The 72089-nt window shown below is 36.3% G+C and overlaps 5 protein-coding genes and 1 long non-coding RNA gene across 7 annotated transcripts; 3 read left to right on the top strand and 3 right to left on the bottom strand.

Annotated features, from left to right (window-relative positions):
- The first annotated feature begins 22877 nt into the window (after nucleotides 1-22877).
- On the top strand, nucleotides 22878-24647 carry LOC131605439 (cytochrome P450 736A117-like). The gene is made up of 2 exons (XM_058877792.1): nucleotides 22878-23795; nucleotides 23919-24647. Exons 1-2 carry the CDS (start codon nucleotides 22932-22934, stop codon nucleotides 24528-24530), a joined length of 1476 nt encoding a protein of 491 aa, XP_058733775.1. The 5' UTR covers nucleotides 22878-22931; the 3' UTR covers nucleotides 24531-24647.
- A 21169-nt stretch (nucleotides 24648-45816) lies between these two features.
- Nucleotides 45817-46626, bottom strand: LOC131627320 (uncharacterized). Its single transcript, XM_058898192.1, has one exon. The coding sequence runs from the start codon at nucleotides 46624-46626 to the stop codon at nucleotides 45817-45819; it is 810 nt and encodes a 269-aa protein (XP_058754175.1).
- A 5033-nt stretch (nucleotides 46627-51659) lies between these two features.
- On the bottom strand, nucleotides 51660-53834 carry LOC131636626 (cytochrome P450 736A117-like). The gene is made up of 2 exons (XM_058907240.1): nucleotides 52855-53834; nucleotides 51660-52618 (listed from the first exon to the last, which is right to left on the bottom strand). The coding sequence occupies exons 1-2, from the start codon at nucleotides 53743-53745 to the stop codon at nucleotides 52004-52006; spliced, it is 1506 nt and encodes a 501-aa protein (XP_058763223.1). The 5' UTR covers nucleotides 53746-53834; the 3' UTR covers nucleotides 51660-52003.
- A 739-nt stretch (nucleotides 53835-54573) lies between these two features.
- On the top strand, nucleotides 54574-56497 carry LOC131627237 (protein MAIN-LIKE 1-like). The gene is made up of 6 exons (XM_058898106.1): nucleotides 54574-54688; nucleotides 54798-54985; nucleotides 55067-55331; nucleotides 55500-55729; nucleotides 55806-56091; nucleotides 56160-56497. Exons 1-6 carry the CDS (start codon nucleotides 54574-54576, stop codon nucleotides 56495-56497), a joined length of 1422 nt encoding a protein of 473 aa, XP_058754089.1.
- Nucleotides 56498-66041: 9544 nt separating this feature from the next.
- LOC131605434 (uncharacterized) lies at nucleotides 66042-67176 on the bottom strand. The gene is made up of 4 exons (XR_009284678.1): nucleotides 66834-67176; nucleotides 66529-66622; nucleotides 66282-66341; nucleotides 66042-66202 (listed from the first exon to the last, which is right to left on the bottom strand). It is a non-coding gene; the product is annotated as an uncharacterized LOC131605434 (long non-coding RNA).
- Nucleotides 67177-67592: 416 nt separating this feature from the next.
- On the top strand, nucleotides 67593-71139 carry LOC131636611 (serine/threonine-protein kinase AFC2-like). 2 transcript variants are annotated; one of them, XM_058907223.1, is made up of 11 exons: nucleotides 67593-67802; nucleotides 68477-68669; nucleotides 68879-69059; nucleotides 69138-69186; nucleotides 69276-69390; nucleotides 69597-69688; nucleotides 69896-70046; nucleotides 70169-70233; nucleotides 70314-70411; nucleotides 70497-70599; nucleotides 70691-71139. In XM_058907223.1, the coding sequence occupies exons 1-11, from the start codon at nucleotides 67704-67706 to the stop codon at nucleotides 70829-70831; spliced, it is 1287 nt and encodes a 428-aa protein (XP_058763206.1). In that variant the 5' UTR covers nucleotides 67593-67703; the 3' UTR covers nucleotides 70832-71139. The 2 variants fall into 2 exon arrangements, with proteins under 2 accessions (XP_058763206.1, XP_058763212.1); XM_058907229.1 differs by lacking the exon at nucleotides 68477-68669 and having other exon boundaries at nucleotides 67645-67802.
- The last annotated feature ends 950 nt before the right edge of the window (nucleotides 71140-72089 follow it).

Here is a 72089-nt window from a genome sequence, read left to right as displayed (position 1 = left end):
TGGCCTTAGTACTGGACTTAGACGTCCAAATTATACATCTCCTATATCAGATTATATCATGCAGACAGAATTGCCTAGGGGCACTAAGGTACCCAAATTTACAAAATTTTCAGGCGAAACTAATGAGTCAACGGTGGAACATATTGCTAGATATTTGACAGAAGCAGGAGACTTAGCGGGAAACGAGGATTTAAGGATCAAATATTTCCCTAGTTCGCTGACAAAGAATGCCTTCATTTGGTTTACTACTTTGCCACCAAATTCGATAGATGCGTGGTCATACTTAGAAAGGCTGTTCCATGAGCAATTCTATATGGGCCAAACTAAGATAAGTTTGAAAGAATTGGCCAGTATTAAGAGAAAATTCACATAAACAATTGATGACTACTTGAATAGGTTCCGTCTGTTGAAATCAAGGTGTTTTACAATAGTCCCAGAGCATGAACTTGTCGAGATGGCTGCGGGTGGTCTAGATTATTCAATAAGAAAGAAACTAGATACCCAATACCTTAGGGACATGGCCCAATTAGCAGACAGGGTTCGACAGGTCGAACGTCTGAAGACAGAAAAAGTTAGGGCAAATAAAAGTTATAAGAAGGAAAGGGTAGCGTACGTCGAAGCCGAGGACGCTGATGATGAGTCTTTCAATGACTCATATAGCCCTGAAGAAGTCGAAATAGACTTGGCTGAGTTGAAAGAGGCGCCACCTTATGCCTGCAAATTGCTAAATCCTGCAAATGGAAAAAACCCAGTAGAAAACGATAAGAATGATAGGTTCCCTAAGAAAACATATACATTCGACGTTACCAAGTGTGATGAAATATTTGATTTACTGGTAAAAGATGGCCAAATGATACTACCTCCAAATTCCAAAATTCCTCCGTTGGAACAACGGAAGAAAAGAGGTTTTTGTAAATATCATGGTTTTTTAGGCCATAAAACTTCTCAATGTTTTCTTTTCAGGGATCTAATTCAAAATGCTATCAATGATGGAAGGTTGAAGTTTGCTGACAAGACCAAGAGTCACATGAGGGTCGATACCAATCCCCTGAACATTGCTGACGCTAGCCTCTGTGAGGTAGAAGATATCAACATGGTGGAGGCATCTGAAGTCGAAGTTGTGAAAACTAAAACAATGTTCAATGGAAAGCAGGCTACTGAAAGCCTAAATGGTGACATAGTCTTCAATACTGATGTTGAAGAATCTTCCAAGACAGAGATAACTGAAGCATCGAAGGAAGAAAACAGTGAGGCCACTGAAGACCTCAGGATGAAACTCCAGAAAATCCAAATCTCTGAAGTTCCTCCAGCAGTGGTTAACATGGTCAGCGTCAGACGCCCAGTGTCTGAGTTTGGCGAACTAGAGACATGGCTGACGAGGCAAAATGGGGGCATCGAAGTTCCTCCAAAAATTGAGAGCCTCAAAGACTACCTCTGGAATTGCCATGAGAGAAATGGTGGTAAACAATGGATGTGTCCAAGGTGTTCGATCATGCTGAATCGAAGGGTCGAAGCCAACTTCGAAAGGGCTCGACGTGAAAGATGGGAACACCCAGGAAGAGAGCCGAATCCCCTACTACAACTGTACCCAAGGATGGAGGAAAGCTTAGTAGGATTTTTGGTCAGATGCCACAAAGGAAACACTGAAGTTGCTCTGTGCCCCAGATGTGGGGCAGTCTATGATGAAATGCTAGCACGATCATTCGAACGTGTGTACTGCTACATGAGTCGAGAAACTCAGGGGTTGCGTCCTAACCTGTACAGTTTCGACATTTGGACTCCAACAAAGAGGCCTGATAGCCCACACCCCAGAGCTCGAAGGGTAACATTCAAAATCCCCGCAGATGCACCCAGGGATAGGTGGGTGCAAGCTGATGCAAGAACCAACAAATGGCGAAGTTGGGACCAAGGAGGGAGAACTGCAATGGCATATAGGAAACAATTTCAAAGACCAAATCGAGAGGCGTATCGATTGGAGAATTATAAAGGAAAAAATCCTATGTCTCGGTCCTAGTGGAGAAGGCATCAGAGAATAAAAAAGGCTCAGAAGGAATACAGGCCAAGAGAAACTGGAGAATCTAGTAGCAACCAAGTCCCACACCAGGGGGCAAAGTCAAACAAACCTCCGGTGGAACGCAGATTATTCGAAGCTGAAAAACTCTTGGATGAAGAAGAAAAGATGCGTTCAAATTCCTGGAAAGAAGAGGATAGAATGACAAATGATTTTGATTCTGATGGAGTGTCATCTATAAACTTGAATTGCAATGTTGTATCCATACTCCCTCACGAGTTTAATCAGGAAACTGAAGTGGAAGACTGTGAAGAGGCTGATATCGAAGAAATGGCAAAACACAGACCTGTGTGTTACTATGTGCTGAATAATGGTGCAGTTGAAGAACAGAATGCTTTCTTCGAAAGGCCTGATGAGGGTATGCGAAATCATTTTAAGCCACTCTATATCAGGGCTAAGATTGAGAATGTTGGCATTAATAAAGTCCTAGTTGATGGGGGAGCAGCAGTGAACCTAATGCCTCAATACATGCTAAAGAGAATTGGTATGTTCGATACGGATATAAGGCCACATAACATGGTTTTATCTAACTACGAAGGCAAAATAGGACAAACACTGGGAGTCGTTCAGGTCAATTTGACAGTAGGCTCAGTTACCAGGCCAACTATGTTCATGGTTATACCAGCAAAAGCAAACTACAACCTTTTGCTTGGTAGGGAATGAATTCATGGGGTAGCAGCTGTGCCCTCAACAATGCATCAGAGGGTGACAATTTGGAGGGAAGATGGTATAGTGGAGAATATCGAAGGTGATCAGAGTTACTATATGGCTGAAGTCAACCAGGTGAATAAAACCAAATTCGATAGGAACCTGGCAAACATAGGCCCTTGTCATGCTGCAGAAGAGATGTATACCCCAAATAAAAATGCATTGTACTATTTAACTTTACACCCAAATGGATTCCAATGGGATAGAGAGATCATGGATGGTCCAGCAGATACAGCACCATTGGAGAATTATCCAACAGTACGGCCAACAGGCTGGGACGATGACATTAATCATGTCTGAGTCTTCGTTCTTCGAAAAGATTTCGGCCTATGTGGCCGAGAACAAAAGGAAGGCGGCTCTCGAAGCCTAACTATCAAATACAAAGATAGATGCAGTTCTAACCAAAGAAGGAATAACAGAATTGGAGATACGTACGAGTTTCTAACTCTCTGAAGACACGGCTCCAGACGAAGAGATCATAAGAGAAGAACCAAATCAAAGGTTAGATGCAATATACGACGAGGAACCTTTGGGATTCGAAAAAGACCCAATGGCGTCGAACATAAAGATGTTGGCCCAAGATCCACTTGAAGAAGTAAATCTTGGAGACAATGATCAAAAAAGGATAACATATATCAGCGCGAAACTAGAACCAGAATTAAAAGCAACGGTCATCAAAATGCTGAAAGAAAACAGAGATTGTTTTGCTTGGGATTATGATGAGATGCCTGGTCTAGGAAGAGACTTAGTCGAATTAAAATTACCAATAAAAGAAGGGAAGAAGCCTATAAAGCAAACTCCCAGAAGATTCGCGCCAGAGATTCACTCGAAGATTAAAGGAGAGGTCGAAAGGCTCTTGCGTTGCAAATTTATCCAAACTACAAGGTATGTTGAATGGATTGCTAATATAGTACCTGTAATTAAAAAGAATGGCTCATTAAGAGTATGCATAGACTTTCGTGACCTTAATGCAGCTACTCCTAAAGACGAGTATCCCATGCCTGTAGCAGAAATGCTAGTGGACTCAGCCGCAGGTTTTGAGTATTTGAGCATGTTGGATGGATATTCGGGATACAATCAAATCTTTATAGCAGAAGATGATGTATCCAAAACAGCATTTCGTTGCCCAGGGGCAATAGGAACTTACGAATGGGTTGTGATGCCTTTTGGTTTGAAAAACGCTGGGGCAACTTATCAAAGAGCAATGAATTCTATATTTCATGACTTTATAGAAACATTCATGCAAGTATATATAGATGACATTGTGGTAAAATCTACCTCGGGTATGAGTCATCTCGATCATCTGAGCCAATCATTCGAAAGAATGAGGAAATATGGCTTGAAGATGAACCCCCTCAAATGTGCTTTCTTTGTGCAGGCAGGTGATTTCTTGGGTTTCGTAGTCCACAAAAAAGGGATAGAAATTAACCAGAACAAGACAAAAGCCATTATGGAAACCAAGTCTCCATCCACGAAGAAAGAACTACAATCATTATTGGGTAAGATAAATTTCTTAAGGAGATTCATCTCTAACTTGAGTGGACGCACGCAAGCTTTCTCACCTCTACTACGGCTTAAGCAAGGAAAATTTGAATGGCGTGCTGAACATCAAGAAGCTTTCGGTCAGATAAAGCAATACTTGACTTGTCCACCAATTCTGTCTCCCCCAAATGGGAAGAAGCACATGCGCCTATACATTTCAGCGTCAGATAAAACAATAGGCAGCATGCTGGCACAAGAAGATGAGAATGGCATCGAAAGAGCCATTTATTACTTAAGTAGAGTACTCAATGATGCAGAGACTAGATATACTGATATAGAAAAGCTCTGCCTTTGCTTGTATTTCTCCTGTATCAAACTTAAGTATTATATAAAGCCAGTTGATGTTTACGTTTCATCTCATTGTGATGTTATTAAACATATGTTATCTAAGCCAATACTACATAGTCGAATTGGCAAGTGGGCTTTGGCCCTTACTGAATATTCATTAATATTTCAGCCTCTCAAGGCAATGAAAGGTCAAATTGTGTCAGACTTCATTGTCGACCATGCGGTGGTTGAGAATCATCAGCATTATGTGGACTTAAAACCTTGGAAGTTATACTTCGATGGTTCAACACATAGAGAGGGTACTGGAGTTGGAATGTTGATAATTTCTTCTGATGGAATTCCAACAAAGCTCAAGTATAAAATCGAAGGTCCATTATGCTCCAACAATGAAGCTGAATACGAAGCATTAATTGCTAGACTTGAGGCTTTGTTAGAATTGGGGGCAACCAGAGTCGAAATTAAAGGAGACTCCGAATTGGTCATCAAACAATTGACAAAGGAGTACAAGTGTATCAAAGAGAATTTGATCATGTATTTTGTTATTGCAAATAGGCTACTCAAGAGATTCGAATATGTGGAATTAAAACACGTATCAAGGGTGAATAACCAGGAAGCAAACGACTTGGCACAATTAGCTTCAGGATATAAAGTATCAAAAGAAAAGTTGGAGGAATTGATTGAAGTAAGAGGAAGAGCAATGTCTACTAAACTTTCTCCAAGTGATCTAGAGAACTCACAATTGGGTTATGCCAACAAAGAAGAATTCGAAGTACTAAATATAGACTCGTTGGCAGACACAGATTGGAGGAGTCCAATTATTAACTATCTGAAAAATCCTTCGACGGATACAGACAGGAAAATCAAGTATAGAGCCTTATCATATTTCCTGATGGGAAATGAATTGTTCAAGAAAACTCCTGAAGGGGTATTGTTGAAATGCTTGGGTGAAGCAGAAGCATACTTGGCTCTGTCGAACGTACATAGTGGGGCATGTGGTGCACATCAAGCAGGGCACAAAATGAAATGGCTCTTGTTTCGTTATGGGATGTATTGGCCTTCGATGTTAAAAGATTGCATAGAGTTTGCGAAAGGGTGCCAAGAGGGCCAAGAACATGCAGGTATCCAACACGCTCCAGCAAACGAATTAAGTACGATAGTAAAACCATGGCCTTTTAGGGGATGGGCATTAGATTTGATTGGAGAAATTCACCCCAAGTCATCTAAAGGTCAAAGGTACATTTTGGTAGGAATAAACTATTTCACAAAATGGGTCGAAGCAATACCACTGGCAAATGTGGATCAAGAGGCTTTGATTGAGTTTATTCAGAAACATATTATATATAGGTTTGGAATCCCAGAAAGTATAACAACCGATCAGGGATCAGTCTTTACTGGACGAAAAATGCAAGACTTTGCCAGAGAAATAGGTTTCAAGTTATTTACTTCTACACCTTACTACGCTCAAGCAAATGGACAGGTTGAAGCAGCAAACAAAATAATAATTGGCCTTATTAAGAAACATGTGGGAAAGAAACCCAAGAACTGGCATAAGACTTTAGATCAAGCACTCTGGGCTTGTCGAACATCTCCAAAAGAAGCTACAAATACAACTCCTTTCCAGTTGACGTTTGGACATGATGCAGTACTCCCAATTGAGATATATTTGCAATCGGTAAGAATACAAAGACAAGCAGACATTCCTCCCAACGTGTACTGGGAGTTAATGATGAATGAGTTAGTAGATTTGGACGAAGACAGGCTTCGAGCACTGGAAATGATAAAAAGGCAAAAGGAAAGAGTGTCCAGAGCATACAACAAAAAGGTGAAAGGTAAAACTTTTGTTAATAATGACTTAGTTTGGAAATTTATTTTACCTATAGATCGAAAGAATCAGGCACTTGGTAAATGGTCCCCACATTGGGAAGGACCCTTTCGAATCTTAAAAGTATTTTCGAACAATGCTTACGAAATTGAAGAGTTAGCAGAAGATCGTAGGATCTTAAGAGTAAACGGGAAATATTTGAAGAGATATAAACCAAGTAGGTACGAAGTAAAGATTGCAAAAACGTAGATACTCAGGGTACTACGAAAGCCAAAATGGTCAGGCATGTGTCAAAACATATATGTCACATTGATCAAAATGGCTTTACAATCAGAATAGATTGTTAAATGGAAGGAAAAGAGTCTAAAGAGACACCAAAATATTTTTCATTCAAAACATAGGAGTACGTGCATTACAAAAGGATCCAAAGAACAGGATCTGAGATTACAAAAGAAAAAGAAAGCATAAAAAACCTAAGGTAAATACTTGCTAGTTAATCCTTTGGTCTAAACCTTCCAAGGACAGCACAGGCGAGGGTTCAGCTTCGAACATATCCATGGCTCCAGAATTGCGCATCCTCTTCACTACACCTTTCCTAAGGAAAATGTAACTGAGGAGTCTCCCGTATGGAAGACAGGTCACACTCCCTTGACGGTTGACACCAATAGAGACAGCCTTAACAAGTCCTTTAAAGATCATCAAAGGAACGTTAATTTTCTTCCCTCGAAGACCACGGAGGATAAACTCCAAGTCTTCAACCATGATGTTGTTTTCATCAATCCTCCGAGGTTGAAAGTTTCCCACGAGCATCTGGTGCCAGATCCTGATAACTTTGGCACTAAAGCGGTCGCTGTCCATAAGAGTTCTCAACATGAGATGAGTAGTCATGTTGAAACTGTTGTCATCAAAAGTTTCCCTAGAGTTTTTGCATCTCATTAGGTTGGCAATGGTGGTGGGAGTGATGCTAAGACGAGCATGTCGAATATCAGAATCAATGGTGGTCCTACCTTCAGGATCTATGCGTAAAGACGCATTCATCCAGAATTCTGCCACCATGTTGGGGTAGATAGCACCCTCCAGGACTTCTTCAAAATAGAAGTCCAGTTCTTGATTGACAAAGAGGGTTTCGATGTTGATGAAGTTACGAACAAGTTCATCCTCAGAGAGTCTGAACTCGTTCTTGATGAGGGCTTTGATGTTATTAAAGGAAAGAGGTTCAGCCATTGCAAGGAAAAGAAAGGTTTTTGAGAAAGAAGTTGTGTGTTTTCTTTTTCTGTGTTTGGTTTGGAGAAAAAGCGCATGAATGAAGAAATGAAGGCAATATTAGACCCTTTATATAGACTGGGCATACTGAAGGGTGGTTTTAAATTGTTAATGATTGATTGGACTGCGTTTGGTTTTCCAAAGAGAGAAGTTATGGCTTCCGCCGTTTCCCGCCCTTGGAAGTTGAGAAGTAATCATGAAACTGATGCACGCACGTCTTAAATTGACGTTTTGAAGAAAGTGACGTCACTGTTCAATAATGATTATGGATAGAGAAGTGGAAACGTCAAGTCTAGAGGCAAGGATGCTGCGAAGGATGTTCAGGGTCTATACGTTGCATTAAATAAAAGCACTGTAGAAAATCTAAAGATATATTTTGGCAGAAATTGAAAGATTCGCTAAAATAGTGCTGGCGAACATTGTAGATATGAACGAAGAAAATAGAAGTCAAGCATACAAATAGATGTTTCTACAAAAGCTTCGATTACAAAACGAAAATGCAACAAGTTACAGGATTAGAAACAGCTAGTTAAAATCCTCAGGGAGATTGTTTTTGATCTTCAAGTATTGAGTTTCCCACGAAGACATACGAAGCTCAATTAGTGCCCGTTGTTTCTTCAATCTTTCGATCTTTGGCACTAATTTCTGTGCAGTCTCGAAATGTTTAATCCCCGACTGCACCACTTCGAGCAAATCCTGTTGGTTGGATTTTTGTATGGCTGCCTGACAACGTTCAGCTTCCTTTATCTTGTCCTCGAGTACCTTTATCTCTTGTTTCCAGGAGTTGATGTTCTTCTCATAATCATCAAAAGCCTTCTGATTTTCTGAATGCTTAAGCTTGAGGGTCTCACCTTGTTTCGTTGCATCCACAGCAGAATTCCATGAAGAGTCATGAGAGGCCATTGTCTCAGATAGCTCTTTTTCGACATTTTGCTTTCGAAGAACGTTGGCCTGGAGTTGATCAATTAGAGAACCTAGCAGAACAATTACCTCTGAAACTTCTGTGGAGACTTGAAGCAAATCTACTTTCTTTAAAAATTGATTTAAGTTGTGACTCTTAATAGGTTCCCGGCTGAGAACATCCACAAGATTGACCCCAAAGAATCTCTCTTTTATTTGTCGAAGGAGGCTAGGAATATCTTCCTTGTCACTAGATTCTACAGTCACAGCTGGAGAGACATCAAGTTCCGAAGGCGAAGAAGTATTCACATTCATAATAGCCTTTAGGAAACTAAGAGGATCAGTTTGCTTAAGTTGTTCCAGCTCCGAAGGAGTAGGCTTCGCAGGGGCAAGCGTCGAAGTTGTCCCAGGAATGGCTTCTGTATCAAGAGTCGAAGTTCCTTGAGGATCTTGTTTTTCTGGTTTAGAAGTCTCCTCCATAGCATCTTGCTCCGATGCAGTATCTTCGCTGTCATGTGGTTGTAGGTTCACATTGTCGCTGCCTGAGAATGGGTGATCTTCTTCCAAATTTTTGTCTTGGTAAGTAGGTGGGGATTCGTCAGTGGATTGGCTTTCTTCGACTGGTTCATTAGGCAATATGGTGGCGATTGGCCTAGCATCTTCTAAGACTGGCGAGAGAACATGAGTTTTGTTTTGAGAGGTATCTGTATTAAACGAAGCAGAGTTAGTCATAAAGATAAGCCTTTGAGGGGTTTATTGACGAAAGTTAAAGTTTGGCGATTACCGTAAAGTTTGTCAACATTAATGGTAAGGCCATGATCCTTAAAACCTGAAGTGGCAGTGCCAGCATCATCCTGCAATAACAAGGTAAAATGTCAGTTCAATTATTTAGTTAAAATCACAAGATAATATGTGGGGTGAAACCCAAATACCTTGGTTGGGATATTGTCTGGACTTGAATTATGACTTTCTACAACGAAAGCATTACTAGCAGCTTTCAAAGGAGACTCTTCAGAGGATGCCTTATCGCCAGGAGAAGCAGCTTTAGAGGGACTTATCCCTTTCCCTTTTCTTGAAGGGGTAACAGCTTTTTGTTTCTTCCTGTGTCCTTGTCTAGTACGAGGAGGGGATTTATCTTCGTCATCTGAGGCAACTGTCGAAGAAACTTTCCGCTTCGAACCTGTTGGGGATTTCGAGCTCTGGAAAATAGATGATAAGTAAGATGAGTACTACTCACAGATTGTACAAGATTAAGAATATGAGATGGGTATGTACCGTGGGCTTTTTGTCAGTGACGATGGAGTCACTCTCACTTGGTTTGTTGCTTTTAGATGTCCCAGAATCCTTTTGGGCAGGAGCTTCCTTAATCTTCCTCCTTCGAGCAACAGCTGTAGTTGAAACTGAAATCAGTATATCAGCAAAGAAAAGAAAAGTCAGTCGAAAAGATTGTCTGAATCCAAACCTTCAGGTATTGGAGTCAAGACACGAACATGTTCAAGATCTATATGAAGATGTCCTTTGAAAGTATCCAAGGTATGCTTAGTCGGAACCACTCGTTCGTCGCGTTTTTTAGTACTGTTTTGAAGGTCTTTTAGAACGTTGCCACACACAAACCAATTTGGAAAAGGAGGGCTCAAAGCCACACCAAAATCCGCACTTGGCAGTGGAGGGAATTTTGGAGGATTAAGTTTGAAAGCCGCTTCATAACGTAGTTCTGGTCGAACATACGAGGGCAATTTCAACTTATCCAGTTTGGCGGAAAACTTTTCGCGCAAAATGACTGCAGCCTCACGAACGGTCCGACTAAGATTATCAGGCCTGTAGATAGTTTCAAAGAATTTTTGAAAAGCTTGGATTTCTTTAATATGAGTTGAAGTACCTTTGTGAAAATTCTCCTGCACATCAGCAAAAGCTGCAGTTAGTTCTTGAGCAAGACTATCGGCATCAAAGATTTGGGAGCTATAATAATCCGTCCACCATTGGTGAAAATCTGGTGTAGAGTAAAAAGCAGGTTCAAAAGGAACAGGAGAAAAATTGGTGGTGCCAACGTATTTGTTGATTTTTGTTTCACATTCTCCTTCAGTCAAGTACAAGGTATGGAAACACATATGGCTCCTTTTCTCATATAAGCACTTGGGTTTTATTTGAACCAACCCAAACTGTCTCGAGACCAAATTTGGTTGATAGCACACGAGAATACATTGACCTTTTGATGGTCGAAGGCGATGAGAAAATAACCTTGGAGTCAGAAAGGCTTCCCAAATTTCCATAGACTCAGTTTGTTGATCCTGAGATGTTGATGGGAATTTTCGATTAAACCATTCGGGACCTATTGTTCTGTGTACAAACGGGGCCATAGAAGGATCGAACTGATTACGCTGGGCAAACATCATTGAATACGCCAGAAAGTGTTCACGAAGCTTCCCAGTTTCTTCTTTTGGAGTTAGGTAAGCTAACCTGGTCCCTTCTATAGTTCGATTCTTGATTTTGCTATCTTCCTCATTGACGTTCCCTCGAAAGGGAAGATGAGTTTCGAATGTAGCGTTAAGCCACAGTTGCAATAGCCAGAAAGGACCAGCATAAAGCAAAGTACCGGATTTGTAATTCTTGGTAAGGTTTGCAGCTTCGCTGAGGTTTTCATAAAGAAACCCTAAAAGCAGTTGGCTGAGGTTGAGCTTTTTTCCAGCATGCAACTGATTAGCCATGCAAAGGTATCTCTTTGCAACTTGTATGGATCTTGAGCAGAAGGCACATCGTGAGAGCCATAGCGCTAAGAAAGCAATATGCTCTTCATCGGATACTGCCGTTTCGGTGGTGATATGGTGCTTCTGGATGAATGCAGTATAAGTGACTAGCGAGTCATTAAAACCAATAGTATCAGTATCCATCTCATTGGGATCGAAGGTTTCGCCAGTTGGTCGAAGTCCTGTAATCGCAGCCACATCAAAAAGAGTGGGGGTAACCATTCCACATGGGAGATGGAAAGTGTTGTGAGAAGCATCCCAAAAGTGAACCGCTGCTACTAGCATGGGTTGGTTATATTCTAAGCCTGTTTTTGACAGTTGAATCAAATCGTATATTCCTAACGATTTCCAGAAGGATTCTTTCTGTTTCTCTACTTTTTCTAACCAGGCATAGTACAAATCAGGATCTTTGGCTAAAGGAATTGACCTAAACACTTTTACAAAGTTGGTCATATAGTTTAACCTAATTTTCGTCAAAGCCAAAGGGGTTACAATTGAAGTTTCTTCAATGTTAGCAGATTCTCCTAAGGGAGAACAGCCATCTTCATCTATCTTAGTTTTGCTAACTAATGGTCTAGTCTTGTAATAAGCAGGGAAGCATCTATTCAGAGATGAAATATTTTCACCTGGTAACGGACCCATAAAAGCAAGATATTTTCCAGAAAGTTCAAAGGGAATGATTACCTGGGAAGCGTAAATAGTGCGTACTTCTTCGATGTTAGGGTTTGGAATGTGCTCTTGTTCCCCAGACCGTGTTGTTGATTGGAGCTTCAGAACAGGTTGAAGAACATTTGAAGATGAAGCCATAGAGAGATTTTGATTAAGAAAGCAAGATTTTGGAAAGATTGAGGATGTTGGTTTTTCTGTTGAAGAAGATGAAGAAATAGGAATGAAAGGTTGTATAGAAGTGCAAGACCAAGTATTTAAAGGTTTAACGGAAACCCTTTTTAAATCTTTTGGGTAAAACCCAAAGAACACGTGGCGGCTGGTGATTTAATCCGACGGCGGTCGAATAAATTAGCTTCACTCCTAGTATGTAGGAGTAATGATCAAGAAGTAAGGTCAAAAACGTGGGAATGTAAGTTATGAGAAGACATCTTTGAAAATGACAAGACGTTTCGGGAACAGGGTCATCAATGATTATGATGTTAGTCAGCAGTCTTGGAACTCTCAAAGATCAATAAGAAACGACATCTTATGATGACAAGAAACGCCTATTTCTGTTGATTTTCGAAACAGGCATTTATTGGGGGCAATTTGTTAGCTGAAGATTTCGTCTTGTAATATTTGTCCTTCGAAGAAGTGGAAAATCGAAGGAAATATGGTTACTGATGGCCATCCCTTAAGAATAAAAGATGGCTACTGATGGCCATGCTCCGAGAATAAAGATTTCTAAGTTCGTTATGAAGATAATGAATACTGAAAGCTAGTGAAAGTATGTGTCTTCGGGGACTTAGACAAAATTTATAAAATATATTCAAGTATTACTACTTAGCGTGTTTTCGTAGTGTTTTTAATACACTGCCACGCATCAAAGACGGACTCAGGCGGGAAGATTTGAAATTCGAAGACGGTTTTGTAACTGTCCAAGTAACAGATGGCGTCGCTGGAAGTTCTTATGAGAGACGTGGCAGCAGATTAGTGTAGGACCGTTAAGGTCGAAACTAGTATAAATAGGAGTCTTAATGTTAGGATTCTGTGTGTTCATTTTGTACAAATCACTCACATATTTACTCAAGTATCAAGTGTTAAGAGAAAGAGTTCGCTGAGAAAATGTACGTATGACACCACCACTTTAATACATGTGTATTATCTTTCGTTTTCAAATATCTTTCAGAATTACTGCATTCCATTTACTTCTTGCCATTTACATTTCTGTATCTTTACTTTAATGTCATTTACTTTCGAATTACTTTCATGTCATTTATTTTCAAAGTCTTTAACGTTTCTGCATTCTAAGATTCTTTACGTTTTAACAGTCCTTTTAGTTTCATATGTTATGTTACTTATCTTTTCATTGAAATCATACTTACATATAACAAAGTGATTATCAAGATTACTTGTTCTTTAATCGAACAACGCTTATTGAAGAAGACGAATCATGAATATGGTTCAAATGAACATTGATAACAATCTTTTTGACTATGTGTCCTAGGATCAATCTAGTCGATCCTGCGAGTAACCAAATCATATTTATTATAGTTTGGAAGACTAGCGGTTGTTTACCGGAAATCACCGTAAACACTTTCAAAATCGAGTCATTTTGTGCAAGTATACTTGAAACCGGGATTCCCCATACCACCTACATCACCGGAATAAGCGCTTCATCAGATGCCAATACGTGGCCGAATTTTGTTGTTGAAAGGATGCACAAATTCGAAAGATTTAACAACATTGAAAAGGAATCGAATAAGAAAAAGTCAAAATTGGAACCACCAATAAATTTAGACGGTGATAGTTCTTTTGATGTGTTTTGTAGTTTCAAAGTGTAATATATGCACTCTTTAACATTGCAATATAATCATTTTTTGTCAATTATAAATTCTAATGGAAGGTTTAGTATGTGTTTATGTCTTAAATTTTGGACTGCGTTATAATTATGTTCTGCTAAATAAACTAACAGGAAAAGTTTCGTAGATGTATCTACGGAAGATTCAAAATTTGCAAATTATGAGTTTTTTCGTGGGTACACCTACGGAAACAAAATATTTAGGTTCCTTCTGTGGATATACATACAAAACATTCTATGACAGAAAATGGATGGTCCATATTCACCTAGGTTTTCTATAAACTTGGGATTTCTAATGTTGTATTTCTCACAAATACAAATATATCTCAAGATGAGTACAATGTCTGTTGGTATGTCGCAAGTGTCTCTTACTCTGACGGTAGAACACCCGGGCAGACGTTCAAACTCAACGAGTACACCTCGCTCAATGTTATCATTGACGAAATCCACTACCGCCTACCTTACGGTGACAAACGAAATATTGTGAAGCTCGAGTATCGTTCACCTTCATTTGACAATGGAGGGAACGTTGCTTACAACAACTTTGAGCTCAAGAACCGAGTGGATGCTTTGGCGATGTGGCGAATGTATTTCGGTTTCGAAGAGAAAATCCCGCTCAAGTTTGTAGCGACGATGCAAAGAACGGTCGAGCAAATCTTAGAGATGTACAAGCATCCACCGGGCTATTGAAATATAGTGTTTAATTTGCTGTTGAAATTATCGATGTAATGTCGATTTTAATCTATGAATGTTGTTTTTATCGTTGCAAATGTTGTTTTTCTATTATTCTGTATCTGGTTTATTTCGTATATAAACTTAAGAAAGTTTTCCGTATATGCATCTACGGAATATTTTCACACAAATATAAAAAAAAGTTTTCAGAGATACATCTACGGAAACAAATGACTGTTTTGAAAGTACACATGGTGCATAAGAATCTCAAATGGTATGATAAGAGTTTTTTTTTTTTTTTCTTCAATACATGTGGATTTGACTAGGTGAAAAAAATCCAATTTGTAAGTCGGTATGAATAAATTATTCCCTTTGTCAATTAATGTGGATTTGAATATGAAAATTTAGCATCAGGCTGATAGTGAGTCTTTTCGTCTTTTTGTTTGGTGGGTGACTGATCCTGTATATCCCTTGAATTATAGGAGACAGATTAATTATTTTATAATGTGGGTCTAAGTGATTTCTATTTAGAGTTGTCACTATAAAAATATTTCTCTAGAAGCAGATATTTTCACATAAATTAACAAACAACCTCATTATTGCTAAGGTAACAAAAATCCAATCTGTTGTAACTTTGGTTAATTGTGCAGATTTGGATTCTTGCCAAAGTGATTATAGAGTTTATCTAAATTATTACAATAAATAAATAATTTTTTTATTAATGTATTATGAACCATTAAATTTTACATGAATGATTTATATTTGGCTCAATGGGTGAATGTGTGAAAATTTTGCTATGTTTGCAGTCTTCCAAACATAAGTAAACTATTTTTAATCTCTTACATTCAATTTAATATGGGATTCATAATAATGTGACGTATCAGTTTTTTTTATAGAATTCTATGTAAGAATAATCAGTACTCTTCTAATAGTTTATGCTAAAAGAATTTTATTTTGAAAATAAAGTCTTGCTTTTTCTTTTTCTTGTTTCACTTGCACAAATGAAAAAGTGACAAGTTCCCTTTTTGACAATTATAATTAATGTGAACTTGTTAGAAAAGTCTTATCCTTAAATTATGTTTAGATGCAAAGAGAAAGTCGAAGAAATAGTTAAAATAAGTAGAGAGTGAATGAAAAATAAAATAATTTTTAAATTGTGTAATAGGAGTGAAAATAAATAAAAAATGAGAGGAAAAATATATTTATTATAAAACCATATAATATTTATACGTGGAGGATTAAAATTAAATATTAGAGTTTTTATTGTCCTTTTCTCCTTTATCATCCTTCCATTCAACTTTCTTTCTTTTCATTTGTGAGAGAACATTTTTAAGGTGAATTCCATTAAAAATATTATTTCCCTTTTTTCTTTTGTAAAATGGAAAGATTTTAAAATTGGAGATTTTTTTGTCTTAAATTTTTTTCCACACTCTTTTATTTAAACCACACCCACACATAAATGAACACGTTATTTTAAATCGGAAATTACAATCTTCTATCTTAATATCTATTAAAATGACATTGTCATTTCCTCTAATATTAAAATATCTATTAACCTTTCTTTCTTGAAGTCTATTAAAATGATATTGATATTCTTCTCTAGGTTTTAATGACAGTAAAAAATCATAACTATAAATGATATTTATCTACGATATTTTGTATGTTACTTAAAATTTATGTTGGTATAAGTAAATTTAGAGGAGATTATTGCATATTTTAAAGTTAGATGAGATGTCTAGGGATGACAATTGATATAGGATATGGTAAGGTACTATAATACAGTTTCTATACCCACTGTAAAAAAACGTTTTCGTACTCGAAATCATATCCGCGTGGCACCAACCTTTACAATCGTACATGTACGCTATAAGCACATAAGTACTTGTACTCATTGTCATTTCCTCTAATATTAAAATATCTATTAACCTTTCTTTCTTGAAGTCTATTAAAATGATATTGATATTCTTCTCTAGGTTTTAATGACAAGAAAAAATCATAACTATAGATGATATTTATCTATGATATTTTGTATGTTACTTAAAATTTATGTTGGTATAAGTAAGTTTAGAGAAGATTATTGCATATTTTAAAGTTAGATGAGATGTCTAGGGATGACAATTGATAGGATATGGTAAGGTACTATAGTACAGTTTTTATACCCGCTGTAAAAAAAGTTTTCGTACTCGAAATCATATCTGCGTGGCACCAACCTTTATAATCGTACATGTACGCTATAAGCACATAAGTACTTGTACTCATTACCCGCAATTCAAGTAAAAATAAATTTATTTTTTAAAAACATCATATAATTTTAAAATTTTAACAAAATTAATGAAAAAATAAAAAAAATTATTGTTGAATTATGAAATAAACAAACTTTATATTAAAATGTGTAATAATTTAATTGTGATATATTCTTATAAATAGATAGACATGCCGTTATTATACGATGATATAAATTAAAATATACAAATATATATATTTTATGGGTTTGAGACACAATGGGTATTTAAATATTCTTACTCGCAGTCATACTTACTTAGTTTAATGAATAATTATCTGTGTCCACATCTGTATCTATTTTATGAATTTTTATGATATTTGATGTGGGTCTTTTTCATGGATACCCATTGAATATGAGTCCAATTTCTCTCTATATAAATGTCAATGTTATTTTAACATACCTATTTTAAATGTTCTGCTTGTGATATAGACACTTTTAACAACTAATTAAGAAATTAATTTATAGGAAATTATTATAGTAGGATTTGATATTACTATTTCTTTCTTCCAAACTCAAATCCAAATTTTATAAACTTTGAACTCAGAAATTTTCACCTTAAATTTCTTCCATTGTTGTATCAAAGGTAAGTTTCATAAATAAATTTGTATACTTTCGTTTTTATAATTACATGAATTTAAATTTCTGTTTGTTAACTTAGATTTCTATTTTGTTTTTTAAGATTTTGAAGAGAAGAAAATTGAAGAAGAGGAGAGTTGAAGGAGAAGAAGACCGAAGGAGATTGAAGAAGACGTAATTTTGCTATTTTTTCAATTTAGTTGATTAAATTGTAAGAATGATAAAAATATTATATATATATATATATATATATATATATATATATATATATATATAACAGATTATAAAAAAATTATTATATATATATATATATATATATATATATATATATATATATATATATATATTAATAAAACAAATTATTATTATATATATTAAAACATATTATGATATATATTATTAAAACAGATTATACTAAATATAAATTTCTTAAAACGAATTTTTTTATTAAATATTTTAAAATATATAAAACAGATTATTATTATATATATATATATATATATATATATATATATATATATATATATATATATATATATATATATATATATATTAATATAAAGTTTAAAAACCGAGCATATTATATATAACTTTAAAAGATAGATTTTTATATAACTTTAAAAAAAAATTATATATTAAAAAACTGAATATATTATGATTAGAATTAAAAATAGTTTTAAGTTATTAGAAATAGAATTTTTATTAAGAATATACTAGGAATAGAAATAATTTTAAAATTGATTTTAAGCTATTAAAAATAGAGTTTTCATTAAAATACATATTTTATGTTATTGGTATATTTTTTATTTTTATGAAAAACGGATTATATATTAATAAAAAAATATTTTTTATTAAAGATGAATACAATAGTTATGTATAAAAAACATTATTAATTTTTAAAAATAGAAATATAAATAAAATAATATAAAATACGAAATATATTTATTTATAAATTGAAAATACATTTTTTAACTAAAATATATATTAAAAGTAGAATATATATTATAAATGTATATTTTATTTTATTTTTATTTTGTTTTGCACCGACGGATCAGGAAAACGAAAATGATGATAACTTTCCTGACCTAGACTGATCGTTGATTTAATTTAATTTTTTATTTTATTGTTACTTTTGATTTTAATTTTTTGTAAGATATTAATTAATTTATAATTACATTATATATATTTAGTAATATTTAATTTATAATTTTAGTTTATTAATTTATATATTTTTAATATATTTATTTTATTTATTTAATTTATATAATTTTAGTATATTTTAATTGGTTTCAGAATTAAAAAAGAAAATAATTAGTGACATGATTTACATGTCACTAGTTATTGACATGGAAATCACGTCGCAACTTACAATTAATACAAAACGTTTTTGTTCAAACAACAACTAAGTAGTGACGTGATTTTCACTTCACTAATTGGTGACATGAAAATCATGTCGCAAATAAAGCTGCTTTTTATGCACCCCAACTGTTGTGCCTGCACTGACTTAAATGTTATGAATATTTGTGCAAGCATTTGCGACGCGATATTCATGTCACTAATTAGTGAAGTGAATATCACGTCCCTACTTAGTTGTCACCCGCTCTCCTGCGGCGTAATTAGCCACGTTGCAAATTTTAGTTTCTGATGTGTTTTTGTTAGTTGTGGCGTGAATTTCACATCACTGATGAGCTTTTTTTGTAGTGAGTTTTTTATACGCGGGTTATACTTTTGTTGCCTAAAGTCAAAAATGTTGTAGTGGGTAACGAACTCCTGTTAGATGAGGGAAAAGCAAAAAGAGTTCGAAAGTAGGGTGCTAAGCACACACTTCTCTTAAGAAAGCTTTATAAAATGGGGAGAGAGTCTCTAATTCTACAATGTCTGGGCGAGCATGAAACTGCCCCGGTACTTGTTGAAGTACATAAGGAAGCCTGCAATAGTCATATTGGCATAAAACCTCTCACAACAAGTTGCTAAGGGCGGGATAATATTGGCGTATCCAAATGAAGGATAACATCACCTTCGTTAACAAGTGAGATTAGTGTCAAAGGCACGTTGACCTTTATCATTCCCCACCTGAGCTTCTTCAGTTTGTGACAGCGCCTAGGCTTTTTTACCAGTGAGGGGTGGACATCTTAGGTCCATTCCCCCTGAAGTCAAGTCAACTAAAATTCTTGATAGAGACAGAAGTTGTCGCCAAAATCACAACATAAAGAGTTTTCCGCCTATATTGGAAGAAAATTATATGCAAGTATGGGCTTCTAGAAGCCATTGTCTCCAAGAACTAGACACAATTCTCCAACGCTATGGTCATTAAAGTTTGACGAGATTTAGGAGTACAAACAAAATACATATCTATTGTAAATCTAATGGCCAATGGGCAAGTTGAATTGACGAACAAGATAATTTTAAAGGAGCTTAAAAAGAATAGTGACTATGTCTAAGGCTTATGGACAAAATTGGTCCACGAAATATTATGGTCATATCAATACCACCCCTTACTCTAGCACCAAGGAAATTCCATCTGTCTTGGTGTATGGTTCAGATGTCATGCTGCACGTGGACATTGACAGACTATCGTGGCAACACTCTTAGTTTGATCAAAAGGTAAACAAGGAATGATTGATGGATCTCATTGATGAATTAGGAGAGGTAGCTCATATGCTAGAATTCTCCCTCAAGCATTATTTTGTTTGTTGGACTTCGTGGCGAAGTTCCTTGCCACCTCTTAAGGCAATACTTTGTATGCTAGACTTCATGGCAAAGATCTTTGTCACCTCTTAAGACATTGTATGCTGCACATCAACGTGAAGATCCTTGCTGCCTCCTAAGGTAATATTTCGTATGCTGAAATTCATGACGAAGATCCTTGTCACCTCTTAAGGCAATATTTTGTATACTGAACTTCATAGTGGAGACCCTTGTTTCCCCTCAAGAAAATATTTTATATGTTTTACTTCATGGCGAAGATCCTTACTCCCTCTAAAGAAAATACTTTGTATGATAGACTTCACGGCGAAGATCCTTTCCACTTCTTCATGAAATATTTTTTACGCTGGACTTCATGGCGAAGATCCTTGATGCCTCTTAAGGCACTATTTTGTATGTTGGACGTCATGGAAAAGATCCTTTCCACCTCTAAGGAAATATTTTTTATAATGGACTTCTTAGCGTAGATCCTTATTATTTGTTAAGGCAATATTTTGCATGTTGGACTTCATGGTGAAGCTCTTTGGTGCCTCTTAAAACACTATTTTGTATGCTGGACTTCATGGCAAAAATCTTTTCCGCCTCTTAAGAAAATATTTTGTATGTTGGACTTCATGGCAAAGATCCCTGGCGCCTCTTAAGGCAATATTTTGATGTTGGACTTTCTGGTGGAGATCTTTGTCGCCCTTTAGGGCAATATGAATAAACTATCTAAACTCCCCACTTGAGGAAATTAGAGTTTTCTCAGGCGGGACCATACATATAAATTTTACCCAAGAGGCGCGACTAAAGTCAGGCCTAAGAGACTTAATTAAAGTCTTTTCTGAGGGCTTTGTAGAAGTCTCAACCGAGAGATGCGACACCTCGCTTGAAGAACTTGTAGTCTTGTCAGCGAGGTTCCATATAACTTCACTTGAGGGATTGATATTTTCTAGGCTAACTGTAATATCCCATATCCTCTTAAATGCTCCATTCCTGATCAATTGGAACAAATAGAGTTCCTAAATGCTTATTCTTTGCTAGTTGGGACATATAGGGTAATTAGTGAACTTAAATGAGGTTAATTCTTATTCAATTAGCTTGATCCTTTCTAATTATTAAAAAAAGGATATTTTGATAAATTTATTAAATGGTAAATTGTTACTAGGAGATAAATATCCAACCTAGATATTTCTCCTCACTCTTTTTTGCCATTCATTCTACAATTTGTTAGTAAGAAGAAAAGAGAAGGAAGAAAAGAAAGGAGAAAAGAAAGGAAAAGAGAGAAGATTGGAGGAAGATCAAGAGCTTGAACCATCAAGGATATGATTGGTTCCACAATTCTGTTATGTGCTTGTGAACCTGTAGATTTATTGGCTGTAGCTCTTTTTTCTTGTAAGGGTTGGAGCACCCCTAGTGCTCCTTTCTTTTAATACAAGAGTTGATTATTAAAAAAAAAAAAGGATTCATCTCAATCTTCTATTATTTTCATCTTTTAGAGGGGGTACTCTCAAACACTCTATTTTGTGGTACTCTCACACTTTTGGATCCCTCACACTTTTTAAGTCTTTCTCACTCTAATACCAGATGTAAGTAAATATGGTAACTCACTTGTTTATTAGAATGAAATACTCCTATATAAATAGCTAAAAAAAATAAATTAACTGAATTGAATGCTTCCTAAGAAGCAGGGCCACTAAATCATACTAGACTCCCTACAATTTAGACATAATAAAAAATAACAACCATAATCCTCTCACGATCGGTAGAGATTAAGTAGATAACATATAATAAATAATAATATTTTATTTATTTATTAATAAGTTGGGGGTGGTATGGCTAACTACCACTTGGATTATATGGTTGGTTTGGAATGGAAGTTGTTTCCGGAAGGATGATTGGAATGTGAATAATACTGTTTGGAACATTAAGCACTTGGCTTGGAGGTGGTCTTTTGCGGGAAAATTACTCACCCCAATTACTCTTTCTACAATTTTTGCATGGATCCTTTGCACTTTTGTCGTAGTGGTAATTGGTTTGTAATTTCGCTTTTTGTCGGGTTATCCCGTTTCTCTGGGTAATCGGGTTGGAGAACCCTTAGTTCTCCGTTTTTAATATATCTTGCTTAAAAAAAAAACTACTTTTAGAAACAACACCCATAATCTTAAGATATACAAAATTGTCATCCAGTTTTAATATATACGACATTGTTATACAAGAGTAGCTAGATTCTTTAAAAAAAAAACCATTGATTTTCAGTGTTGGAAAATAAAAAATTCTAAAATACAAATAATGTAAAGACCTATGAAACAGGACACCAACAGCACTTCGACATGAACAATAATTTTAAAATACATAAATTTATTGTAATTACACATTTTGGTATCTATTTCAGTATTAAAATATTGTCACGTTGAATCAAAGTTTTTTTTTATGCTTATGACTGCCGGTTTTGCGGTCAGGCAATCAGTGATGTCTTTTGAAATAAATCGACATATGATGCATCCAAAATTCTCCATAACTCCCTTTTATTTTATACTATAAGTCACTTCACCTTATATTCAACTCGTGACACCAGCAAAATTGAATAACAATATCCTTTTATCCTTTTCAAATTAAATTAAGCCGATTCGATTGACTACACAGCAAAAACAAATCACAAAATTTCAGAAAACGTAGAAAAATTAAAAACAATGTCTCTACATTTTTTTAAAGAAATCGAGCCGATTCTATTGACCATTCACCTAATATAAATCACAATTTAATAATACACTGTTTAGGTTTAGATGAACCTATATAATGCACTACCTTAACTCCAAAATCGAACAAGAAAAATATTAAGAGAACAAACAAACACTATAAACACAATGCTACTGATAATCGCTTCCACTTTTCTCTTTCTTTTTCTTCTAATCAAATTCTATTCCTATTCTTCTGAAACAAAAAACTCACCTCCAAGATTACCTTTAATAGGAAATCTTCATCAAATTGGTTCCTTCCCTCACCGTAATTTTTATGCTCTTGCCAAAAAATATGGCCCTTTCATGCAAATGTATTTTGGTAAAGTTCCTATTCTTGTCATCTCATCCGCTGAAGCTGCACGTGACATAACCAAAACTCATGATCATGTCTTTGCTAACAGACCCCCCAAGATTAATTATGACATACTTCTGTATAACTTCAGAGATGTTTCATCTGCTCCATATGGAGAGTACTGGAGACAGTTGAGAAGCATTTGTATGTTACATCTTCTTAGTGCTAAGAGGGTTAAGTCTCTTCGTACTGTGAGAGAGGAAGAACTTGTTTTAATGATGGACAAAATAAGAGACTACTCTTCGAAATCATTACCGGTGAATTTAAGCGAATTGATCGCGTCAAAGACTAATGACGTTGTTTGTAGGGCTACTTTGGGAAATAAGTATAGTGGGGAAAGTGGGACAGGATTTGCTAAGTTGATGATGGATTTTACTGAGTTGCTTGGTACTTTTATGGTTGGGGACTATGTCCCTAGCCTTGATTGGATGACACATCTCTCTGGATATTACTCAAGAGCAAAGAAAGTTGCCAAACAATTTGACGATCTTTTGGAGGGTGTAGTCGAGGAACGTTTCAATAATCCCAAAGGTGATGATGAAGAACAGACTGATTTGGTTGATGTTTTGCTTTGGATCCAAAGGACAGAATCACTAGGTTTTCCTATAGACCGAACAACCATAAAGGCTTTGTTATTGGTAAGTGTAAAACTTAAAATCACTATATATATTACTGTCTCTATATATCTGGTCTTTATTGTAAGAGAAAATTTATTTTTTAGATTCATTATTGAATAATTTTGAACTATATATATTATACAGGACATGTTTGTTGCGGGTACAGACACCATATCAACTTTGTTAGAGTGGGAAATGTCGGAACTCTTGAAGAATCCACACATGATGAAGAAATTAAAAGAAGAAGCAAGGACAGTGGCGAATGGAAGAACATACATAACCGAAGACGATTTAAGTAACATGAAATACTTAAAAGCAGTCGGTAAAGAAGCACTACGGATGTATCCTCCGATTCCACTACTAGTCCCTCGAGAATGTAGACAAGATGTGAAAGTAAACGGTTACAACATTAAAGCTGGGACAAGAGTTTTTATCAATGCATGGGGAATTGCAAGAGATCCAAGATATTGGGATCAACCAGATGAGTTCAGGCCAGAGAGATTCTTGGATACATCGGTGGATGTGAAAGGAATAGATTACCAGTTGATTCCGTTTGGATCGGGGAGAAGAGGTTGTCCAGGACTAGTGTATGCTATGGCTGCTAATGATCTTGTGTTGGCGAACCTTGTGCATCAGTTTAACTGGGAATTACCTGGTGGTGCTGGGGCCAAGGTCGATATGTCTGAAGCATTTGGTTTTACTGTGCACAGAAAGTTTCCTCTCATGGCATATGCAGCAGTTTCTAATCAGAACTGAATGAGGGAGTAGGAAGCAATAATGGCGTTTGAATAATTTATGTAGTAACCCTTGTCTTCTATTTCTTGTATGGGTATACAGTTAGTTTTAAATATTCCAATAATATATAGTTAAATATGGATCGGTGACTGTATATGTGTGTCTGCGTATCTTATTTAAAATATAAATTAAATAAATTACATTTGAGACTCCATCTTAATGTAGACAATAGTTTTAGACAAATTAGAAGTCCACTTTGATTCAACGCAAATTGACAGAATGAATATAAAATTATAAAAAGTTTATAAAATGCCAAAATTAATACCTAGTTGTAATTTATAAACAAAACCCAAAACCCCAGCCACAAAATTAAAATTAAAGAGTTGAGAACAGACAACACCCAAAGAAAGCATGTTGCATCCTCTAAGCATGAGATGATTGGATGAATTTAGTTTAAGTGGCCCCAAGGGGCTGCTGCCAAAATAGGATTAAAAAAGTGACCAGATAATTTCAAGTTAAGTATATCACTATCGATACCCATCAATATTATCTAACACGAACCTAACATTAAATATGAATTAGCATTTGTCTCATAGGGCAAATAAGGTCTTGAAATTGGTTAATAATGGTTGGAATCGATCTTGATATAATAAGGTTGAATCACTTTTTTTTATTAATTCACCATGTTTATTCTTCACTCGAGATATTCAACCACACACACTTGACAGTAAGATGATTATGATAGAGATCGAAAATTAAGATAAATGGAAAATGTAATATTGATTGAGTTAAAAACTATTACAGAGATTGATTCCTATAATCCCAGAGCAAATGCTCCTTAGAGGAGAGATGATTCTCTCTCTGCCCAACCCATTAGGTTCCTAACAAAATTCATGAATGAATCCTTCTCTAACTAAACCGGACATTATATAACTCCTATTTTTCTTCAAATAGATTGGTCCATAGGAAGTATTAATCAATTCAGTATTAATGGACTAAGGCCCTGAAGGATAGAAAAACACTTAGAAAGGGGGGGTTTGAATAAGTGTAGTCTAAAAACTTGAACGATAAAAACAATTTGCACAGTTATTTTTATCCTGGTTCGTTGTTAACTAAACTACTCCAGTCCACCCCCACGGAGTGATTTACCTCACCTGAGGATTTAATCCACTAATCGCAACAGATTACAATGGTTTTCCACTTAGCCCACGACTAAGTCTTCTAGAGTATCCTGATCACAACCTGGTCACTCTAGGAACAAATGCTTAGACACAAGCTAAGACTTTCTTAGAGTATCCTGACCACCACGTGATCACTCTAATTACAACTGCTTAGACACAAGCTAAGACTTCCTAGAGTATCCTGATCAACACTTGATCACTCTAGTTACTTACAAATTAATGTAATCAATTTTAATAGTATTACAAATGCTTCTGAAAAGCTATAATCACAACAGTGATATTTCTCTTAACGTTTAAGCTTAATCTCACTAATATATTACAACAGCAATGTAGTGAGCTTTAATGAAGATGAAGTTTCTGAGCTTTGAATTGAACAGCATTTCAGCAAGTTTTTCAGAATAAGTTCGTTCAGAATTGGTAACCTTGCTTCTCATCAGAACTTCATATTTATAGGCACTTGAGAAGATGACCGTTGGGAGCATTTAATGCTTTGCGTATTCCGTACAGCATTGCATTTAATGTTTCACGCTTTTGTCAACTACCTCGAGCCTTGTTCACGTTGTGTCTACTGACGCTGCCTTTAATAGCTTCCAACGTTCCTTTTGTCAGTCAGCGTAGCCTGCCACCTGTACTTTCGTCTGATCTGATGTTTGTGTATACAACGTTTGAATATCATCAGAGTCAAACAGCTTGGTGCATAGCATCTTCTTGTCTTCTGACCTTGAAGTGCTTCTGAGCGTGATACCATTAGAACTTCAGTGCTTCTGCTTCTGATCTCAAGTTCTTCTGATGCTTCCATAGACCCATGTTCTGATTCTGCTTTGACCATCTTCTGATGTCCTGCCAGACCATGTTCTGATGTTGCATGCTGAACCTTCTGAGACAAAGCTTCTGAGCGCTGATTTGTGCATACTCTTTATATATTTCCTGAAAGGGAAATTGCAATGTATTAGAGTACCACATTATCTCACACAAAATTCATATCCTTGTTATCATCAAAACTAAGAATATTGATCAGAACAAATCTTGTTCTAACAATCTCCCCCTTTTTGATGATGACAAAAACATATATAAATGATATGAATTTGCGATCAGAAAGAGCAGACGACTAAAGACAATTTACACAGCTATAGCATAAGCATGTGAATATGTCTCCCCCTGAGATGAATAATCTCCCCCCTGAAATTAATACTAGAAGAATTTTAATAATAAAAGACTTCCCTGAGTATTTCAGTAGAGACGTTCACAGTGCTTGATCTACAGAACATTCATGACTTCTGATTTCTGCTTCCATAGGACAGCTTCAGAACATTGAATTTCTTTAGATCCTCAGAACATTCACAGCTTCTGATTCTTGCTTCCATCGGACAGCTTCAGAACTTGAATTTCTCTGATCTTCAGAACATTCCCAGCTTCTGACTTCTGCTTCCATCGGACAGCTTCAGAACTTGAATTTCTTTAGATCTTCAGAACATCCACAGCTTCTGATTCTTGCTTCCATTGGGACAGCTTCAGAGCTTGAATTTCTTTAGATCTTCATGCTAGATTGTATCAGAACGTTGTTGAATGTACCAGAGCATCATCAGAGCATCTCTACATCCTGAAATGTTACAGAACAAAACTAAACGACAAAAGTCAGCATGAATGAGTCAGAACATAGAATATGTTTCATAACACATAATATGTATCAGAGCCATATAGAATGTATCAGAACAAATAGACATAATGTTTCAGATCATATTCTATCATCAGAATATCTGAACATTCTTCCTTCTTGCTTCTGATTTTGAAGCTTCATAGCACTCAGCTTGCTTCAAGAATCCAAGAGCTTGATTCATCTTGTTGCTTCTTATGTTGATCTTGAATCTTCAATTCCTGCAACAACACAACTTAAAGCATAGAACTTTGCAAGTTCTGTTAGTAATGTGGGGTCTTTTACCCGGTAACTGATAATATTAATCAGATCATTTATCATATATTTTCTCCCCCTTTTTGTCATAACATCAAAAAGAATATAAAAGATTCAGATGTAGAAAACGACAAAGGAAAGAAACAGAATCAAACTTTTCATTGATTAAGCAAACAGAATTACAAAAGATGTATGCAGAATAAGCAGATGCAACAAACAAAGAAAACTACAAAGACCAAAGACTAAGACCCTAGCTTAGACAAAATCTGCGCCAGAATGTCATGAACCCCGTCAGTGCTTGCAGTTTGCCTTGCCATGAAGGAGCGAAACTCAGCGTTGGCTGCCTCTTGCGCGTCCAAACGAGAAGCCAGCATAGCTTGATTCTAATGCAGAGCGTCCAAGGTCTCCATCAGAGCTGAGGGTACACCAGAAGAAGAAGCACCAGAACTTCTGCCAACAGGGACAGCAATCTCAGCAGGACGATCTTCTGGAAGGTCTTCAGCTTCTGTACCTTCCATGTCAACATCTGAGTCTGACTCAGGAGCAGCCTCAGCATATTCTGGTTCAGGCAACTCAGAAGCTCCAACTTCCAACGCCTGAAGAATAGCTGCAAGGTTTGTTGGAGGAGTAGGACCAGCAACTTCAGCAGGATAAACCACTTCCAGAAAGACCATGTGAGGAGCACTTTCAGAAGGATTCATTCTGAACCAATCAAACAACCATTGAAAATCTCCAGTCAGCACAAGATACCTTGGTCTCCATACCACGATGTCTCTGCAGAGATTTTCTTCAACCATCTCATCTGCAGGTATCCTCTCTTCAAGAACTCTTCTGTTCCTGATGAGATGGTGATAACTGCTTTCACCAACTTCCAAGCGAAGACCGCGAGCCCCAGGTGCTTCAGTCATGATCATTCTCTGGACGTCCGTAGCCCTAACCAGAAAATCCTGGCGAAAGGCTTCCCAGAGGTTGCAGGTAGCATACTCATTCAGATGATTAAGGTGAGCAGCACCCAGAATCTCCAACCAGCTATTTACATCTGAGTGTAAAAGCTCTAGAGAAGAATGAGTGGTAGGTGTTGGAGGGTTGACAGTGAATCTGGAGTCAGGAAACACAAAACTGTAGGGGTTAGGTGTTCTGGTGGGAAAAGGGTGTGAGAGCGGTGAGGAGATATCTGTGAGATGGGTTGAGGGGGAAGGGATATCAGATAGTGGAGATGGTGGTTCCAGAGAGGTGAAAGAAGAGGAAGAGGTGGTGGAAGTCTGTGAAGAGGGAGGTGATTGAGGGATACCATCAAGGGGTTGATACACACGTCTAGAGTAGTTTCCAGACATCATAGCTTCAAAGGGATTCACCTTGAGAGGGTCATAGGTGATTCTTACTCTTTTTGGTTTGTTTTCTGGTTCATCAGTTGCCTTTCTCTTTTGTTTACGATCAGTTTCTTGATTTGCAGAACTTGACGAAGGATTCATGATGAAGTTGCAGATAGTGAAAACTGCTAGGGTTTATGATATGAATGCAAAGAGAGAGAGAGAGAGCGAAAAAGAAATTGAATGCAAGAGAGAGAAATATAAGAGGGAAAAGAAACGTTTGAAGAGTATTAAAAGAAAAAGAAATAAAAGAAATGATGGATAGCATTTAATGTTACGTGACGTAAGGAGAGATAATAATGACAAAAGAAGTGATTAGCACAGTTACCTAAGTAGGCGTCCCCTCAACTGCACGCACGCTTGTTCAGAAATAGTGAACACGTGTTTACCATCTGGATAGCCAGTTACAGCTGTTTTACTTTTAAAGAGATTCTGAGTCAACTTAGACAATGAAACGTTAGTAATAACAGAATCACTACTTCTAATTGATTACAATCAGAACTTCTTATAAAAGACTAATCCAATCTCATTTCAGAAGATACTCATACATAAGATCTTCTCATCTTCTCATTCTGGGCATAAATCCATACTGATATTCTTCAGAATGAACTTAAACCTATCTTCAGCAAGGGGTTTTGTAAAGATATCAGCCCATTGATGGTCTGTATCCACAAAGTTTAAAGATATAACACCCTTCTGAACATAGTCCCTTATGAAATGATGTTTAATCTCAATATGTTTAGCTTTTGAATGCAAGATAGGATTCTTAGATAAACATATAGCAGAAGTATTATCACAGAAAATAGGAATGTTACTCTCATATATCTGATAATCTTCCAGCTGACTTCTCATCCAGAGCATTTGTGTGCTACAACCAGCAGCAGCAACATATTCTGCTTCTGTTGTTGAGAGGGCAATAGTAGCTTGCTTCTTGCTGTACCATGAGATCAGGTGACTTCCAAGAAATTGACAACTTCCAGAACTACTCTTCCTTTCAATTCTATCTCCAGCATAGTCAGCATCACATAATCCTACTAAGTTATAATCTTTGGATCTTCTGTAAACTAAACCAACATTAGTAGTACCTTCCAGATACCTCAGAATTCTCTTAACCGCAGTTAAATGAGATTCTCTCGGATCTGATTGGAATCTAGCACATAAACAAACACTGAAGAGAATGTCAGGTCTAGAAGCAGTTAGGTATAGAAGAGATCCAATCATACCTCTGTACAACTTCTGATCTACCTTCTTACTTACCTCATCCTTACCTAGGACACATGTTGGATGCATAGGAGTTTTGGCTTCTTTGCTTTCAGAAAGATTAAACTTCTTCAGAAGTTCTTTCACATACTTCGTTTGATGAACATAGCTTCCATCAGAAGTTTGGTTGATTTGAATCCCAAGGAAATACTTGAGTTCTCCCATCATGCTCATTTCAAATTCAGCCTGCATAGACTCAGCAAACTCCTTTCCAAGTGTAGCATTAGATGTTCCAAAGATGATATCATCAACATATATTTGACATATTAAAATATCCTTTTTAAAGGTTTTACAGAAAAGAGTAGTGTCCACTTTTCCTCTAGTGAAACCATTTTCCAGAAGGAAAGAACTTAAACGTTCATACCAAGCTCTAGGAGCTTGCTTCAATCCTTATAATGATTTCTTTAATTTAAAAACATGATTTGGAGACTTGGAGTCTTCAAAACCAGGAGGTTGATGGACATAAACTTCTTCATCTATATAACCATTTAAGAAGGCACTCTAGACATCCATTTGATAAAGAGTGATGTTATGTTGAGTGGCAAAAGAAATTAATAGACGAATAGATTCTAACCTGGCCACTGGTGCAAAGGTTTCTGTGTAGTCAATCCCTTCTTGCTGACTATAACCTTGAGCAACCAGTCTGGCTTTGTTTCTTACCACTTCTCCCTTCTCGCTTAGCTTGTTTCTGAATACCCACTTAGTGCCGATGATGTTAAATACTTTTGGTCTAGGAACCAAGTCCCATACATCATTCCTTGTAAACTGATTGAGTTCTTCTTGCATGGCAATTATCCAGTCTGGATCTTCTAGAGCTTGATCAACAGAAGTTGGCTTGATCAAAGAAACAAGACCTAATTGACAGTCTGCATTGTTCTTAAGGAAGGCCCTTGTTCTGATGGGATCGTCTTTCTTCCCAAGGATCACATCTTCTGAATGAGCTGATGCAAGTCTAGGTGATCTTCTAACTGTTGGCTCTTCAGAAATCCTGAGATTCTCTAAAGATGCAGCAACTTGATCTTCTGATCCATTGCTTCTGAGACTATCAGCTTCTGCAGCTTTGCTTCTTGGTTCTACTGCTTCTGATATATCAATATCAAAATCTGCAAAATTCTCAAACTGCTTTGGTATTTCAAGACCAAGCTTATCATCAAACCTGATATTGATTGATTCTTCTACAATCAATGTTTCAGTATTGTATACTCTGTAGCCTTTAGAGCGTTCAGAATATCCAAGAAGGAAACACTTTTGTGCAAGACTTATGGTTCCAGAGCCAATGATTTTTCCCTTCTGATCTCCTCCAAACTTGACTTCTCCACCTGGTTTAAGCACCAGGTCTTGGAATGTAGACCTTCTTCCCGTCATGTGTCGCGAGCACCCAGAGTCCAGGTACCATGACATTTTGCTTTTTGTCCTCTTTGCCTCCAAGGATATCTCTTCAGAATCTGATTTTGATGTAGATTCTGATCCATCATCTTCTGTAGCCATCAGCGCGAAGTTGGCTTGCTCTTCTTCAGAGGCTGATTCTGATTCTGATTCAGAATCATCCCATGTTGCCATAAGACCTTTCTTCTTATGAAACTTCTTCTTGGGATTCTCCTTCTGAAGTTTTGGACACTCGTTCTTGTAATGTCCAGGCTCATTGCACTCATAGCAGACAACCTTCTTCTTGTCAGATCTTATGTCACTAGAAGATTCTCCTCGTTCAAATCTCTTTGAACTTCTGAAGCCTCTGAACTTCCTTTGCTTGCTCTTCCAGAGTTGGTTTACCCTTCTGGAGATCATGGACAGTTCATCTTCTTCTTCAGATTCTGATTCTTCAGGATCTTCTTCTCTAGCCTGAAAAGCGTTAGTGCATTTTTTAACATTAGATTTTAATGCAATAGACTTACCTTTCTTCTGAGGCTCGTTTGCATCCAGCTCTATTTCATGGCTTCTCAAGGCACTGATAAGCTCTTCCAAAGAAACTTCATTCAGATTCTTTGCAATCTTGAATGCTGTTACCATTGGACCCCATCTTCTTGGTAGGCTTCTGATAATCTTCTTTACATGATCAGCCTTGGTGTAGCCTTTATCCAGAACTCTTAATCCAGCAGTTAGCGTTTGAAATCTTGAGAACATCTTCTCAATGTTTTCATCATCCTCCATCTTGAAGGCTTCATATTTCTGGATTAGAGCAAGAGCTTTAGTCTCCTTGACTTGAGCATTTCCCTCATGGGTCATTTTCAATGACTCATATATATCATGGGCAGTTTCCCTGTTAGATATCTTCTCATACTCAGCATGAGAGATAGCATTCAGCAAAACAGTCCTACATTTATGATGATTCTTGAAAAGCTTCTTCTGATCATCATCCATTTCTTGCCTTGTAAGCCTTACGCCACTGGCTTTCACTGGATGTTTGTAACCATCCATCAGAAGATCCCATAATTCACCATCTAGACCAAGAAAGTAACTTTCCAGTTTATCTTTCCAGTATTCAAAGTTTTCACCATCAAATACTGGTGGTCTAGTATAACCATTGTTACCATTGTATTGCTCAGCAGAGCCAGATGTAGATGCAGATGTAGTTATTGGAATTTCACCAGCCATCTTTTACTGAAGCGTTTTTCTCTTCCTGAATCTTTTCTAAACACGGTTAAGTGCTTGCACCTTAGAACCGGCGCTCTGATGCCAATTGAAGGATAGAAAAACACTTAGAAAGGGGGGGTTTGAATAAGTGTAGTCTAAAAACTTGAACGATAAAAACAATTTGCACAGTTATTTTTATCCTGGTTCGTTGTTAACTAAACTACTCCAGTCCACCCCCACGGACTGATTTACCTCACCTGAGGATTTAATCCACTAATCGCAACAGATTACAATGGTTTTCCACTTAGCCCACGACTAAGTCTTCTAGAGTATCATGATCACAACCTGATCACTCTAGGAACAAATGCTTAGACACAAGCTAAGACTTTCTTAGAGTATCCTGACCACCACGTGATCACTCTAATTACAACTGCTTAGATGTAACACCCTTCTAATACCCCGCAAAATATTAAACAATAATCAGAGTAAAACATGAAAAGGGCATTACAACTGCCATATAATTAAAATAATACTCATGTCATGCCATAAAAAGGAACGTTAAACTCAAATATCATTCAGATCGTCATGTTAACACAGCGGAAATATATTTAACATCTGAACAATGCAACATCCAAAGCCATAGGCTTAAAACACCACCATAATAAAATACTGAAATAAAGGAGTTCCACAAATAAATCTAAACAACGTCCCCAGTGTTACACGACCAGAGCATGACACAGACCCAACCGACTCTAACGAACTACTTGACGAGCTAATCCTCACCAAGTACAGGAGCTACTCCTCAATCTGAAAAATAACAACAGTAAGGGTGAGTCTCATTCACATTTAACTAATGTTATAAGATATAGATAATAAAATATCATTTCACATGCCATTCACCCAATCATAGTTACGATCAGATTCAAATCATACAATCAGTAAGCAAACAACCAAATCAACACATATTATAACATTGGACAATCTTCCATTCATGTTATAATAGCACAAACAGCCTAATGCAATGCAACTACATGCATGTGGTACCAAAATCTGGGATAACCCAACTCACCGACCCACCATCGTCAAGGATACGGTAACACCCACTCACCAATTCCACACAATGGGAATTAGCTACCACTGATCCACCATCGTCAAGGACCAGCCACAAAATGATTATGAATGCATGCATCAACCATAACATGCTCATCACCCACATAAATCGACCAAATGTCATAATCATCAATAAAACACATATTTCTCGCCAACAATACATGTATAATAAACACCGGTTACAACCACAACATCATACAAGTAAAACATTCATTAGTGTACCTATAAGCATAAACCACCACAACCAAATAAAATCGAGTAATTTTAAATAATTTCGAGTCACAACTCAAAACATTATTTTATTATGTAAATTATCTGATTAGCTTCACCATGCTCGAAACGGCACCAAAATTCGGTTTACGGTTTAAAAGTTACACATTTTAAACTTTTCAAAATGGTCTGTCACCAACAGCACGCGGCGCCAACCTTGGTTTGCGGCGCGAACTGAGCGAGTCAAAAATTCCCAACATTCTGCCAAGCACTTCGCGGCGCAAACGTGTGTTCGCGGCGCGAAATGAGCAAAGAAGTACGCCTTCACGGCGCGGCCATATGCTCGCGGCGCGTACTGAGCACAACAAAACTTCCTGGCTTTCTGCCAAGCAGTTCGCGGCGCCAACTCCTGGACGCGACGCGAACTGGCGATTTCCAGAACTCCGAATCTCAGAAAACAGCCTGCGATTTTGCCCTTCCTTCACCGAATCACTACCAAACCAATTCCATTCCAACCAGATTTTTACGTACAGCAAACAAGCACATATTATAACACATTTATAATACATTCAACCATCCAATTAACACCATACATGATCAATACAATCATTATAAATCAATTCTCCCCAAAAACCTAACAATTCTACAACCTAAGCATAACCCAATTGATACGAATAACACGATCAAATTCTATCATACTACCTATAATCCCATAATAGAATATAAACGGAAGAGTCCCCCCTTACCTGAAGGTTGATTCTTCGCTCTTCCTCTCGTCGCACTTCTCCGCTCCTCTTCTCTTTTCACGTTCAGACCCTTTTCCCAAAATGCTGTAACCCTCTCTATTCCACAACTCCTTCTATTTTATTAAAATTGAAATAAAATTATTTTAATTAGTAATAGGGCCTACCAATGCACCCCCTCTTTACTAACCACAACTCAAGCCCAATTGCTTAATTCCTCATAATCTTCCATAATTCCAAATAATTCCCCATAATTCAATTAAATTAATTAAATTAAATTATGAAAATAAATGGAGTGTTACAACTCTCCCCCACTAAATAGTTTTCGTCCTCGAAAACATACCTTAGGTAAATAACTCTGGATAGGAATCCTTCATCTGACTTTCCAGTTCCCAAGTCACATTCCCACTTGCTGGTCCTCCCCAAGCTACTCTGACCAGTGCTATCTCTTTGCCACGCAATTATTTCAGCCTTCGATCTTCAATCCTCATAGGCAAAGCTTCAACTGTCATGTTATCCTTTACCTGTACATCATCGACTTGGATCACATGAGATGGATCAGCAATGTATTTCCTCAACTGCGACACATGGAATACATCATGCAGATTCGCAAGTGTCGGTGGCAACGCAATACGATACGATACTCGAAGGAATACCATGTAAACTCACTATCTTCTCAATATACAATTGAGCCAGCTTCTCCATTGGGTAATCCATTCTCATTGGTATAAAGTGAGCAGACTTTGTCAACCTGTCCACAATAACCCAAATAGCTTCACAATTCTTCACCGTCCTCGGCAAACCTGAAACAAAATCCATAGATATACTATCCCACTTCCATTCCGGAATAAATAACGGTTGCATAGCTCCATACGGTTTATGATGCTCAATCTTTGACTTCTGGCAAGTCAAACAAGCATAGACAAATTCAGCTATCTCCTTTTTCATTCCAGGCCACCAAAACAGCTTCTTTAAGTCATGATACATCTTGGTAGCACCAGGATGAATACTCAATCCACTACGATGTCCCTCCTCAAGAATGCTTCTTCTCTATTCGGCAACATCAGGAACACAAACACGATTACCAAACCTCATTATACCATTCTCGTCGATTCTGAATTCACCTCCTTTATCTTGGTTAATTAGAGTCAACTTATCAACCAACTCTACATCAGTCTTCTGACCCTCTCGGATTTCCTCAAGAATACCACTAGTCAGCTTCAGCATACCCAATTTAACACTGGTAGGAGTGTCTTCGCACACCAGACTTAAATCTCTGAATTGTTCAATTAAATCCAATTCTCTCACCATCAGCATAGACATATGCAAGGACTTCCTGCTCAAAGCATCGGCAACCACGTTTGCTTTGCCCGGATGATAATTCAGTTCAAAATCATAATCCTTGAGAAATTCTAACCATCTTCTTTGTCTCATATTTAGCTCTTTTTGGTCAAAGAGATACTTCAAACTCTTGTGATCACTAAATACTTCAAACCTCGAACCATATAGATAATGCCTCCACAATTTCAGCACAAATACCACTGCTGTCAACTCTAAGTCATGAGTTGGATAGTTTCTCTCATGCACTTTGAGTTGTCTCGACGCATAAGCGACTACCTGTTGATTCTGCATTAGTACACCTCCTAATCCCAACAACAAAGCATCACAATAAACAACAAAAGATTCCGCCGAATTCGGCAAAATCAAGATCGGTGCACTAGTCAACCTCTTCTTCAACTCTTGGAATCCTTCTTCACATTTCGAATCCCAGACGAAAGCTCGACTCTTCCTAGTCAACTTAGTTAACGGCAACGCTAACTTTGAAAAACCTTCAATGAACTTTCTATAGTAACCCGCAAGACCAAGGAAACTACGGATTTCGGAAACTGACTTCGGAGCTTCCCACTGAGACACTGCTTCTACTTTCGTTGGGTCAATGGCAATACCATCCTTGGAAATTACATGCCGAAGAAAGCTCACTTCATTTAACCAGAACTCACACTTTGACAGTTTTGCATAAAGTTTCTTTTCCTTCAATAGTTCCAATACCACTCTAAGATGATTTGCATGCTCTTCTTCATTCTTAGAATATATTAAAATATCATCGATAAATACCACCACGAACTGATCCAGGTAAGGATGGAAGATCCTATTCATATACTCCATGAAAACCCCCGGCGCATTAGTTACCCCAAAAGGCATCACTGTATATTCGTAGTGACCATACCTTGTTCTAAATGTCGTCTTCTGAATATCGTCCGTCTTCACCCGAATCTGGTGATATCCCGACCTCAAGTCAATTTTGCTGAACACGCTCGCACCAACCAGTTGATCCATTAAATCATCAATCCTCGGCAATGGATACCGATTCTTGATAGTAACTTTATTCAGTTGCCTATAATCCACACACAACCTCATTGAGCCTTCTTTCTTCTTCACTAGTAACACCGGTGCACCCCACGGTGAGACACTAGGACGAATAAATTTCTTCTCAAGTAACTCTTCCAATTGACTCTTTAGCTTAGTCAATTCCGATGCCGACATATGATAAGGTGCCATCGACACAGGACTAGTTCCAGGAATTAATTCAATAGCAAAATCTACCTCCCTCTCTGGCGGTAATTCTCTTACATCTTCAGGGAAAACTTCCGGAAATTCACATACTACCGGTAAGTCATTACTCACCGCTTTCTTTTTCACTTCCATGGATGCAATCAACATGAACACAGCAGCCCCGTCCTTCATTGCTTCATCCACTTGTCTAGCCGTCATCGCTAAATCCTCAACACTGACATCTTCAGGAAAAATAACCGTCTTCGTGAAACAGTTGATATGAACCCGATTAAATTGCAACCAATTCATGCCCAGGATAACATCAAGTTGTTCCAACGGAAGGCACACTAAGTCCATTCCGAATTCTCTACCAAAAATATCAGTTGGACAGTTCAAACAAGCAAACGAAGTAGTCACTGAACCCGACGCAGGAGTGTCAATGATCATACTTTAATCAACCGATCCTCTGGAGTAGTCTCTGAACCAGATAAGGCGAACACCTTACCACCAGCTTGATTCTTCCTCGGCTTAGGACACTTAGGACTAATATGACCTTCTTCCCCGCAGTTGAAACAAGTTACAGTGTTCCCTTTGCACTCAATAGCAATGTGACCTGCCTTTCCACATCTATAGCACTTCTTTTCCTCACTTTTGCACTCGTGAATGCGATGTCCAGGTTCTCCACACTTGAAGCACTTAATAGGGGCACTAAAGTCTCCCCCACTAGGTTTCTTCCAGCCTCCAGCTTTTTGGTTACCCTTACCATATGGCTTACCACGATCCACATGCTTTTTCCCTTTCCTGTCGACTAACTCGCGAGAGTGTGACGACTTCAGCTTAATATTGTCCTCTTCAAAGATTCGGCTGCAGTCAACCAAATCGACAAACCTGCGAATCCTCTGGTATCTGATACCCTGTTTAATCTCATCACGGAGACCATTCTCAAACTTAACACACTTCGAGAACTCGCTAGCCTCATCATTATTGTAGTGGACATAATACTTTGCCAGTTCAACAAACTTGGACGCATACTCTGGCACGGTCATGTTACCTTGTGTCAGCTCCAAAAATTCAATCTCTTTCCTGCCTCTAACATCCTCAGGAAAGTACCTCCGCAAGAATTCTCTCTTGAACACAGCCCAAGTGATTGCAACACCTGCAGCTTGCAGTTCGTCCCTACTAGCCATCCACCAATCATCAGCTTCTTCAGACAGCATGTGACTACCATATCTCACCTTCAGATTTTCGTCACAATCAATCACCCGGAAGATCCTTTCAATTTCCTTTAGCCACTTCTGGGCGCCTTCGGGATCGTGAGTGCCTTTGAACAACGGAGGGTTGTTCCTCTGAAAACTGTTCAGCTGCCTGTCAGCACCAATTCCAGCTCCATTGGCATTCCCTCCCAACACACCAGCAATCATACCGAGAGCCTCAGCAATCGCGTTGTCGTTTCTTCCTCCTCTTCCGGCCATTGCTCTGCTAAGTATAAAACAATATTTATTAGAACAAGAAGTATCGACAGTGTCAATCTTACACTAATCGCATACGAGGGATCAACCGACACTAAGACTCTGACTCAAACGACCAACTATGCTCTAATACCACTATTGTAACACCCTTCTAATACCCCGCATAATATTAAACAATAATCAAAGTAAAACATGAAAATGGCATTACAACTGCCATATAATTAAAATAATACTCATGTCATGCCGTAAAAAGGAACGTTAAACTCAAATATCATTCAGATCGTCATGTTAACACAGCGGAAATATATTTAACATCTGAACAATGCAACATCCAAAGCCATAGGCTTAAAACACCACCATAATAAAATACTGAAATAAAGGAGTTCCACAAATAACTCTAAACAACGTCCCCAGTGTTACACGACCAGAGCATGACACAGACCCAACCGACTCTAACGAACTACTTGACGAGCTAATCCTCACCAAGTACAGGAGCTACTCCTCAATCTGAAAAATAACAACAGTAAGGGTGAGTCTCATTCACATTTAACTAATGTTATAAGATATAGATAATAAAATATCATTTCACATGCCATTCACCCAATCATAGTTACGATCAGATTCAAATCATACAATCAGTAAGCAAACAACCAAATCAACACATATTATAACATTGGACAATCTTCCATTCATGTTATAATAGCACAAACAGCCTAATGCAATGCAACTACATGCATGTGGTACCAAAATCTGGGATAACCCAACTCACCGACCCACCATCGTCAAGGATACGGTAACACCCACTCACCAATTCCACACAATGGGAATTAGCTACCACTGATCCACCATCGTCAAGGACCAGCCACAAAATGATTATGAATGCATGCATCAACCATAACATGCTCATCACCCACATAAATCGACCAAATGTCATAATCATCAATAAAACACATATTTCACGCCAACAATACATGTATAATAAACACCGGTTACAACCACAACATCATACAGGTAAAACATTCATTAGTGTACCTATAAGCATAAACCACCACAACCAAATAAAATCGAGTAATTTTAAATAATTTTGAGTCACAACTCAAAACATCATTTTATTATGTAAATTATCTGATTAGCTTCACCATGCTCGAAACGGCACCAAAATCCGGTTTACGGTTTAAAAGTTACACATTTTAAACTTTTCAAATTGGTCTGTCACCAACAGCACGCGGCGCCAACCTTGGTTCGCGGCGCGAACTGAGCGAGTCAAAAATTCCCAACATTCTGCCAAGCACTTCGCGGCGCAAACGTGTGTTCGCGGCGCGAAATGAGCAAAGAAGTACGCCTTCGCGGCGCGGCCATATGCTCGCGGCGCGTACTGAGCACAACAAAACTTCCTGGCTTTCTGCCAAGCAGTTCGCGGCGCCAACTCCTGGACGCGGCGCAAACTGGCGATTTCCAGAACTCCGAATCTCAGAAAACAGCCTGCGATTTTGCCCTTCCTTCACCGAATCACTACCAAACCAATTACATTCCAACTAGATTTTTACGTACAGGAAACAAGCACATATTATAACACATTTATAATACATTCAACCATCCAATTAACACCATACATGATCAATACAATCATTATAAATCAATTCTCCCCAAAAACCTAACAATTCTACAACCTAAGCATAACCCAATTGATACGAATAACACGATCAAATTCTATCATACTGCCTATAATCCCATAATAGAAGATAAACGGAAGAGTCCCCCCTTACCTGAAGGTTGATTCTTCGCTCTTCCTCTCGTCGCACTTCTCCGCTCCTCTTCTCTTTTCACGTTCAGACCCCTTTCCCAAAATGCTGTAACCCTCTCTATTCCACAACTCCTTCTATTTTATTAAAATTGAAATAAAATTATTTTAATTAGTAATAGGGCCTACCAATGCACCCCCTCTTTACTAACCACAACTCAAGCCCAATTGCTTAATTCCTCATAATCTTCCATAATTCCAAATAATTCCCCATAATTCAATTAAATTAATTAAATTAAATTATGAAAATAAATGGAGTGTTACATTAGACACAAGCTAAGACTTCCTAGAGTATCCTGATCAACACTTGATCACTCTAGTTACTTACAAATTAATGTAATCAATTCTAAGAGTATTACAAATGCTTCTGAAAAGCTATAATCATAACAGTGATATTTCTCTTAACGTTTAAGCTTAATCTCACTAATATATTACAACAGCAATGTAGTGAGCTTTGATGAAGATGAAGTTTCTGAGCTTTGAATTGAACAGCGTTTCAGCAAGTTTTTCAGAATAAGTTCGTTCAGAATTGGTAACCTTGCTTCTCATTAGAACTTCATATTTATAGGCACTAGAGAAGATGACCGTTGGGAGCATTTAATGCTTTGCGTATTCCGTACAGCATTACATTTAATGTTTCACGCTTTTGTCAACTACCTCGAGCCTTGTTCACGCTGTGTCTACTGACGTTGCCTTTAATAGCTCCCAACGTTCCTTTTGTCAGTCAGCGTAGCCTGCCACCTGTACTTTCTTCTGATCTGATGTTTGTGTATACAACATTTGAATATCATCAGAGTCAAACAGCTTGGTGCATAGCATCTTCTTGTCTTCTGACCTTGAAGTGCTTCTGAGCGTGATACCATTAGAACTTCAGTGCTTCTGCTTCTGATCTCAAGTTCTTCTGATGCTTCCATAGACCCATGTTCTGATTCTGCTTTGACCATCTTCTGATGTCTTGCCAGACCATGTTTTGATGTTGCATGCTGAACCTTCTGAGACAAAGCTTCTGAGCGCTGATTTGTGCATACTCTTTATATATTTCCTGAAAGGGAAATTGCAATGTATTAGAGTACCACATTATCTCACACAAAATTCATATCCTTGTTATCATCAAAACTAAGAATATTGATCAGAACAAATCTTGTTCTAACAGGCCCAACCCAATATCCTAACATCATCAGCAACCAGAAATACAACATTGTCCTCAAGGTTGAAATGAGAAAATATCCTTCAATATAATAATGACATGCCAAAGACTTCCCCTGCAAGATAATGGTGGGTCTAAAACAAGACCAAATATGCACTTCAGCAACCCACAAAACCATACTTAGAGTTCATTTTCTTGAAACACAACACTGACACGACTATAGCTTTTGTATCTTCCGGGAACCCCTATTGTTGAAAACTTGATGAGCCAACTTCAAACAATCAAACTTACTGCAGATCTTCATTCTCACTATCTCTAGATAACAGCCTACAGTTTTTCTCCTTAAAACCCATATAAGCTCGAGTATAATCAATTGTAACTCCAGCTAAGCAAATAAAAAGCTCACCAAGGACCGTGTCTTCTACAATTTCTAGGAATATTACCGAGCCATAGCCATGTATTGTATCTTCAATTAAAAATATTTTCATGATAAGCTATTAAACTTTTTTGTCAAATAGCGATGCACGGGTGTTGAGTGCAATCCTTGCTTCCCAATTTACCAAAGAGATAAAAGGATAGAAAGGTAACCAAATTAAGAAAAAGAATTAAGAAGATAGGCCTAGGAGCTCTATTTTAGCCCACTATGTAAATTCCTTAAAAAGCAAACAAATATTAACTTAATCTTGACTTATTAGGCTTAAAGAGATCCAACCTCCTCAATTGTCCATTTTGCCCCTAATTTTTCTAGAATAATCTCCAGATTTGAAATTACCATTTTTATCCTTACCTTTGAAACTACCGTTTTTTCCCTCAACTTTTCTAGATCCTTCCCACCTTCAGCAACGATGTTGCAAGCTAAATTGATATTGTAAGCTACATACGGTGGATCTGGAGGCGACAGCCACATGAACATGTGACACCTCATCTTTTCCATCTCTCCATTCTTCTTCGGTGTCTGGTGGTTTCGACAATAATATGAGAGCCACTGGTATCTGATTTTGGTGTTTCTTATTGGCTTACGTCATATGTAGAGACTCCATCCATGATTTCCATGGATCGGGTTATTTGGAATGGGAAGTGAGCCTCTGAGATGAAGGTGATATCAGTGGCTCTAAAACCAACACAGTTGTGACTTCAATACCTTTTATGGATTCTCAGTCATAAGGATCACATCTTTGCTCACCACTTTGGTTTCCTTCTTCTTTGTTGCATCTCCCTTTTCAGACTTCGTATCTATTTGAAACTTTGTTCCAGAGTTCTCTTTCATAACATTTGTTATCGGGATCACACTCCAATTAGAGCTAAGATTCTTTGCGGGAATATGCTCCATAATCTTCACCATCTTTGTCCTCATCAATTGACGAAACTCCAATTTAAAGGATTTAACTGATTCTTCTAATCTTCCCATTCTCAACAAAATTCATGAATGAGTCTTTTTTAATTAACCCTGACACTATATAACTTCTATGTTTCCTCAAACATATTGGTCCATTAGAAGTATTAACCAATTCACTATTATTAGACTAAGGCTCAACCATATATCCTAACATATTCCCTCGCACAATGATTTGAAAAGAAATAAGAGAGTTTGAAGTAATAAGAGAGAAGATATAATTAAAAGAGTATGAGTTGTTGAAGTGTAAGGAGAATGATTATTGGTCAATTTATCAATATTGAGTTTCTCTCTCTAAGTATGTGTATATTACAAACACATGGTGTCTTCCTATTTATGTTGAGATTACTTGCACACAACTTTAACTACTACTACAAGTTGTATTCGACTATATCCAATACATACAGACTTGACTACTACAAACTATATTTGACTCTATCGAATATATTCGACTTCGACTTTTTCGAATCCTGCATTTACAAACATGCTTAACACAAAGAATTGAATATTTAACACACCACCTAATTCACTGTGTCTGAGCTATCTACATTCATCATAGTTATCAATCTCTTAAACAACTCCACCTGCATAGTCTTTGTCATGATGTCTTCTATATGATTCTCGATTTTGCAGTGTTCTAAGTTCAACTTCTTATTTGTTACTTGCTCTCTAAGATAATGGAATCATCTCAATGTGTTTGCTTCTTCCATGTGCTATCGAGTTCTTGGCCAAATTGATAGCAGACATGTTATCAATCTTCATGATCATTGCTCCTTGATCTTACCTGTAATCTCCTCGATCAGATTCACCATCCATGTTGCTTTACATGCACAAAGAGAGACAACTATATACTCAGCCTCAAATGATGACATAGCTACGAAGATTATTTTCTTGAGCTCCAAGCATATGGTGCACTTCCTAGCATAAACACATAACCAGTTGTGGATTTTCTATGCTCAACATTACCACACCAACTTGAGTCAATGTATCCCACTAGTTTGTATTCCTTCCCTTCATATGTTGTAGGAAACAAAATGCCATAATCTAGTGTTCCTTTGAGGTATCTTAGTATCCTCTTGGTAGCTGCAAGATGAGATACCTTTGGCACATCAATTGCAGTCTTGGTTCAACTGGTGTCGAAGCTGCATTGAAATCTCCATCTCAAATCTTTTGAGTATCTCACTTGCATATCTTATTTGGTGCAACATCAAACCTCTACTATTCTTATAGAATTCAGTACCAAGGAAATATGAGATGTTACTCAAGTCATACATTTCAAATTTCTTCCTCAAGTCACATTTAAAGTCTTCAATCTCCTTCTTGCAACTGCCTCTTTATCTCATTAGAAGAGAAAATAAGAAAGTAAGAAATCTTCAATTAGAAAGTCATTATCTTATCATTAATATTTTATGGATCCTGAAGATACGCTTCTGCTTTCTATTTCATCTTGAATTGAGTATGGATTAATAAAGTAAATTTTAGAAATCCAACATAGGATACATAAAATATTTTGATGCTCTCTTTAAAGTGGCAAGTTTGAAGAAAATGTTGATGATCGTAAAATGTTACAGTAGTGTAGTGTAAACCAAAAAGTGAAGATATCATCTTTATAAGGTCTCACATGGTTGGTATTTTGAATGGAGGGTGTTGTTTTTTGTTTTTTAGTAGAAAGTGTTCTTTTTTCGGGATTATAAGTCCTCTATTACTCTCTATTTAAGGATTTTTTGTTGCTTTGTCTTAGATTTCAGTTTTCTCAGTTTGGAAACCAATATATGGTCTTGTTGTATTGCATAGTTGTAATATATGTGTCTCAAATCTTTTTATTTGATATGATTGGTTTACAAAAACAATTTCACATTCTTTGTGTGACATTATTACCCTAGCTTATGATGGCGCAAAGACTCTTGAAGTTAGTGAAGCTCCAACGAAACACTGAGTTGGGAAATAGACTCCTAGCTTATGATGGCGTAAAGACTATTTACACTTTCGGTCAGCTTTCTTTTACATGGAAAGAGTTCAATATATTATTGAGTGAGGATGATGAGAGAGCTTGTAGTACAAGGTGATTGATTATTCAAGAAAAAAATATTATTCAAGAAAAACTAAGTAAATTTTTTCTTCAGATTTTGAAACAAATATGAGCTATAAATATTGTGTTCAGGGAAAGAAAATTTGAAGTTCAAATCAAGTTTTTAGCTCATGTTAGCATGCATTAGTTACATGAGCTTTTTAGTGGAAAAACTCATTTCATTTGGGACTTTCTACCATAACAAGTCGCTCTCCTCCCTAATCCTCCAATTCCATTTGAACAAAAGGGACGTGTTAAAATCTCAGATATTCTTGAAACCTAGGCCGCCTTTATCCTAAGGCAAATATAGATTCTTCCAACCAATCCAATGAATTTTCCTCTTATCGTCCGCGTCGCCCCAAAGAAAATTATATTGAATTCTCACGATTTCGTTGCAAACTCTTACAGGTGCCATGTAAAATGACAACTGAAAAATGGATATGCTAGATAATATCAATTTCAATAAAGTTATTCTTCCTCCAAAGCTCAAAAGCCTCCCTTTCCAATTCTCGAGTCGATTCCTTAACTTGGACAATAACGGTTTCCAGTTGAAATTCTTCTAGGATTAGAGCCTATGGGAATCCCGATAAAAGAAAAGGCCTTTTCTTCTATCCTACACGATAGGAAATTAGATGCAGCCATAAACATGTGAATACTAATATTAATCCTGATTAACCTACTCTTGTGAAAATTGACACGCAGCCCTGACGCCATCTCAAAACCTCTTAAAATAGCTTTAAGAGACCATACGTGTCTCCAATTTCCTTCCCCTATCAATAGTGTATCATCCACGTATTGAAGTATATCCGCAATGCAACTCTCTTCCACCTTAAATCTCGAGAACTCCCCAATCTCTGAAGCCTTCCTGACTAACCCTGATAAGCCATATGCCACTAATGCAAACAAAAATGGGGAAAGCAGGTCCCCTTGTCTAAGACCCTTTTCCACCTCAAAATCAAAGGTGGGACTTTCGTTAACCAAAACCGACGTCCAAGTAGTAAAAACCATCGCTTCCATCCAATTGAGCCATAAGTCTCCAAATCTCGTCCTTTTCAACATGTTTCTAAGATTGTTCCAAGTTACCGTATTGTATGCATTTTCAAAATTAACTTTAAAAAGAAAAATTCCTTTCTTCGTCTTTGCTGCATAATCTACAACCTCATTGACAACGAGAACCCCATCCATCAATTGTCTACTCGGGACGAAAACACTCTGGCTCTTTGACACAATACTATCTAAGACTTTCTTTAATCTTGCCGCTAAGAGTTTGGAAAGAGCTTTATACATGCACCCAACTAAACATATTGGCCTAAAGTCATATAATTCAGACATACTTTTCTTCTTAAGAATCAAGGCCAAAAAGGAAGACGAAACAAATTTGGATAGACGAGGATTGCCATAAAATTCTCTAAAAAAGCAAACAAAATCGTCTCTCATAAAATGCCAACATTTCTTGATGAAGAAGAAATTAAAACTGTCGGGCTCGGGACTCTTGGAACCCTCACACCCCAAATCGCCTGCATTGTGTTTAAACAAACAAAAATTAACCAAATTTAATATTTTCTAGCCTACATGATCATTTTTATAGAACATACTTTTTTTCCAATATCAATATATTTTTGATGATAAAATGACATATTATTTAAAATATATTATTTAATTTATTATTATATGGGTTAATAGCTTTTTCGCCCCCTGCCATATAGGCGATATTTGAAAAATCCCCCGTAAAAAAAAGTTGCATGGATTGCCCTAACTTTTCCAAAATATTTTAATTTTAACCTTAAGTAGGACACATCATCAAAAATGCTGACGTGACATCTATTTTTTTATTTTTCTATTGACTTGGATGACCAAGTAGCTTTTTTATCTTTTTATTATTATTATTTTTAATGCCACTTTGGCATTCTATATTATATTAATTTTTAGTTAATATTGAAATAGATGTTATAGTTCGAAAATTTGTTGCAAGTGGGAATCGAACCCACACCCTATCCTTTAGGGCACCAACGCCCTTACCACTGGACTGGCTGCTTCGGTTTGTTTTATAGATGCATTGAATTGTTCTTATATAATAACATTTCTATTTTTTGTAGCTTTAAATTTTCATTAGCTTTAACACCTGTTTCTCTCACTCTGTTCAACACAACACTCTCAAACAGTATTAAACAAAACACCAATCATTAACAAACTCAAGCACCATACAAACACTAAAAAAATCAAAGGGTGTTGGCTTCGATGGCGGCATTGCGTACTTTTGTTGAAGTGGTAAAGGGGTAAGCAACAAAGTTTTGGAAATATTTATCCGGGAAATTATCGTCTCCACAGGGACTAGTGCATTGAACTGACGTTCAACAGTTTCCAAAGTTATGAGTTTAGATTGAATAGTTAAAACATAAAAAAAAAAAAGTAAATATCAACACAAAAAGAATTCATTTTTCAGAAAAAAGAGACTTATAAGGCATTGCATATAATCTACTTCTCACAAACTTAAACTTATCGATCAGTTATTCTCAACCTACAATACTCATCAATATCATCAAGCATCGCTCACACCCTAAGTCATTTCTAACCCAGAGTAGAGAGAACTACTATATCATCTCGGCGACGATCTTTCAGCCAACCTCAACAACACAGCAGACAACCGTATTGCTCGCATCGATGATCTCTCAACCAACACAAACAACACAAAGGCATTAAGCTTTGATACCCACGGCGAATATTAGCTCCAAAAACTATCTATAGAGTCAAGAGCTAATAGATATCCATCCCTAGTCAAGATTTGTGAGGTATATGTCTATAACAACCCAAATCCAAACATAAAGCCAAAAGATTAAGGAAGACATCAATAATGATTTGTAAAGCAAACTTTATACAACACCAAGATCAACAAATATACATGAGTTCAAAGTAAAATCATATACAAAACTCTACCAAAGAGAAATACACAAAGAGGAAGAGAAATGAACCAAAAATCTCCGGTTTGTCAGCTCTTGATTGCTTCTAATATCAGTAAAATAGGTGCTTTACACAAAAAATTTGAGTCATTACACAAGTGTTTCATGCATTGTTCAAAGATCATACCATTTTGGACATAAAGCTCACACTTCCATTTTGGAAAAGTTTGCTTTAATCAATTTTCTTCCAACAACTCATGCATTGAGCATTGCAATTGTTTCTTATGATCACACTCAACACTAAAGCAAGAAGTAACATCTCTAAACCTGCAAGCCACTCTAGAAGGCATTGTACTATGCCTTGGAACCATATGCATCCATGGAACTTCAAAGTTCAAATGTAAGCAAACCAAATCCTTGCAAAAGTCATTTCTGATTAGCCTCAATCCCACAAACTTTCCCTATAAATAAAGGGTCATACTTCATTGAAAAAGACCCAAAAACACTCTTGAATACACAACAATACTCTCAAAATCTTTCAAACTCCATTTTCCACTTCCAAAGTTCTTATCTTTGAATCTCTTGAAACTTTCAAGTTCTTGAGATTCTAATCATTTAAGCACCATCACTACACCACATATGACCACATATGAACTTCATTATGCATTAGATAGCATCTGTAACCATTAGATCATCCCACCAAAGTCTCACGTTTTGGCACTTGCAACTTGAGTTGATCGGAACAATTGAGAAGGTTTCACATTGTGTTTAGCATTTGCAAGTAGATTTTGCAACATATCCCAGAGATCAAAATATTTAGAGTATCTGATTCTTTGTGGAGACAAGAAAGAAAAAAATTCTTAAAATCTCAAATTTACATGATGTGTATAGAACTAAATTAAGATATGAATTGGATGTATTTTGGTCATCAAACAACTTTAAACCACGCGTGAATTTATATTGATGACACTGGTAAGAAAATGCCATGTTTATAAAGTTGGTCCATAATTGGAATTTGAGAAGAATATGTCATTTTTATTTTATGAAACAATGAACACTTTAAGAACTATGCGGAAATTTAATCTCAACTCATTTTTAAAATCATTTACATTTATTTTTTAATATCTATATTTATAATATTTTCTTTTATTAATAATTGATAGCGATATAGTACTATTTATAAGACGACATTTCATTACTATTTCATTTTATATCATTATGATCAATTTTTTATTTAAATATTGAGAGAAGAAATGAGTTATGATTGTTTATATTAAATCTATCCAAAATATATATGAAGAATATAATGATTAGTGGGCATACACAAGGTGGAGAGACAAAGGAATTCTTCATTATAATAGGATTGTACTAAGGTTCGACCTTGATTTGGCCTTATCTATTTACTTTAATTATGGATGTACTCCTAGAATACGTCCAAGAGCTAGCTCCAAAATGTATGCTACATGTAGGGGTGGCAAAACGGGTCCGGCCCGCGGGGAAAGCCCGTTTTACCCGCATTTTTTCGCGGGGCGGGGCAATGTTTTAGGCCCGTTCTCTTTAATGTACCCGCCCCGCCCCGCCCCGTTTTTTTTGTGGGCTTTTGCGGGCATTGGTTTTTTATAGAATTTTACTATTTTTAAGCCTAAAAAGCCGAATGCCCGCGGGCTTTCCCCGCCCCGCCCTCACTTTTTTGCGGGGCGGGGCAAGGTTTTAGACCCGCACTCTTAAAAAAGCCCGCCCCGCCCCGCCCCGCCCCGTTTTTTCGCGGGCTTTTACGGGGCGGGCCTAAACGGGGCGGGCATGCCCGTTTGCCACCCCTAGCTACATGTATATGATACAATCCTACTTGGAGAGTCTGAAGAGGATATAATTGATAGGTTGGAGACTTGGACATTAGTCTTAGAAAAACATGATTTTCGCTTATGAAAGAGTAAAATGGAGTATATGGAATGTAAGTTTCACAAAAGTTATAAGTATTTATAATTTGGAGGTGAAAGTTGGAGACGATATCATCTCACAAGTCACGTGGTTCTAATATCTTGGATCCATAATACAAAAAGATGGAGAAATAAAAGGAGATGTATACCATCGAGTTCAAACTGAGTGGCTGAAAAAGAGGATGGCCTGGCAGCTTTTATGTGATACAAAAGTATTGCCGAAGCAAAAAAAAAATTGTATCGGACATCGGTAAGACTTGTGATGTCGTATGAGATAAGATATTTGACGATTAAGAATTGACACTAGAATAAAGTAAGTGTAGTAGATATGGGGATATTGTGTTGCATGTGTGATACGACCAGACAGATAAAGGAAAATCTAAAAAAAATTATAAAATAATTATTAAAAAAATCTCAAGATTAGTAAATTGTATATAAAAAGAAGAATTTTTTTTTGAAAATAACCGAAATCTAAATTTTAGCAAACGCTTTTCTGACATTATTATGATTGGGCTTGGCAAACCTAATTTTATTTTTGTCTAAAATGGCTTTTTGAGATAATATATGTGTCTGACCTAAAAAAACATGGTATCTAATATAACCTTATGAAATAATTTGATATATGTAGCCGATCTGACCCCACTTAACAGTATAAAGTTTACTTGTGGTTGTATTTTAATAATTTTTTATTAAAACTTTAAGTTGATAAATTTCCAAATTCAAATAAAGAATGATAACCAAACGATATAATCTATTGCCTCAATTCGTGGGTTAGCACGAGGGTGGGAATAGGTTAGGCTAGGCTAGGCTTTATAAGGCCTGGGTCTGGCCTACGATAAACTTATAAGGCCTGAGTCTGGCCTATGGCTTGCTATAGGCTCGTTTTTTCAGTCTGACTTGGCTTTTTTAAAAGCCTGGCCTGGCCTGAAAGTCTATTTAAAAGACTTTTTCTTATTAATGTTTTCAATTAATTCATATTACTTAAGAAGCCTTATAGGTCGCATATATATGAACATTTAGACCGACCTATTTAACATTTTTTTCTAATATATATGCATATATAGACCAATCTATTTAACATTTTTTCTAATATATATGCATATATAGGCTAACCTATTTAGACTAATTTTAATATATATGAAAATATAGGTCGGCCTACAAGGCTTTATAGGCTTTTTTACTAGCCTAGCCCTGGCCTATTTTATTAAATAGGCTTTTAAAAAAGCCCAAGCCTGACCTTTTTATCAAATAGGCCTGGCCTGGCCTTAAGTAGGCTGCTAGGCTATAGGCCCCTGTAGGCCGGCGTGGCCTATTCCCACCCCTAGTTAGCACTAATAGTAGAAATGTGTTATGCTTACAACAAATTCAATTCCACCGTATATACATCTTAGTTTTATCCTAACAATTCAAAGACAAGTCTAACCATCTTAGCTTTATCCTAACAATTTAAAGACAAGTCTAACCGTATATACATCGTGTAGTTGTAGCTTTTTATGTAAGCCTAGCATTTCTACTAAGTAATAAGGAAATATTAAACCTTGAAAAAGCCAAATAACAACACTACAAAAACCAAATACTTAAAACAAGTACAATACAAGCGTCCAACACAAGGACACACTCACATGCCAACAATAAAAGCGCACTAAAACGCGAATAAAGTCTAAACATTGAAGTAGTTGAGATCACATGGCAATCCTTTTCTTTGAGCCAAGACAAAATGTGATGCTTTCAAAAGCCAATAAATCCTAAACAAAATTATATTCCTCGGTTTCCAAATAGATGAAATGCAAGCCAGCTAAACAGAATCAAATATTTCACTGAAATTCTTTTAGAAAATGTATCCCTGCCATTACTAAAAAGTTTAAATAACTTTTTTTAGAAACCATTAAGTGTTGCAGCAGCTTCAAGAGGAGTCTTTCTATGCATGGTTAAGCCAAATGTTTCAGACATGTCCAACTTTTCCAATCCTGCACCACCACCATGTAATTCCCAGTTAAATTTATGCACAAGGTTCGCTAACACAATTTCACCGGCAGCCATAGCATAAACTATCCCTGGACAACCTCTTCTCCCTGCTCCAAATGGAATCAATTGGAAATCATTCCCTTTCATGTCTATCTCATTATTCAAGAATCTCTCTGGCTTGAAATCTTCAGGTTGTTCCCAATATGTGGGATCTCTTGCAATGGCCCAAGCATTTATAAGTATTCTTGTCCCAGCTTTGATGTCGTAGCCCTTTACTTTGATATCTTGTCTGTTTTCTCGAGGGACTAGTAATGGGATCGGGGGATGTAATCGCAGGGTTTCTTTAATCACTGCCGGTAAATATTTCAGGTTACCTAAATCATCTTCAGTGATGTTTGTTTTATCACAAGCTACCCTCCTTATTTCTTCTTGTAATTTCTTCATGATATTTGGGTGTCTTAAAAGTTCTGTCATTGCCCACTCTAGCAAAGTGGATATGGTGTCTGTACCAGCAGAAAACATGTCCTGAATATAAATAAATTGATGGTCAATACAAGCAGCATAATCAAACTATAATAATTTAACGCAACATATTAAGGGTTGTCGTTGAGGGCGTGCAAGACTGACTACTTTGCGCAGAAGGCACAAAATTTGTCACAGTTAAATCGTGACTCATAAAATATTGTTACAGTTAAATCATGGATGAGATGTTTTAAAAATACAATAACAAGAGAAATATATAGTTTTAGTTTTATGCTTACCAATAACAGAGCTTTTATGACAGTTCTGTCAATTGGAAAGCCAAGTGACTCTGTCCTTTGTATCCAAAGCAAAACATCAACAAAGTCACCATGTTCTTCAGCACTTGAACAATCACTGTCTCCTTTCTGTTTATTTATATGCTCTTCAACAACATCCTCCAAAAGATCATCAAACTGTTTAGCAACTCTTTTAGCTCTTGCATAAACCCCAGAAACATGGGTCACCCAATCAAGCCACGGAACATAGTCACCAACAATAACAGTACCAAGTAACTCTGTAAAATCCATCAACAACTTCTTAAACCCCTTCCCACTTTCACCGCTATACTTTCTCCCCAAAGCAACCCTACAAACTATACAATTGATAGTTGTGGAGACTAATTCACTTATATTCACTGCCACTGAAGCAGAAGAACACTGCTTTATTTTCTCCACCATAAAACCAACTTCTTCCTCTCTCACAGCACGAAGAGATTGAACCCTTTTGGCACTAAGAAGATGTAAAACAGATATACTCCTTATCTGTCTCCAATACTCTCCATATGGAGCTGCAGAAACATCTTTGCAATCATATAAAAGTATGTCATAAAGTTTAGTTTGGGGTCTGTTTGCAAAGACGCGGTCATGAGTTTTCATAATCTCACTTGCTGCTTCAGGTGATGAGATTACAAGAACTGGTACACTACCAAGATGGATTTGCATGAAAGGGCCATATTGTTTAGCTAGAAATTGAAGTGTGCGGTGAGGGAATAGGCCAAGTTGATGGAGATTTCCTATTATAGGTAATTTTGGAGGAGAGGGTGGTGAGTTTTTGGTTTTTGTAGAATTGAGATACCATTTGATTATCATAAAAAAGATGAGAAAGATGGAAGAGATTATTATGAGTAGCATTTTGTTCTCTTTGCTTTTTCGTCCAGTTGTAGTAAAGCACTACACTGTGTTATATAGTCATTAGAATTTGGACTCAGAAAGTCTTACAAAGACACAACATTTGGACATCAAAAAATAAAAAAAGAAAATAGTGAAATAATATATATTATTACAATATTTAAAATGATATTTAATTTTGATGTGTGTGCCTAAGTGATCACTTGTTTGGGGTTGTGACCAACTATGTATTGGGCCCGGCTAAGGAACGTAAGCAATGAGGTGACAAATCTAACTGTCACCCTCCAAATTAAACATGGCATCCTCTCAAATTTATGAAAAGATCATAATGTCCAACTAATTTTCATTACCACACTTTTACAAATTTACATACACAATCGGATTTTTCAATTTTCACAGCATACCGAAAATTTCGTTTGCATATCGGAAATTTGGTGAAATCAAATAACTTTTATCGTATTTTTTGTGAAATTTCCGGTATATTCTACCGAAAATTTTGAAATTTATGGTATTTGATACCGAAAATTTCAAAATTTCTGATATATCCATTTACTAATTTTTATACTGGATTTTTAAAATTTCCGGTACCCATAATCATACCGGAAATTTTGAAATTTCTGGTATTTCTATTTTAAAAAAAAATGCTATTTTCCTGATATTTTTAAAAATTTGCAGTGAGGACCAGAGGCAGGGATGGTTCTATTGCGAGACGGGCCACAGAAAGAGTCGCTGCTCTTGCTAGAGCTGCTGATGAGGCGCAAACCACAGAGTTACGTGTTGGACGCATTCCTGACCGGTTTTAATCGGAAACGGATGGCGGAGTAGCAGGCGATGAGGGGATTCCGCGTACCTCGTCGTCAGAGTGGTAGAGCATCCACTGCTGTGGAGGAGCAAGTGGTTCAGGTTGAGGTGGCTGAGGTTGAGGAGGCGGTGCTATATGTTGGGAGTAGGTGGCAGTGATTCGGGAGTCGGTGCCTGAGGTTGAGGTAGCTGGGTTTGAGGAGTCGGTGCCTGACGTTTAGGAGTCGGTAGTTGTGGTTGGGAGTTGGTGACAGAGGTTGAGGTTGAGGTGGATGATGATCAGATAGGTCAAGAGCGGGTGGTGCAGAATACAGACACCACCACTGGTGCATCTACAGAGCCATCAGTACACACTGATGGAGCTTTGCCCAGAGGACCTTCTGACAGGTCCGTGTTGATGGGATACACTGACCATGTCGCTTATAGGATATGGCAGGGCGAGGTATGTAAATTGCTTAAGTGCTTAATTTTTATTACGCGATTTGATTTATAATAATTTGTTTTAATTGTAATTTTTTGTCAGGACCGACCAGTGTTGAAGGTCGCTTCTCACGGGTCGAAGTTGAAGAACTTCCCCGAGAGACCGATGCTTAAGCAAGCGAGGAGGATAGTTAAGGACTTCCATCTAATGGACTTTGCTGGATGCTCCCTGACGATGCTGGACGCCTCGCTGTTATCAGCTTTTGTTGAGAGATGGCACCCGGAGACATCATCCTTCCATCTTCCATTTGGGGAGATGACGGTGACTTTGGATGATGTGGATGCCCTATTTCACTTTCCGATTGCTGGTAAGTTTTTTACACCAGTTCATAGGGACCAGGCGACGGTGGTGCGCATGATAATGGATGCTTTGGAGATTGATGACGTGGTGGTCCTACGCGAGTTTAGTGAGACTCAGGGCTTTAACCTTAGGATGTCTTGGTTGAGGAGGACTTATTAGGAGCTTGTGGATGCAGGGAGGTACCATGCTGTCGTTAAAGTGTACATGCTACGTCTAGTGGTGTGTAGTCTCTTTGTGGACAAGTACGGAGTTTATATAGATGCCTGTTATCTCTCTCTATTCAGCACCCTTGACACCCCATGTTGGGCTTGGGGAGTGGCGGAATTGACGATGTTGTACATGGTGCTAGATGCTACATCTCGTCCTGACACGAGACAACTTGCTGGTTACCCGAGCTTGTTACATGTATGTTATAATTTTTTACATAATTTATTGTGTTTTATTATAATTTATCTAAGCTTGATGATTTTTATTTATGCAGTGTTGGATCTACGAGTACTTCCCTCACATATGTGAGCGGAAGATCCAACGTGTTATGGCTGTTGACCCATGTGCGAAGAGGTGGAAGGCCAAACAGGCCATTCCAGGAGGGTTGATTGAGTACAGATGGAGGCTGGATGCTCTGACGCTGGATGATGTCATTTGGACACCGTATACAAGTCACCGCTCTCATCGTCCTTTTAATGTGTCTTCCTTATATTCAGGGTATGTCAGATGGGAGAGCCATGTGGCTAGACACTTGCCTGAGAGGTGTCTACGACAGTATGGTTATATACAGGGCATCCCACGTCCAGTCCCAGAGGCTCCAGCTGGTGGCATTGATCGATGGTTTTAGAGTCACATCATCAGCTCCCCCGTGAGATCATTGATACAACCGTTGAGGTTCAGCAGCCCAGGCAGTGCGAGGATGGATATCTAGAGTGGTTCCACGATGTGTCACACCCTAGAGTCATACCACCTGCCGCATCATCAGATATTCCAGGGCCTTCACGTACCAGGGATTCTTCCGATCCATCACCACCACCACTTCCACCTCCCGTAGGTGACCAGGACAGCCGCCTACAGTTCATCGCCGTTCACTTAGATAGCCTCATGGGTTTGGTGAACCCTGATGGTGAGGTTTATACTATTTTAGCTAGGTTGACTGATGTTGCCCGTGGAGGGCCTATGTAGATTTATTTTTATATGGTTGTGTTATTTGTATATTTTTGACACAGATCTTTTTTAATGCATCATCTTTTTTTCTAGTACATGTAACACCCCAATTCTACTCACGGTAATTATAACGAAAATCAGAGTTATACAAAATTTTATCAAACAACGAGATGTCACGCATCACATCAATACATACATCATAGACAATCTACTCATTTGTTTCAATTGATACATAACACTTCGCAGTCGGATGAACAAATAACATCATACTTTAAGCTTTGAGACTAAACATCTTCATATTAATTATGCAGCGGAATCACATATTATTTTATTCAACTAAAACAACTTGAAAACATCATGGTACTTCATCAATATTATTTACAATTCAGCATTGTAAAACAAATACAACATCTAAACATCTATCGTTTATCCCCCCCCCCCCCCCCGAGTGCTACGTATCAGAGCAACAACACTGACTCAAACTTACGACAACTAAATCTTCATCACTGCAATCACCTGCACGTTACCAGTATAAAGGTAACAGCGAAACAAAAGAAAGGGGTGAGATATCAAACTATATAAATAGAGTTATGATAAACAATATATTCAGGTTCAAGTCATAATATTCATCACTTTGCGATATAATCATTACCATTCAATTCACTTTGTTGTTTCAACCAAAACGACACACGTCACAATATTAAACCTGAATTCATATTCAAGTCACGGTAATTCACCTAAGTTCATACATCAAATCACATAAATTCATAATCATACAAAATGAAATGCGACTCAAACAAATGAAAATGCATGTGGTACCCAGGGCTTCAGCCCCCATCGCCAATTGCCAATTATTAGAGACATTCAATAGGCATAAGCCTTCGTCACAGTTTGCCAATCCAGATCATCACAAAATGCAATTCGTGCGACTTGATAAATGCAACATCACAAATATATTCGCCACAAAAATCGTCACAAGGCATACGCCTATATCATAAATATTACCAATAATTAGAGGTAATTCATCGTCGCTTTATTTCCTGCACTTCACAATATTCACAGAAATAATCGCATCGCAACATTGCAATACATCGCAACAACAAATCAACGATAGCAAGTTAATGCAAATAATCCAACGACAATTCACCTATTTTCAACAAGTATTCGACATAACAATCCAAACAGAACAATCGATACGCGTTCCATAATTATTCGGGAAATTCTTGCTCTAAATCGGTTAATTAATTACCGGTTATAAGTTCTATTAATTCTACCTCGTGCTACGGTGTCGTATTACGTCCCTATTGGACTAATTGGTCTACCATATATACTGTTATTAAACATTGGCTCAAACCTGATACGGATAATTTCACTATCCTTCTGCTATATTTCCACTGATACTAATAGTTTCTGTTATGCATTATTTTTCTCTGCTAAATTTAGTATCCATACTTCTATCTAAGATTAATTTTCTAATCTGCTATTGTAGTTCCACTAACCGTATGTTATACTACTCTTCTGTTACTGTTTGCTAAATGCAACCCCTAACCAATTTTTATCTCCATCATTAATTACCCATCACATTATCTTATCAGTATATTGACTCCTAATTACCAGAAATATGCACTTGGAATGAACTAAGTGCTACCAAAACATGTTACCGGATTATCAATTTAAAGGGATCACTAAATGAAGATGGTGGCCCCCGTCCCTAAACCTTTTGTCTATATCAGGGACAACCATTTAGGCCATGGGGAGCCCACCCCTTAGGTGTGGCCCCCGTCCCTTTATATATTTTTTTGTTTTCATTTTCTTCCTAAGGGGCACCGCCCCACACTTATGGGACGCTCGTCCCAACGTTGGAACGATGAGCATTTTCTGGGACGTCCGTCCCTTCTTCATCTATCAACCCAGAATTGTTCCGGTTCCAGAAATTTACCAACACACAGAGGTTCAACAACATAGCATCACACATAAATTCATTGATTTTAGGAATAATTCTAATTCACTCAAAATCACAAACAACACAATTAATTAACAATCAACATAGCATCAATTTTTCACATGAGATTTTTCAGAGAAATTTCAACATAGCAAACATCACCAACATCAAAATTATACCGAAACACAGAGATAACATTATTACACTAAACCCCGCATATGGTTCATCATATCCCCATTTATAGAGCAAGAACCACATCCTTACCTTGGATTGGAGACCGCTCTAAAATTTGTTCCTCCGATTGAAATTCCGGTCGAATCTGAGCTTCATGGTCCTTGCAAAAATTTTCAATTTCTTTCCTCTTCACAACAAAGCTCTCGTACCTACTTTATTCTCTCTTTCTCCTTTGGCTGATACATCACCCAAAAACTTAGCCTCTCTATTACTTTCTTATTTATTAAAATAATAATACTATCATTATTATTCTAATTGTCTTATTGGGTCTAATACTCAACACCTCCTCTTTTGCTAATTCTCACACAACAATCAAACCAACTTAATTAAATAAATAGTCCAGTATAATAATATTATTTCTAATATTATTTCTCTGATTAAACTGACTAATTTAATCCAACTTTAAACTTAACAACTCCAATCAACATATTAATCCAATTACGCCTCTTAGAATCATACCGATAAATCCCAGCTTCGACAATTTCCAATAATTACATCCTTAATTACTTTAATTAAATAATTAATTAAATTTGGGGCGTTACAGTACATGTTTCAATTAGGTAAAGAAAATAAAATAACATCAATAACAAACAAACATAGTAAACAAACATCAGATGACAAACAACAAACACAAACAGTACTCTGAAGCATGAAAATCTATGCATTAACGGATGACTCTAGACGTTTCAGACAATTCATTATATCGTCCACGGATCTTCGGATCTGCGCGTCCAACTCGATTGGATCTTTAGTTATCCTACGCCGAAGTGATTTCCACATGACCTTCACATATTCATCATTCTTCAACTCAATTAGGTTATATTTCACCCTTCCATTTGTATCAATCCAATCCTCCCAAAACTTGATCTTTGTCACCCTTTTGTTATCGAAATCAGACAGCAAATTATTCAATATTTTTTTCAAGGTGGCAAAGGATTCGGGCCCATCTAAAATCTTGGTTTCAATAGTAGGGTTGCAGCCATTGAAATACACTTCTACATTAATCAAATACTGAGGAAGAGGCATTTTGTTGAAATGATATGTTATCCAATAACCCTAAGACCCCTATTTATACAAATGGTGGTGCATATTAGACCACACGTATGTGTCGGTGCAACCATGATCCTCCAAAAGTGTCGGCAAAATCTCAACCGTTGAAAAAATCAAATATTGAAATATACCGGAAATTTCATTTATACTGAAATTTCCGATATTATCCATAAATTTTGAAATTAACGGTATACTGGAAATTTTATTATAACTGAAAAATTCCGGTATGTTTCACCAGAAATTTCAGTATAACTGAAAATTCCGGTATCTTGTACCGGAAATTTGGCAAGGTATATCGAAAATTTCGTCTGGAAATTCTGTGTATCTCACCGGGGGTAAAATTGGAATAAAAAATATGGGGGTGCCATGTATAAAATGAGGGGTGCCATGTAGATTTCTCCAATGCGGTACCTTTTTTTTTTCTTTTCATTTTTAACATTTAGCGATGGTTTCAAATCGTCACAAGTTGAATAGTAAAAGCTTTTTGACGTTTTGAAACTGTCACAAAACACTAAAAGTTTTGCAACGCTTTGAAACTGCCACAAAAATAAATTGTAAAAGTTCACAAAATGAACAATAATCGTCGCAAAATGAATAGTAAACATTTGTGGCGCGTAAAATCGCCGCTAATTGATGAAAAGGAAAAAATAGCATTGCTTACGTGAGATACCTATTAAGGTCTCTCACCGTAGACGGAGCCCTATGTATTACTCTTGGGGACTTTTATGGTAAAGTTAGCAAATTAGTTTCTTGGAAAAGGTCATTTTTTTGGCCAATAAGAAAAGTCTTCTAAACCCTATAATGCCACGACATCGTTACCATGCACGCAGTCTACCACAATCCATTTTATATGAAACTTTTATTTATTGCAAATCAATCCTTTATTAATTTAATAATAATTTATCAGTTAAAAAACTTTTATTTATTTTTAATTAAAAAATCTATTTTTATTTGACAATTTTTTTCAATTGAAATTCCTAAATCCCTAACCAATCCATTCGTCCTCCATCTCCTTCTTCCTTCTCCCAGATCATCATCCTTATTCCTTCAATAGTAAACTTGAATCTTATCTGTTCCATCTTTGTTGTTCAATTCCCTCATCCATTTGTCAAAGATATTCCCTTCTTTCACAGGTAGTTGTTCATATCCAAAACTTTATATTTTTCCTAAAATCAAGTTTATTTTTAAGTTATTACACAAAAACGTTTGATTTGGGTATTAGAGTTTGTATTTTAAGTTGAACTTGATTTGAATTCTTACCCAGAAACGATCAATTTGGTGATTATGGTTTGTATTTTAAGTTGAAGTTAATTTAAATTCTTACCCAGAAACAATCGATTTAGGGATTAGGGTCTCCATTTTAAGTTGAAGCAGTATTTCGAATTCTTACCTAGAAACAATGGATTTGGTGATTAGGTTTGTATTTGAAATTGAATTTGATTTGAATTCTTATGTAGGAATTATGGAATTGGGGGGTTAGGGTTTGTATTTTATGAATTTCATAAATTCTGAGAACTGGTGAAATAATCTTAATTCAATTGAATCTTTAGGGTTTCAATTGAATTATTAGAGTTTTAGTTGCATAAACAAGAATTTATATTGGGATATTATTCAAATTTGAGTTTTGTGTTATTGTGAATTATGTTGATGATTTATTCTTCAAATACCCTACAATTAAGTAATGGCTGCAAACAGTTTACTCATAAAGAGTTTGAATTCAAAAACACACTTTGAAGAAGGGTTTGCATGGACCAACAAAACATAGTTAATGCAAGGTATAAACAAGCACAAGTATGGTCTCTTTGTGAGATGCAAGGACATAGCATGACAAACACATGCCTATAAATTTGAGATAAGCTCTTGTACATTAATTGTTAGAACGGTTTTGTTTGTTGCAATTTGAAGTTTAAACATAGTCAAATAGATTGAAATTTTTTGTTTCATAGCAAAATGTTCATTTTTTTTGTTACAATGGTGAATTTAGTATTGGAGTTCAATATCAATTTTGAAAACAATGCTAAATTATTGCGCTGAGCCTATGATTTGAATTTGATAATCACTTTAGTTTTGTTGCATTTTGAAGCAGCGTAGATGAGTATGCAGCATGATGGTTAGAGATCAAGTCAATTTATGAAGAAGGAGAATGTGAATATAAGAGCTCAAGTATATGTTAGCTCAATTCAGTTGTACATAACCATATCACAGAGGTCTGTTAAATCCAGACGTGACATGTCATTATTTTTGTGAGTTATTAGGGGAAAACGATACGATTAGTGAATTTTGTGAGAAAGGTCGAAACACATAATAAAAATTATGATTATACAAAATACAACCCAATTATCCAAAAAAAATTGGAAACTCAACCAATTTGATAATCATAAGATAACATAACATAATCACACTTGATAATTCATGGAGTCCAAACGGTGTACACGCGTACCAGTATTGGTACTTGTCCTTAAACCAAATTAATTCAAAATATGAACAAAAGTCATCCCAAGGCAATATGAAACAACGTACTATCATAATACAACCTAATTATTTGTTGTTAAAACTTCAACAGTGCAACATTAACCAATGCTTTCCCAAAAATTATCCTAATGCTTTGACAATCATAAAAACATCAAACATCAAACTTCTACCACGTTTTACCAATGTCTTCCTTAGGTTTTCATGATTTTACACACCTTAGACCAGTGGCCTTTCTTTCCGCATCTGTAACATACATCCTCAAAATTCCTCGAGGGACCTTCTTGAATATACTTACCTTTCCTTGGCGATTCCAATTATTTTGGTCATATTTGGGAGATTTATATTTATTCATATGACCTCGAACACGTCCTCTACCATGAAAATGATTTTGACTTTGGAAAAGGTTTCAACCCTGATATCCACTCGAATGTGACCATCAAAATGAGCATGACCATTATTACCATTAAAACGAACATGACCACCACGTCTCTTAAGACGATTAAAGCCACCACACCCACGATTAAAGGTCGTGACATTAATTTAAGGATATGTTATTGTTCTTGTGGATAGTGATTGTTGTTTTTTTATAACGAGCTCGTTATTTTTGTTCTGTCACTAGAACGACTGCAACAAAATCAGAATATTAGGCAAATTCCCTCATTCTATATTGTTGTTGCAATAATACTTGTGATACATGAAAAGTTGAAAAAGTTTTTTCCAACTTTTCTTTTTCAATTATAATTGTGACACAAAATTCTAGCTGTGCTATAATTTGGTGCATAGCAGAGTTATATGCAATGATACTTTTGTAATCTTGGAACCCTATTTTGTTCTATTGATCCATTAATGAGGGCAATACGACTTTCTTTTGATGTTCAAATCTTGCTTTAATTTTGTCCCACAAAATCTTGGGACCATTAGCATTTGAATATTTTGTTTGCAATCCATCATCAAGATGATAATTGATTATTCTATTCACTTTTTACTTTCTCTTTTCCATTTCATCTGGGTCGTATGTCAAATTTCCATAATTGTCTCCTTCAAGGATTTTGTTAAGTCCCTCACATGTAAGTAAGATACTCTATTAAGTTATTGTTCTAGGTTATGAAGTTATCCCCAGCTATGCTTAGAATTTTGAATTGATACTTAAGATTATATCTATAATTCAGATGCACATAATCAATATTTAATGCATAAACTAAAAAAATATCAATAAACAAAATAATTACATGTAGAGTGATGAAAAAAAAAAGAAATCTAACCATTTGAAGAAAATATGAATAGATATTTTGAAAATGATATAAAAATTACAAAAAAAAGTAAATGTATTTATAGAAATAATTTTGAAAAATGACCGTTATATTTTTGTTGGTGAAATTTTTATTAAATGTGTTAAAATTTCATACAACTATATTAACACTATAGTGTAGTATAATACTATATTAAAATAAATTAGTTGAAATAAAATCTTTTTAACATACAACTAGTCAGAGACCCGTGTTGTCGCTCGGGTGTATTATTTATGGTGTAGTATTTTTTTGAACAATACGAAAAATGTGACAAAAAGAAGTTTGACCAAATCGCATATATAAAATAGAAATTGACCATTTAAAAAAAAGGACATGTGAGTTGGAGAAAAAAATAATATTTTAACAAATTAAATGTAAAATTTTAAAAGTAAATATAAAATACGAAATAATTTAGTTAATTGTAAATTGAACAATAATCATATAGATTTAAGTGTATTAAATAATCTTACGGGAGAAAAAATATTTAAAAATAAGAATTTTGCTTGTTAAATTAAAATATCGATTGAATAAATTAAAATAAATATTATGTTGATAGTGACCCGTGAAATATAGATTTTATGTTTAGGACACTTGATTTTGTAAGATACATTTTATTACGGTGATAGTGATCCGTGAAATTGAACATTTTATTATCGTATCATAAAGTACATATTTTGCATATAAACATCATAAGTAAAAAGAATTCTTTCTGCAATTTTAGGAGAAGTCATTCATATGTTTCACCTTCAAAAATAACAAATCAAGACAATTCACAGTCAATTACCAGTTGATAGATTAGGAACTTTTTTTTATGAGAATCTTCATATCAATATTTTGACACTAAATTATAAAAGTAGCTCTTTAGGATAAAGATACAACAAAATCAATTACCAATATATAACACATACAAAGTTATCCAATAATAATGCACGCTCCTTCATAGTCAATCTCTTAGTATACGATAGATAGTAGATAGTAAATTCCAATCATACTCTTTATCATTTTTCTAAAATACTTTTTAAGAATAACTTTAATTATAAAATTTATACAGATTCATTAATGTATTGTCTTTTCCCATGGATTAACGTACTTTTTTACTTCTATATAACTAAAAAAATTTATGAAAAAGTATATCGTTCTTCTTAAATACAATTCTTGAATTAATTTGAATATGGAAAAAATACTTAAATTCAAAAAAATCATCATTAAATTTAATTAATGGATTAGTATATTCAATAATTATAAATATTGAAAAAAAATATTCTACTAAAATAATATAGTAGAATAACAATTAAATAAACTACTAATAGTGTCAACAAATCAAAAAATTAACTTGAATAATTATGAATAAATTTTTAAATAAAACAACAATAAACAAATAACAGTACATAGAGGACAAACCTAACAAAAAATTCAGCATTATGAATAAGTATTTAAATAAGCAATACAACATGTTAATTGAAGCCAAACAATTCCAAACAAATTCTCAAGTGTAATGTCAACTACATGTTAATAGAAGCCAAACAAAACTGTAATTCTGCCCCACCTGCATAAATAAACCAACCACCCTGCATAATCAGAACAAAAACCAAAAATAAAACCAGCTCCATCTAATAACAATAAAACCGAAAAATCCTGAACATAATAATCGAACATAAACCAGTTCCATCCACTAACAGTTATAACCAAAAAAAATCAAAGGAAGAAAACGAGAATAACAATATCCAAAACTCATAACAGATGAAAAGGAAAATTGGAAAAGAAAATCTAATAGAATTTACTAAAGATATAGAAGAAGAAAGTTGCAAATAACAGAGATAACAATCCAAAACCCTTTGTTTGAGGGAAGGACACTTTAGGGAGTTTGGCCAATGTCTTAGTAAAGGTTAGATAGTATATTGCTTCAACCTAGAAAGAACTGTACATGCTATTGGCATATCAGAAGCATTTCCATCTTTAATTCAAGGATGCTCTAATCATTCATGTGACATATGAATCAGTTAGTGAGAAAATAAAATCAACTAACTAAAAAAATCATATAAGAATATTGAAATTGAAGAGAAACATGTCATGACCCAAATGATAATAGGCTTACATGATATGTGTCTTACTTCTGATATGATTGTATCAACTTCAGGACAGTTTGCTACTGACATTGATGTCATTGTGTTTGAACTCATACTGACTCCAGGAACAGATACAGGTTGGTAGACCAATGATTGGTGCCGCTGAATATGGTTAAACATGATAAAGTAAAAATTTGTAGATTTGAAATGATCAAGATAATTGAATCAACCATGAAACTAATTACATAGGACAAATAGGAAGTTGGTTTAAATCAGTGTGAAGTGGCGTGTGGGTTGCGTGTTGGTCATTCTGTGTGAGGTTGTAGGCAAAATCAAGTACACCTAGTCCCTTTTTAGGACTACCTCTGCCGCATTTGATTAATAATGGAGTTTGTACAATGTTTTCCCCAACATGTTTCCTGCAAATAAGCAATCTATTAGATGTGAAATGCAATGAACATGAGGTTTGTTCTGTTGATGGGTTAACAACACTCCAGAAGACCATCATCAGAAGGTTCCACGAGTTTGGAAGACTTATGCATCAAGGCTGAGTTGAATAGTGATGATCTAGATGAAGCAGCAGAATGGTTGTCATTGCCTCTTTCAGCCCTCTGGTTGCTCGTTAACGAAACCACGTCTCTACGTGAGAAGGATATTCTGCATTTGGTCCCTATAGAAGATCTTGTTAGACTACTAATAGATATAAATACATAGAGAAGAAAGCACATCAATAACAGGAAAAACCTCACCCAAAGAAGAACTTAAGCCTTGCAGTTAATCCACATCTGGCCATGAAATATGTTCCGGGTCTGCACAAACAAAGCACGTATCCATCTAAACATAACCAATATTTGTCAAACAGATATTCAATTACTACATTCAACCAACACTAACATTTATACAGCTAAAAATCAGTATAAATAATTTTAACCTCCGTCCAACTAACTTAACAGTCCAAACTCCAAACAATTGGTGTGAAAATTAGATTGTACTTACTCTAAGATCTGATAACCGGACCAAGATCTGCATCAGGTTCAGTTCCAGCATTTACTCTAAGAGCTAGTATTTGACCACTTCTCTTCCAATATTCCTATCAATAAAAAACAAAAATGACTCATCAATCTTAATTTCTGAACTTTAACAAAAACAAAAAAGGTCACTCAAATAATCTTACATCCATATTTAGTACAAAGATTAAAAGGGTCAACTGCAATATTTGAATCAAGACCAAAATGGGTATTAGAAACCCTAAATATCAAAATCTAACAACTCAAAAATAAAACTGAATCAAAACCACCAACCTTGAAAACAAAAGTGATGAAAGGAGAGCAGAAACTATGGAGTGGGGTCGGACAAGCGTAGATCTGCAAGTTACTGACAAACAAATTTGTAGATCTTCCTTCAAAATACAAAGTTTAAATCAAGAACAAAATACAAAATGCAATGAGAGGGTTACGGAATTGGAATTCTAATTTTATCGCTTGAAAGGGGAAGAGGAAGCAGGAAAGCTACTTGCCTCACGAGCAACCTCTTTAGTTCGGCGTTCACGATGAGCATGGGTTTGTTCGGCAATCCACTTGCGGCGTTGGTTGGGGTTTGAAAGGAAAACGGAAAGGAGAAAAGAGAAAATAGTGAGAGAGAAGGGAAAGGTTACCGGAAGAGAGAAGGGAAAAATACCTATGCAAGTACAACAGATAATTAAACTGACCAATGAGAACACAACGCTTGGCATGGAGTAATTTTTATTTTGTTAATTACTTTAATAACCTTTAGCAAGGGCAAAAATATTTTGTTGGAAGGGCAAAAAAGTCAGTTTGGGCAACACTTTAGTATTAGGTAGATAGTTGACTCAGTTCCAATAAGACCGCACTGCAAATTCACCCACGGATCCCGAGATAAAAAATTCACCACTCCACCAAACCTAACTAAACCATGGTTAAAGGGTGGCCCATATCAAACCAGAGTCCATAGTTGACAGCACGATCCACTAACCAAATATCTTCATCCGAGCAAACACGTGGACGGCTAGATTTCATTTCAATTGCCTTTGCGGTTGGGTATTATTAGGCCAGCGTCAAATTAGGGTTCTTACGAATCCAATTCACAAAACTTCTCCAAATCAATCTTCTTTCATCACAAATTATCTCTGAACTTTTCGCACCTTTTGAATCATGGAGATGGAACGCGTCTTCGAATTTCCTCATACTCACATGGATCGCCGCCCTAGAAAGAGAGCGAGGCTCGGCTGGGATGTTCCTGAGGTTCCTAAGGTAATTTTTTCCCTCTTCCGAAAATCTCAGATCTGATTGTAAATTTTTGCTTTTATATTTTTCTGATTGTAGATCTGATAGAATTTGTGCATGTTATGTATGTTTTGTTCAGGTAAATTTGTTTATTTTATCATCAAGGATTTACATGAGGATTTATGTGTTTTATTGGTTGGATCTGTTATATTTTGTTATTATGATTAATTTTCGAAACTGGTTATGGCTTAATATCACAGATCTGTTTTTTATTCATTGATTTGTGAACTTATTTTCTTCAAATTTTTATATTTGCTAGAAGTTGTATCCATATGATTCTCTGTTTAAGCTTTTATCTACCCTGTATCATTAATAGTTTGTTGTGTTTAAATTTTTTAGATATTCCGATCTTGTAAATTTAACAAATACTCTTATATGTGCATATTCCGATCTGTAACAATTTTATCTACCATAACTCATGTTTTTGGAATTTGAAGAATGAATTATAGGTTAAGTTTGATGTGATTCTGACATAGTTGTTTTGAGTATTTGGTTTATTGCGACTTTAACTAATACCCTTATGTGCATATTTAATTTCTTGTAACAATTTGAGATGGTGGCAAGGATAATGGTAGGGTTTTCAGTGGGAAAAATTTGTTTTTTTAACTGTTAGTGGTGCATGAATGGATGGCTGTGTGTAGGCTCAGGTAGGATTGTTTTTTGGACAAGATGTTGGGAATATTTCCAGCTATGCTCCTTCAGGGGTTTCTTCAGAACATACCACTAGTTCCCTACTTGTGAAGGGTGTTGCTCGAAATGGTTCACCCCCTTTGCGAGATGATGACAAAGATGGCCATTACACGTTTGCTGTTGGAGAAAATTTAACTGCCCGCTGTAATTACACTCTACCATCATTACAAAATTTACCGTCATATATGTCTTGGTCAAGTCCTAGTTTATTGTTTTTCTGTAAAGATCTGCAGTTATTTACTTATGAAACACAGCATTTTCATGCATACTGAGTATTATATATTCTAATTCATATTTGTCTTTTCTTAATTAGCTAGGCTTGCATGGCTTACACTTTTTTCTAATGGTTACAGATAAGATACACAGCAAAATGGGTGAAGGAACCTTTGGGCAGGTATTGGAATGCTGGGACAGAGAGAGGAAGGAAATGGTTGCCATAAAAATTGTCCGTGGAATTAAGAAGTATAGGGAAGCAGCCATGATAGAAATTGAGATGTTGCAACAGCTTGGTAAAAATGATATAGGAGGCAATCGGTAAGTTTTAGCTTTATTTCCTCACCTACATAAATATTTCATTCAATTGCATTGGTTAAATTGTCTTGTTCCTTGCAGTTGTGTGCAAATAAGGAACTGGTTTGACTATCGTAATCATATATGTATTGTAAGTATTTGATTGATTTGTGATGGGTTGATTTCCCCAATATATAATTTGGGGGTTAAGATGTCAGTGAATTTAAATGGTTTTAACAGGTTTTTGAGAAACTTGGACCAAGCTTATACGATTTTCTTCGGAAAAACAATTATCGCTCATTTCCCATTGATCTTGTCCGTGAGATTGGCAGACAACTATTGGAATGTATTGCATGTGTGTAGTATTTACTTAAACTATTATCCCTTTATTCCTTTATATATTTCACTTTGTTATGTGTAAAATAATGAGCTTTATACCAACTGAGGGTAGTGATTCACTCAATTTTGTATGCGTCCTTAGTATATCAAGTTTCTTGTGAAATAATTATCATCAAACTTTTGTTGTGTAATTCTCTAAGTTTTTCTTGTGCAAATTTTCAGTTATGCATGATTTGCGCATGATCCATACTGATTTGAAGCCTGAAAACATACTCCTTGTTTCACCAGACTATGTCAAAGTCCCTGACTATAAGGTAAATATCTTTTATGCATTTTTTCCATTCTCTATTTGGACTTCTGCACATTGATTTTTTCAAACTAATCAGTCACCTGTGATGCAGAGCTTATAATTAAAGATGTATTCTCATTTAATTTTAGACGCCAATCCATAGTTTAAGTGTATATTAAGAAAGCTAAAATTAAACCAATCAACCCATGACATCTGTTGTTTTCTTTAACAGATTTCATCTAGATCACCAAACTCATATTTCAAAAAAGTGCCCAAGTCTAGTGCTATCAAGGTTATTGATTTTGGAAGCACCACATATGAGCGTGTAGATCAAAGTTACATTGTATCAACTCGTCATTATAGAGCACCTGAAGTTATCCTTGGTATATATTAAATTAAATACTGTGGATACGACATGCCTGCCTTCTTATCGTATTTGCATGATGCTAATTCATATGAAATCAGCCATCTCAGCGAAGTAATTATTTTTGATTCTGTGTTGTAGGTCTTGGCTGGAGTCATCCGTGTGATATATGGAGTGTGGGGTGTATATTGGTTGAGTTATGCACGGTATGCACTGCTCTTTGAAAACCTGTCTGAAACCCATTTGTCAATCTTTTAAAGGTCTGATATCCGAGCTCCTAATGCAGGGTGAAGCTTTATTCCAGACTCATGAAAATTTAGAGCACCTTGCCATGATGGAGAGGGTTCTCGGTCCACTACCAATGCATATGTTGAAAAAAGTCGAGTAAGTGTACTACAACTGTGACTAGACATTCAGTTGTTTGATTTCTTGGCACATTACGCTGACTGTCTCTACTGTACATGTTTAGCCGACATGCTGAGAAGTATGTCAGAAGAGGTAAATTAGACTGGCCAGTCGGTGCAACCTCAAGGGAGAGTATTAAAGCTGTAACTAAGCTTCCTAGATTACAGGTTTGTTATTTTCTGATTTGTATAAACTATATAGCCATTTATATAGTCTATTTTGAATCTATTTCTTACCTTTTTTCTCAAATATTTGCAGAACCTTATAATGCAGCATGTTGATCATTCAGCCGGTGACCTTGTACATCTTCTGCAAGGATTACTTAGATATGACCCTTTTGAAAGAATTACTGCCAAGGAAGCCCTGAGACATTCCTTTTTCATGAGGAGATCACATTAGACGACCCACTATTACAGAGTGAGATCATGTTAGATACACCAATTACTCATAGCAGCATCCTTTGGGAGTCATCAACATGACAAGATGGGTGCCCAATACTCCCCTCATACATGTGTTGTGTTGAGATGGCCGCAGGTATAAAAAGAAGCCATAGCCGTCAACTTTTTTTTATCTTAGTCTTGTAAACAATCGGCCCTTATCTGGCTGTGGATCCTTATTTAGAAGTGTTCATTCTGACCCATATGATTTCAATGTACAGTAGATGATTGCAATATAACATCTATGTTGTGTTAAAACATTTAGCATTACATGTTTGTACGAATTTTATAGCTTTTGTTTGAATATTACATTTAGCTTGCAATATTTATCAAGCATAAACAATTTATGATTTGTAACTGTAAAACGAAGGGAACAGATTTGAATCAAGATGTTGTTCCATTGTTTAAAATGAGAATTTCACTACAGAATTGAAGGGTGTAAAATTGGTGTAAACTGGTTTTGGTTTTGTAAGGATGAGTTAGGTCAAATCAGAGCCTATCGACCGGACTATGTATCGCCCTCTGTTAATATCCATGCACCAAGCTCAAAAAGAGTGTTAGGCGTGAGGGGTGTATTAGGAAAATTCTAAAGTTTTACATTGGTTGGAGATAGAGCATTGAAAGAGTATATATAGAGGGACACTCCTCATCTTATCAATCGGTTTTGTAAGGATGAGCTAGGTTAAACTCTAATATTTATTTTAAGTATAAAGGGGAATAATGTCTATGTTGTCTAAGAGGTTAATATAGGAAATTTTTCTATCGCAAATACTTGTAATTTTCTACGCGGTTTTAACCATTTTCTACGAGGTTTTAACCCGCATTGTCTGGATGTTAGGTTACTAAACTTATCTGTCATTTTATTTGGCTTTAAAGAATGCACGCATGCTCTTTAATAATATAAAGAACAATGTGGTTTTTGCTTTAAAGAATGCACGCATGCTCATTAATAATATAAAGAACAATGTGGTTTTGTTGTCCGTTTTGCATCCATTATTGTAAGTGTTATAAAACAACTTTGAATTTACTCTCTTCAACCAACTATATTTGCTCACATCAACCAGGCTCCATAAGACAAGTATTTTTTCGGGGTACCTTATCAGCCTGAATGATATCTATGGCCTAAGCAGATTGACACTAGCATATTGAGTCCTAAGCTTGAGATGATCCCTAATCTCAACGTCACTTAGATCCTATCCAAAAGCGTACCAATATATTTT

The sequence above is a fragment of the Vicia villosa genome, linkage group LG1 (genome assembly GCF_029867415.1).
Source record: "Vicia villosa cultivar HV-30 ecotype Madison, WI linkage group LG1, Vvil1.0, whole genome shotgun sequence".
Classification (NCBI taxonomy): domain Eukaryota; kingdom Viridiplantae; phylum Streptophyta; class Magnoliopsida; order Fabales; family Fabaceae; genus Vicia; species Vicia villosa.
The sequence above is the reverse complement of the archived record's forward strand: the minus strand, read 5'-3'. Positions and strand labels throughout refer to the sequence as shown.

Bases quoted from the DNA above. Each gene is read 5' to 3' on its own strand.
- LOC131627237 (XM_058898106.1), top strand. From the start codon at position 54,574: ATGAGGGGATTCCGCGTACCTCGTCGTCAGAGTGGTAGAGCATCCACT. The intron at 54,689-54,797 runs GTAGGTGGCAGT...AGTTGGTGACAG, and splicing joins GGCGGTGCTATATGTTGGGA to AGGTTGAGGTTGAGGTGGAT. The intron at 55,730-55,805 runs GTATGTTATAAT...TTATTTATGCAG, and splicing joins GTTACCCGAGCTTGTTACAT to TGTTGGATCTACGAGTACTT.
- LOC131605439 (XM_058877792.1), top strand. From the start codon at position 22,932: ATGCTACTGATAATCGCTTCCACTTTTCTCTTTCTTTTTCTTCTAATC. The intron at 23,796-23,918 runs GTAAGTGTAAAA...TATATTATACAG, and splicing joins CCATAAAGGCTTTGTTATTG to GACATGTTTGTTGCGGGTAC.
- LOC131627320 (XM_058898192.1), bottom strand. From the start codon at position 46,626: ATGTCTGAATTATATGACTTTAGGCCAATATGTTTAGTTGGGTGCATG.
- LOC131636626 (XM_058907240.1), bottom strand. From the start codon at position 53,745: ATGCTACTCATAATAATCTCTTCCATCTTTCTCATCTTTTTTATGATA. The intron at 52,619-52,854 runs GTAAGCATAAAA...ATTTATATTCAG, and splicing joins TCATAAAAGCTCTGTTATTG to GACATGTTTTCTGCTGGTAC.
- LOC131636611 (XM_058907223.1), top strand. From the start codon at position 67,704: ATGGAGATGGAACGCGTCTTCGAATTTCCTCATACTCACATGGATCGC. The intron at 69,689-69,895 runs GTAAATATCTTT...TTTCTTTAACAG, and splicing joins TCAAAGTCCCTGACTATAAG to ATTTCATCTAGATCACCAAA. The intron at 70,047-70,168 runs GTATATATTAAA...TCTGTGTTGTAG, and splicing joins AGCACCTGAAGTTATCCTTG to GTCTTGGCTGGAGTCATCCG.